This window comes from Tachyglossus aculeatus, chromosome X3, assembly GCF_015852505.1.
Source record: "Tachyglossus aculeatus isolate mTacAcu1 chromosome X3, mTacAcu1.pri, whole genome shotgun sequence".
Lineage (NCBI taxonomy): Eukaryota > Metazoa > Chordata > Mammalia > Monotremata > Tachyglossidae > Tachyglossus > Tachyglossus aculeatus.
The window spans coordinates 4989725-5061813 of NC_052099.1; the positions used below are offsets into that span (position 1 = coordinate 4989725).

At 41.3% G+C, this 72089-nt stretch overlaps 1 pseudogene; it reads right to left on the reverse strand.

Annotated features, from left to right (window-relative positions):
- Positions 1-70980: 70980 nt before the first annotated feature.
- Positions 70981-72089, reverse strand: part of LOC119948719 — a 6233-nt pseudogene continuing 5124 nt past the window's right edge.

Sequence of the window (72089 nt, forward strand, 5' to 3'; positions counted from 1 at the left end):
AAGGAAAAGGAGGAAGAGGGTAAAAAAGTGGAAGAGGATGAGGAACTGGGAGAGGAAACTCACAATGTGGTTTCACCAACATGCAGCTATAGTGCCAGGCAGTCCAGGTGGGCTGGCTGAGCCAGGACTGCTACCACTCAAATGGTAGCTGAAGATGGTGGTGGGGAGGTAGACTGTAATAATAATAATAATGATGGCATTTATTAAGCACTTACTATGTGCAAAGCACTGTTCTAAGCGCTGCAGAGGTTACAGGGTGATCAGGTTGTCCCACGGGGGGCTCACAGTCTTAATCCTCATTTTACAGATGAGGTAGCTGAGGCACAGAGAAGTTAAGTGACTTGCCCAAAGTCACATAGCTGACAATTGTCAGAGCTGGGATTTGAACCCACGACCTCTGACTCCAAAGTCCGTACTCTTTCCACTGAACCACACTGCTTCTCTAATGTAGTCAAGTTTCCTTCCCACAGGGAACTTACCCTCGAACAGGGAAGACAAACCTAAAATATTCCTACCACTGTCAAAGTAAGTAAATTGAGTGAGATTATATATGTGTGTTTGTATACATACGTACATATACATATATATTATATACACACACAAAGTATGATAGTGCTTAGTACAGACTTTGCACATAGTAAGCACTCAATAAATAGGATTTAATGAATAAGTACACACTCATGCATGCACACACACTTATTTAAATTTATAGGTGCTCAGGAGTGTATAAGTTCATAAGTCCTAGAAATGGCTCAAAATATGATATTCATTCAACCATATTTGAGCACTTACTGTGTGCAGAGCACTGTATTAAGTGCTTGGGAGAGTGCAATATGACAATGAACAGACACATTCCCTGCCCACATGGAGCTTATTTGAGGAGGCTGGAAAATAAAATGGGGAATGCTTCATGGAAGAGTTTGAATGTGGGAAGAGCAATGGCCTGTCTAATGTGAGGAGGGAAGGAATTCAAAGACTGGGGAAGAGCATTAGGGTGGGGATGGAAGCCAGGTATAGCCAGAACACTGGGTTGGGAAGTAGCAGGTAAAGAGAGCAGAGAGGAAAGGTGGAGCTAAATGGCAGAGAGCTTTGAAGCCTGTTGGGTGGAAGGTTTGTTGGACCCTAAATTTCTGTAAATACAAATATATATATATGTTTAAACCACCCTAGAGAGGCCAAATAGGTTTTCAGTCTACCTCCCCAAAGACAGTTCAGTAATAGCTACTATTAGTAGATTGGTTGAGGGATTTCATAACCCCAGAGGCCAATTTTCAGGTACTTAATGCTCTAGATACACAGATAAATATAGGATCATTAATTTGCTAAGCATTCAATCTTCACAGAAGGTATTTTAATTGTATGAAGTTTTCATTTGTTTTGCAAGAATGGCAGAGCATTTTGCCTCTTTCTCCCCGTTCTGCCTTTTTCCTACTTCCCCCAAAGAGACAGAGTAGTACAATTAAATGTTGTTCCTATTACAAAATGCATGTTTACATAGTTCTACTCATTCTTATGATTTATAAAGGAAATGCTCTTGTTTTTTGCAGGTCCTTCAACCCAAACAGAACTGCATATTGTCCTTGGGTCTCAAGGCCATATTTGATCAAAAATTTTAAAGTTGTAAAAATGAACTTCACCTAGAAAAAGGAAAATTTAGGAAATGTAAGTATCTACCTGACATTCATGGTTTCACCTAACAACTACAGTTCTTTTTCTTAATTTGTGCTCTGGCTAGGGCAAAAAATCAGAAAACAAATGTCTTTTTGTCTGTAACTCCCAAAGGTCAGACCAACAAAAGATACAGATATAAAAGAATGTGTCTTTCTCTAAAGTTTCCCCACCTTATTTCGAGTTCATTTACCAGATTAGCAGGTTTCCAAAGTATCACCTCAAGTCAAAAATACATTTGAAAGCATTTTACAAGCCTCTTGCTCTTTTCCAATCAATTCATTTCAAGGAAATCCTTTTTCTGTACAGTCCAATGAACCAACAACTTTTTAATACCCATGCCACTTGGAAAACTGCACTCTTCGGTACCTGGTGTACTTACGTAAGGTCAAGTATGCAAACAGTACTTTGCAATAGTAACAGTAACTGCAAGATTTACTGCAGGCAAGTGTAAAAAATGCTACCTTAATTTGTATGATTTCTTGGAAGGAGGGCAGGCTAGTTACGAGAAAAAAACGAAAATCTTTTGCAAGTTGATACATTTTTGCACATTTGTTTCCAAAATTGAATTCTAAAGTACTTGGAACAAGTCAGAATTGAACTTGGAGCTATTATGCCAGGTCATGAATTATCTAAATGCAGAGTCCAATAAAAGGTCCCATTTGGAAGTCTCATATATACACACACACACACACACGAATTAACATGATTTAGGTCAGGCTCCCTCCCCTTAATTTTCCTTTATGTGGGTAAATTACAGGATGGACAGTCTATCACTTTAGTGTTCATCCCACTGTCAATCAACAAATCTAGTTCAACAGTGGACCGCATTAGACTATTCTCACATGTGGATTGATGAGGATATTTATAATTCACAAAATAGCCCTTTCAATGCACAAATTGGTGAAAAATAAAATTTGGGTTGCAGTATAGCAACACCAATCACTGTAGGCAAAACCATTATCCTTCCTGTCTCATAAGCCGTAACCTTGCTGTCATCCTCAATTCATCTATCTCCTTCAACCCACATATTCAATCTGTCACCAAATTCTGTCTTCACAACAGCACTACAATACACCCTTTCCTCCCCAGCACTATGCTGATCCAAGACCTTGTATCCCGGCCTGACTGCTGCTTCATCCTCCTTGCTGACCTCCCTACTCCACTCCATATATCACTCCTCTACCAGGATCGTTTTTCTAAAAATAAATAAATCAAACATTCAATCTACATTCACCGCTTCTCAAGAATCTCCAGTGGTTGTTCACCCACCACTGAATCAAACAGAAACTCCTTATCATCGGCCTTTTAGCACTCACTCAGCTTGCCTCCTCCTACCTCACTTTGCTGATTTCCTACAACCCAGTCCACACACACCACTCTTCTAAGCACTTTCACTGCATCTTGACCTCGTTTATCTTGCCACCAACCTCTTGCCCTCATTTTCCCTCTGACCTGGAACTCTCTCCCCCTCCATATACTCTCTCCACCTTCAAAGCCTTATGAAAATCACATCTCCTCCAAGAGGTCTTCCCCAATTATGCCCTCTTTTCACTGATTTCCTCTCCCTTCTGCATTGCCTACACTTTGGGGCATGTATCCTTTAAGTACTTTATAATCACCCCACCCTCATCCCCACAGCACTTATAACAATAATAATAATGATGGCATTTATTAAGTGCTTACTATGTGCAAAGCACTGTTCTAAGCACTGGGGAGGTTACAAGGTGATCAGGTTGTCCCACGTGGGGCTCAGTCTTAATCCTCATTTTACAGATGAGGTAACTGAGGCACAGAGAAGTGAAGTGACTTATCCAAAGTCACACAGCTGACAAGTGGCAGAGCTGGGATTTGAACCCATGACCTCTGACTCTAAAGCCCGTGCTCTTGTCACTGAACCACACTGCTTCTCAATGCTTCTCACTTATGTACATAGCCTTAATTTACTTTAATGTCTGTCTCCCCCTCCTGGTGCACAGGGAACATATCTACCAACTCCGCTGCATTGTACTCTCCAAAGCATTTAGTAGTGTTTTGCACACAGTATGTGCTCGATACATCCCACTGATGATATTTAAAATGTTATACACAATGCTTATTCCAAACACATTTCTGTTTTTCCCCTTTATGGTACCATTACTATTATGGGCTAGTTATATATTTTACAGAGCATCACCCTTCTCAGTAAGCAAATAAAGGTGGCTATTCATCTGCTTTTCTATTAATCCGATTTTCAGGGGCTCTGTCCTATCGAACAGAGTCAGCACCAGATACATTTATCAATCACCAGATTGATTATTAAGATCTATGTGCAGAGCCCTGTACTAAGCACTTGGGCGTGTACAATACAACTGGTAGATACATTCCCTGCTTACAAGTAACTTACAGTCTAGAGGGAGAAGCTTACTTTGTCGGTATCATTCTTTTTAGGGCCACCTCCCTCCACCTCGGTTCCTGCTGCTGAGTTCTACAACCCATGTGAGATGCATGTGTTCAAAAGGATTCAGATGGAGTTTGCAGCCACTCTGGAGCAGGTTGAGGATTAATAGCAGCCCCGGGGAAACTCTCTGGGACTTCCACAAAATGGCACAGGTGACATCAAGTCATACTGCATGCCGGGCCACATGCATATGAATCTTGATGTCCAGTATTCCCAGACATCATAGTGGCCACACCCTAGTTACACATCACTCTTTTTAGTCAGAGCACATCAACACAGAAGGTAATGTTCTACAAAATCTTTCATATTAACATATCAAGCCCTAGAGAATTCTAAATAAGTTCAATGTAAGAATGGTGAGACATTCTATTCAGTCAAATTATTTTCTCAAACCTAAGAATGTGCCTAAAGACACAGAGGCATCCACTGGGATGAAGGACCTGATGGATAACAACTGCTCTGTTTCAAATCTTCGAGCCTACAACCATGCAGACCCTGAAATTTCCTCACAAAGCAGTGAGCCCATTGCCCTGAGAAATGTCTTCCACCTCTTGATGAAGGGAAAATGTTACCCACCCTTAGACTCCATGAGCCTATTTCAAAGGTATTTAAATAGGGGTTGCAGGGCCTGAATCTGGTTGAGGATTAAAAAAAAAAAATCTTCCACCTCCAGATTTATCAATTGGAGCTTTGTCAAATACTAATTACAGGGTGTGGGTTTTTTTTGTTTTGTTTTTTACCTCTATATCCTAAGACTGTGTATGTTCAGTTTGGGAGATTATTATGTTTTGCCAACATGTGCCTAACCTGCTGATGTACAACAATGGGTAGTTGTATTTTTGTATAGGCTGGAAGTAAATTGAGGGAACAAAGAGTATTATATTCAATTTTTTTTGCAATTCTGCTACAAACCAGTTTTCATTCTTTATTTTAAACATAATTCCCAATTGCTGGGAGCAATGAAAGAGGAACTTCATATAATTATTGAATGGATTATTTTGAGAAACACGACATCTTCTGCAATCTGATATAGAGAAGAATGGAGTTAAAAAAAAAATCAGGAAATATCAAACAGCTAGAGAAAAAAAAAAAATCAGAAAATCCAGGGTTTGAGAGCTGTTAGAGTGGCTTCCCCCTACAGCTGCTCTTTAGGAGGAGGAAACCTAATAGTCACAGGTGTTCTTTGTGGTGGGTGCCCAAGGGATCCTGTCAAGGAGAGAAAAGAGGACCCCTTCCAAAGGTCACTATGTGCCATTTTCAATGAGTGTCTCTATGTGCTTTAAATAATTATGGTATTTTAAGGCCTTACTATGTGCCAAACACTGTTCTAAGCAAGGGTATACAGAATAATGATAATAATGATACTTGTTAAGCATTTACTATAGTCCAGCAATGTCCTAAGTGCTAGGATAGATACAGGTTAATCAGGTTGGACAAAGTCCCTGCCCCATTTTACAGATGAAGTAACTGAGGCAAAGAGAAGTTAAGTGACTTGCCCAAGGTCACACAATGGGCAAATGGCAGAGCAGGGATTAGAACCCAGATCCTTAGATTTGCCTACTTGATACACTCCTGCTTCTCCACCTACCACTCTGACCCTTCCTTCTCTTGTCTCTTCTGCTAGCTTCTAGTACTCCTCTCAACTTCTAACCAAGGGTGTACCACAAACCTAGGTCCCTTCCTTGATTTTTGCCCTCCACCTTCACTTCCTTAAAGAATTCACCCACTCGCCTTTAGCATTCATATCTATGCCAATGACTCACAAATCTACCTTCATAGCCTGGACCTCTTCACTGCATTCCAATCCCAAACCTCCTCTTGTCTCCAGGACCTTTCCCCTTGGATGGTCCTTGAAACGCATGTTCAAAGCTGAACTCTTCATCTTTCACTGTTCTAAGCGCTGGTGTGGATACAAGGTTATCAGGTTGTCCCACTTGGGGCTCACAGCCTTAATCCTCATTTTACAGATGAGGTACCAGGCACAGAGAGGTTAAGTGACTTGCCCAAAGTCACACAGCTGACAAGTGGCAGCAGCAGAATTAGAACCCATGACCTCTGATTCCCATGCCTGGGCTCTTTCCATTAAACCACGCTGCTTCCCTAAACCCTCTGCATCCTCCAACCTCCCTATCTCCACTGACAATATCACCATCTTCTTTGCGACTGAAGACCACAACTTTCGCATCATCCTGGACTCCTCTATGTCATACTGCTAAAACCTGCCATTTTTTCCCCCTAAGCCATTTTATAGATTGGTAACTTCCTTTCCATGCATACAGCCTCACATCAAGTGATCACTCACATCATGACTGGACTGACCATCTCAATCAATGGTATTAGAGCATTACACAGTGCAGAGCACTGTACTTGGTGCTTGAGAGAGTGCAATATGAGCTGACAGACACCTTGCCTGCCCACAAGCAGTTCGCACTCTAGAGTCTACAGTCCTCACTGGTCTCATCTTGAAGTCTATACTCCAACCTAGCACACAGATTATCTTCCTTAATGTCACTCAGCACAACTCTTCACCCTCCTCAAAACCTTTCATTGGTCACTCATTTCCCTCAATCATATTTACTGACCGCTTACTGTGTGCAGAGCACAGTATTAAGCATTTGGGAGAGTACAATACAGAGTTGATAGACATATTCCCTGCCCACAAGCAAAGATCCTTAGCAACCGTCTTTAAGGATTCCCACTGGCAATTTCCATGCTTGGTAAATTAATAGTAATATTAAATGCTCTAGTAATACTATATGCAGAGCACTGTACTAAGCACTTGAGAGTACAACAGAATTAGCAGATATGATGCGTTCCTTCAAGGAGCTCATAATATAGCAAGGGAAACAGGCACTACTGTAAATTACACATAGGAGGAAGAAAGAAAAGGAACTCTGTACGTGAGTTAGTGCTTCAGTCATAGGGTCCCTAAGATAAGTACATAAGGCTACTGGAGATTATGAATACTTAAATGCTTAGGTAGTGCAGTAGTGCTGAAGTGGGTGCTGGAAGGATAGAAACTGGGGAGATTAGAATTAAGGCCTCCCAGATTTCACAAGGGCTTTGAAATGGGGAGAGTTGTGGTCTACTGGATTTAAAGTGGGAGGGAGCTTCAGGCTGGGGATGTCATGAACAAGAGGTTGGGAAGAACATGAGGAGAGACGAGAACAAGGCACAGCGAAGAGGTCAGTTTACTTACCTGCTCTTCACACACAACTGCTCACACTCTTTGCTCCTCCCAAATCCACCTCTGGACTGTACGCCACTCTCATCTTGCTCCCCTCCAACGCCTTGCTCAATTGTCCCAAGTCTGGAACTCTTTCCCACCAAATCCACCAGATATCCTCCCTTCAAACACCTCCTAAAATTCCACGTTCTCTAACAAGCCATTCCCAATTGATTACTATTACCCCAATGAGTAATGGTATTTGTTAAGCGTTTACTAGATGCCAGGCACTGTACTAAATGCTGGGGTAGATACAAGCTTAATTAGGTTAGACAGTCCACGTTCAGTTCATGTCTCCCAACTCCTCAAGAGCCTCCAATATCTGCCCGTATCAAACAGAAACTCCTTACCATTGGCTTTAAAGCACTCAATCAGCTTGCGCCATAATAATAATAAAAATGGTATTTGTTAAGCACTTACTATGTTTCAAGTACTGTTCTAAGCGCTGGGGTAAATATAAGGTAATCAGGTTGAACACAGTCCCTGTCCCACATGGGGCACACAGTCTTAATCCCCATTTTACAGATGAGGTAACAGGCACAGAATGTTAAATGATTTGCCCAAGGTCACACAGCACACAAGTGGCAGAGCCAGGACTAGTACCCACATCCTCTGATTCCAATCCCATGCTCTTTTCACAAGGCCAGGCTGCCCCATCCTATCTCAGCTCACTAATGTCCTCCTACAGCCCAGCCCAAACACTCCACTCCTCTACTGCCAGTTTACTCACTGCTCCCTGATCTTGTCTATCTCACCCCTGACCCCTTTCTCCCTAGCCTGGAACTCCCTCCCCATCCATATACACCAGGCCACTACTCTTTCCACCTTCAAAGCATTTTTTAGGTCACACCAAGAGGTCACACCATGACCTTAGGTCACGCCAAAAGGCCTACCCTGATTAAGCCCTCTTTCCCCAGCTCACTCTCCCTTCCGTGTCATCTATGCACTTTAATCTGTGACCTTTGAACATTTGATATTTACCCCACCCACAACCCCACAGCACTTATGTACACATCTTTAAATTATATATTATAAATGAGTTATTCATATTAAATGTCTTTCTTCCCCTGTAGACTGTAAGCTCACTATGGGCAGGGAACGTTTCTGCTAATTCTGTTGTATTATTCTCTCCAAAGCACTTAGTACAGTGCTCTGCACATAGTAAGTGCTCAATAAATACGATTGACTGATGGGGCTCAGAGTCTTACTCCCCATTTTACAGATAAGGTACAGAGTAGTTAAGTGACTTGCACTAGGTCACAGAGTAGACAAGTGACAGAGTGGGAATTAGAACCCAAATCCTCCTAACACCCAGGCCCATGCTCTATCCACTAGGGCCTTGCTGCTTCTCTGTTTATGAAAGCTTCCTCTCATATAACTCATATATTCAGTCTGTCACCAAATCCTGTCAGTTCAACCTTCACACTACTAAAATCTGCCCTTTCTTCTCCATCCAAACTGCTACTATACTGATCCAAGCAGTTATCCTATTCTGCCTTGACTCCTGCATCAGCCTCCTTGTTGACCTTCCTGCCTCCTGCCTCTCCCAACTCCAGTCCATACTTCAATCTGCTGCACAGATTATTCTTTTAAAAAAAGTTCAGTCCATGTCTCCACACTCTTCCAGAACCTCCAGGGGTTGCCCCTCCGTGTCTGCAGCCAACAGAAGCTTCTTCCCATTAGCTGTAAAGCATTCAATCAGCTTATCCCCTCCTCATAGCCATTTACCTCACATTTCCTACTACAGCCCAGCCTGTACGTTTTGCTCCTTTCACGCCACTGTGACCTTACCTTGTCAATCTCCCCACCAACTGCTTTCCCATGTCCTCCCTCTGGTTTAAAGCTCCCCCACCATATATGCCAGACCACCACACTACCCACCTCCAAAGCCTCATTAGTCACAACTGCCCCAAGAGGCCTTCCCCGCTTAAGTCCTCTTTCCCTGACTCCCTCTCCCTTCTGCACTGCCTATGCACCTGGAGAAGCAGCGTGGCTCAGTGGAAAGAGCATGGGCTTTGGAGTCAGAGGTCATGGGCTCAAATCCCAGCTCCGCCAACTGTCAGCTGTGTGACTTTGGGCAAGTCACTTCACTTCTCTGTGCCTCAGTGACCTCATCTGTAAAATGGGGATTAAAATTGTGAGCCCCCTGTGGGACAACCTGATCACCTTGTAACCTCCCCAGCGCTTAGAACAGTGCTTTGCACATAGTAAGCGCTTAATAAATACCATCATTATTATCTGTATACTTCGGGCATTTGGTATTCACCACGCCCTCAGCCGCGAACCAGTTATGCACATATCCATAAATTGTTAGTTTATATTAATGTCTATTTCCCCATCTAGACTGTAAGCTCATAGTGGGCAGAGAATATGTCCGTTATACTGTACTCTCCCAAGTGCTTAGCAGTGTTCTGCACACAGTAAGCACTCACTAAAATACCACTGATTGATCGATGTCCAACCTCAACATTTGTGAAGATATGGATATCTTTGCTGTACGCCTCTAGACTGTAAGCTCATGGTGGGCAGCGAATGAGACTACCAACTCAAACTGTACTCTCCCAAGTGCTTAGTACAATAAATTGCACATAGCATTCAATAAATACAATTGAATGAATGAATAAATACCATTCATCAATTATTTCTATGCTCCACACCCCGTTAGAATGTAAGATCCTTCTGGGCAGGGAATGTGTCTTTTTGATGGCTTTTGTTGAGCACTATGTACCAAGCACTGTACTAACCACTGGACTAGAAACAAGATAGGATACAGTCCCTGTCCCACATGGGACTCACAGCCTAAAATGAAGGCAGAAGAGGAATTTAATCCCCATTTAACAGATGAGGAAACTGAGGCACTGAGAAGTTAAATGACTTGTCCAAGGTCACATAGCATGAAGGTGGCATAGCCAGGGTTATAAATCAGATCCTCTCAGGCTCATGCTGTTTCCACTAAGTCATGTTGCTTCCCTTGTGCCTTGTACTTATTTTTTCTTTATTATGGCATTTGTTAGGCACTTACTATGTGCCAGATACTGTACTAAGTGCTGTTGTATTTTCCTAATGCTTAGTCCAGTGCAATGCACTATCAGATACTCAATGAATATTGTCACCAGGACTACCCATTGAAAGCATCATAATGATGGTGCCATAACTATACATTGCCCCAATGTTCTTAAATGAAACCTTAACACTTTGTTTCATGAACTCAATCCCTAAAGTGGGGGAAATCAATCCTCATAACTTCATAAGACTAAGTTGTTGTGGATAGGGAATATGTCTGTTATACTGTGGTGGTGTATTCTCCCAAATGCTTAGTACAGTGCTCTCACACAGTAAGACCTCAATAAATGATTGATTGAATTTTGAGGACATTATTCTATTCATTAAGCTTTTACTGTGTGAAGAGCACTGTACTAAGTGCTGGAAAAGTACAATATAAAATAGTTGGTAGACACATTCCCTGTCCACAAGGAGTTTGTAGTCTATGTGGGTAGACAAATATAAATAAATTACAGATATGTTCAGCAGTACTGTGGGGTTAAGGATGGGATAAATAAAAGTTGTGAATCCAGTTGCACAGGTGACATAGAAGGGACTGGGAGAAGAGGAAATGTGGGCTTAGTCTGGGAAGGCATCTTGGAGGAGATGTGCTCCATTTACCACTGCTAAAAGATTCTGAAAGCCCTCAGTTATGCTACTAAACAGTCATACCAGGAGTGTCTGCCATTCTGGGAGAGTTTCTAGTATGTGAAAAACGACTAACAACAAATTACTTAAAATGAATGACTGGCATCTCATTCCCATCTGGTACCCATTTTTAGAAACTGATGCCTTGTGTTGAATGAGGTAAACAGAATAAGTCTGGGAGGATAGGCAGTGCAGCTGGGTGGAATGTGAATACTTTTTTCTTTTTATTCCAATTTTTCCACTTCCTTCTCTACCACTAGTCACCACTGAGAAAATTAAATTAGTGTGGTTGAGGGAGGATCCAGTTTTTTCTTAAAAAAAAATATGACTAACTCAAATTAAAAGGCACATTACATTTCAACACAATATAGGACATTAATGAAGTGTTGAATTAAAAGCTAGGAGACCTTTATTATAGCTATTCTTTTTGGCACCCATAGCTTTTTACTTAGGGTTAAAAGTAGACAAATGTTATTTTCATTTCTAACAATCAATGGTATTTATTGAACACTTACTGTGTACACAAGCATGTTGGGGAGTACAATATAGTTTGTAGATACATTTTCCTGCACTCTACTGTATTGCACTCTCCCAAGTGCTTAGTACAGGATAATAATCAATTCATCAAAATATTTCCTTAGCACCTGTGTGCAAGAGCATTGAACTAAGCACTTAGAAGAGTACGATAACATTCAAAGACATGATCCCTGCCCTCAGAGAATTTATACTCTCACAGGGATAACAAATTTAGATAGAAGTACAGTGTCTGGCACATGGTAAGTGCTTAACAAATATCATTAAAAAAAATTAAGACATGGGAACACTGAACAGAGCATTGAGAGCTGAGCAGCGGAAAAGAAAAGCCAGCAAAGAACTGAGTAGGAACAGCCAGAGAGGTAAGAGAACCAGGAAAGAAGTGTCAGAAAAACCAAGATTATATAGTGCTTCCAGGAGTAGGAAGTAGTCCTCAGCATCATGGTTAGCCAAAAGGTCATATGGGATTAGGATTGAGTTCAATTCATTAGATTTGGCAAGGATAAGGTCCATTGGTGACCGTGGAGGGTGAGGTTTTAGTGAAGTCAGAACATCTTTACAGTAACCTAAAGCCCTCATGCTGCCATTTGAGACTATTTATTATGATGGATATGTTAAAAGAAACTATCTTAGCCACTGGTAGGTTTTTCTGTGGGAGAACGAAAATACACATTCAATTGAGTCTGACTTAGGAACCTTATGTATTATCATGAAATCACCAACTTTGAGCACTTTAATTTCCCACTTAGTCTTCTTTCATTCCTTGTTTCCTTGCAAGATCAGAAGAATTCTAGATACCCCCTCCAATTCCTAAAGATTTTTTTTTTCAGACTTTTGTTTTTGCTGATGTTTAAAGACTTGGCTCTCAAAAGTTGATACTGAATTCAACTATTTCCACAAATCAAGCCATAATATAATAGCAATTTGGGAGACTGATTTATTATTTTGGGCAATTCAAGATGTTTAAATTTCCATAATATTCAGAAATTGGGGGTTAAAGATTGACTTTCTGAAACAGAGAAGTAGAAATGGGCGGGAAACCAAAATTTACTCCTTTTAAACGACAAAGAAATTACTAGCTACCCCCAAATTTCAGTAGCAATACTTTCATAAAGCTCACCACAATGATCATAAAAATGATGATATAAACTAATGTAGAGCTTCCAAAATTAGAAAACGACATGACATTCAGGGCAATGTTGAGATTCCTTGATTTTAATGGTACATGACATTGGTTGCTAGCCCAGAAACAGTTCATAAGATCCCAGATTCAAAACACGTCACAGTTCCTCAGCCCAAAAGTCCATTTTTGGTAATGTTCCAATACAGAAAAGAACCAGAGATCGAAATAGTTGTAAGTACCAATCTGGAAAGAAATTACATCCTAGAGATCAAGAGTATGGGTCTTGATCCTGTTTTTAGATTGTCTGCTCAAACTTTCTCCTGACTTGCTTCCTTTACTTTTCTCCCTTTCTCCATGCTCCTTTTTCCCCCGTCACACCTCTTGTCCCTGCACCCAGCCAAGGAGGAATATGGTCTCGACTTCTGTAGGTGCCCTAGAATTCGCACTGTTCTCCCAGTCGTTCACACTTCCAGAGTGCTGGTTATGGTAATAGTGGCAGCAGAAGCAGCAGCAGAGGGTAGTGGATACAGCACAAGCCAGGGAGTCAGAAGGTCACCACATGTCTGCACATCATCATCAATCATATTTATTGAGCGCTTACTGCGTGCAGAGCACTGTACTAAGCGCTTGGGAAGTACAAGTTGGCAACATATAGAGACAGTCCCTACCCAACAGTGGGCTCACAGTCTAAAAGGGGGAGACAGAGAACAAAACCAAGCATACTAACAAAATAAAATAAATAGAATAGATATGTACAAGTAAAATAGAGTAACAAATATGTACAAACATATATACATATATACAGGTGCTGTGGGGAAGGGAAGGAGGTAAGATGGGGGGGTGGAGAGGGGGACGAGGGGGAGAGGAAGGAAGGGGCTCAGTCTGGGAAGGCCTCCTGGAGGAGGTGAGCTCTCAGTAGGGCCTTGAAGGGAGGAAGAGAGCTAGCTCGGCGGATGGGCAGAGGGAGGGCATTACAGGCCCGGGGGATGACGTGGGCCAGGGGTCGATGGCGGGACAGGCGAGAATGAGGTACGGTGAGGAGATCAGCGGCAGAGGAGCGGAGGGTGTGGGCTGGGCTATAGAAGGAGAGAAGGGAGGTGAGGTAGGAGGGGGCAAGGTGATGGAGAGCCTTGAAGCCCAGGGTGAGGAGTTTCTGCCTGATGCGCAGATTGATTGGTAGCCATTGGAGATTTTTGAGGAGGGGAGTAACATGCCCAGAGCATTTCTGGACAAAGACATTCTGGGCAGCAGCATGAAGTATGGATTGAAGTGGGGAGAGACACGAGGATGGGAGATCAGAGAGAAGGCTGATGCAGTAGTCCAGACGGGATAGGATGAGAGCTTGAACGAGAAGGGTAGCGGTGTGGATGGAGAGGAAAGGGCGGATCTTGGCAATGTTGCGGAGCTGAGACCAGCAGGTTTTGGTGACGGCTTGGATGTGAGGGGTGAACGAGAGAGCGGAGTCGAGGATGACACCATGGTTGCAGGCTTGTGAGACGGGAAGGATGGTAGTGCCGTCAACAGAGATGGGAAAGTCAGGGAGAGGGTAGGGTTTGGGAGGGAAGACAAGGAGTTCAGTCTTGGACATGTTGAGTTTTAGGTGGTGGGCAGACATCCAGATGGAGATGTCCTGAAGGCAGGAGGAGATGCCAGCCTGGAGAGAGGGGGAGAGAGCAGGGGCAGAGATGTAGATCTGGGTGTCATCAGCATAGAGATGATAGTTGAAGCTGTGGGAGCGAATGAGGTCACCAAAGGAGTGCGTGTAGATCGAGAACAGAAGGGGACCAAGCATTGAACCTTGGGGAACCCCCACAGTAAGGGGATGGGAGGGGGAGGAGGAGCCTGCAAAAGAGACTGAGAATGAACGACTGGAGAGATAAGAGGAGAACCAGGAGAGGACGGAGTCTGTGAAGCCAAGGTCAGATAGTGTGTTGAGGAGAAGGGGATGGTCCACAGTGTCAAAGGCAGCTGAGAGGTCGAGGAGGATTAGTATAGAGTACGAGCCGTTGGATTTTCCAAGCAGGAGGTCATTGGTGACCTTTGAGAGGGCAGTTTCCGTGGAATGTAGGGGACGGAAGCCAGACTGGAGGGGGTCGAGGAGAGTGTTGTTGTTGAGGAATTCGAGGCAGTGCGTGTAGACAACTCGTTCAAGGAGTTTGGAAAGGAATGGTAGGAGGGATATGTGGCGATAACTAGAAGGTGAGGTGGGGTCAAGAGAGGGTTTTTTTAGGATGGGAGAGACATGGGCATGTTTGAAGGCAGAGGGGAAGGAACGAGTGGAGAGTGAGCAGTTGAAGATGGAAGTTAAGGAAAGGAGAAGGGATGGAGCGAGAGATTTTATGAGATGAGAGGGAATGGGGTCAGAAGCACAGGCGGACGGAGTAGCATTTGAGAGGAGGGATGAGAGCTCCTCTGAGGATACTGCTGGGAATAATGGGAGAGTAGCAGAGAGCGTTGAGAGCCGGGGGATTGGAGAAGGGGGGGAAGTGACTTTCGGGAGGTCGGACCTGATGGATTTAATTTTGTCAATGAAGTAGGAGGCCAGATCGTTGGGGGTGAGGGAAGGAGGAGGGGGAGGAACCGGGGACCTGAGAAGGGAGTTGAATGTATGGAAGAGCTGGCGGGGGCGATGGGCGTCAATAAGGGAGGAGAAATAGTTTTGTCCGGCAGAGGAGAGGGCTGAGTTAAGGCAGGAAAGGATAAATTTGAACTGAACGAGGTTGGCACGGTGTTTAGACTTTCGCCAGCAGCGTTCGGCAGCTCGAGCATAAGAGCGAAGGAGGCGGACAGTGGCTGTGATCCAGGGCTGTGGGTTAGTGGTACGAGAGCGGCAAAGGGAAAGGGGAGCGAGTGAGTCTAGCTGAGTAGAAAGGGTAGAGTTGAGAGCAGTAATCTGATCATCAAGACTGGGTAGAGAGGAGAGGGCGGCGAGGTGGGGTGTGAGGCGCTCCGAAAGATGGATGGGGTCAAGAGAGTGGAGATCTCTGTGAGGGAGTAATATGGATTGTAATATGCACATGTCACCACATGTGTGAACTTAGGCAAGTCACTTCACTTCTCTGTGTCTGTCACCTCATCTGTAAAATGGGGATTGAGACTGTAAGCCCCACATGGGACAGGGACTGTGTCCAACCCAATTTACCTGGCACATAGTACTTAACAAATACTATTACTATTATTATTATTACTATTACCAGAAGCCATTTCCCATCTCATCTGCTGACTCATAACTTGCTGGGCTCCCCAGAATCCCCAGAACCCACCAATGAACAGCTGGGCTCTTGCTGCTGCCATTGAAGGAACAATACAATAGTTGCTTAGTACAATACTCTGCACACAATCAGGGGTCAATAAATATGACCGATTGTATTCTTCCGGTGCATCCTGTGGAATTCAGCCACAAAATCTGCATGCAAGAACCAGCCACTGACCAGTGCTGTCTGCTGGCAAACTTGAACAATTTTGGAATCAATGATATTTATTGAACATCTCTACTTTAGGAGAGGAAAATACAGGTGGTACACATGAACCTACTTTCTTCAAGTCTAGAGGAATGTTTGTGCTATTCACACGATTTCTTATTTTTAGAGAATTATAGGCATGAATGATAGAATGACTTTTGTTCCATGGCACATTTCTAGCAAAACCAGGGAAATACCAGTAATTCCCACATGAGCCTCTAAATTGGCCCAAGAGTCTGCCTGAAGAACCACCACTGCCCAGGAGCTAATCAAACAATGGTAACTTACTGGGCATTTATGTACACACTTGGGAGAGAACAATACATAAAATTAGTGGACATGTTCCCTGCCCATAATGAGCTTCCAAACTAGAGCCCTGATGGCCCTTTACCCCGTCAACCCACCATCCCTGCTTGGGCTCTGGGCAATGCACTGAAGCTATCCAGCATGAGAGTCATTTTAGAAAATAGGGTTGGGGGATAGAGCCTCAGTCGATATGAGGATCTAATAGTACCCAGCCACGAAAATCACTAATCACTAGGAGGAGCAGTGTGGCCTAGTGGAAAAAAGCATGGGCCTGGGAATAAGAGGACCTGGGTTCTGCCACTTGCCTGCTGTGTGACCTTGGGTACGTCACTCCACTTCTCTGTGTTCCCTCATCTGCAAAACAGAGATTCAATACCTGTTCTCCCGCCTACTTAGACTATGAGCCCCACTGGGGCCCTGATTGTCTTGTATCTACCCCAGAACTTACTACAGTGCTTAGCACATAGTAACTGCTTAAGTACCACAACTCATCTTGTCTATACAGCACATCTCTAGATTGTAAGCTTGTTGTGGGAAGAATGTGTCTGTTGATTGTTATACTATACTCCCCCAAGCACTTAGTACAGCTCTCTGCACATAGTAAGTGTTCAATAAATCAGATTGACTGACCTTTGTCAAATTGAGATTAACATTTAAAAATATAGACATTAAATAAAAAATATATATATACTGAAAAGTTATCTCAGTGCTTAGGCTTGCCCTGTGCAGACCAACCAGTATGTGTCACTGGGAAGGTCATACTCAAACACTTGCATGACAACATGTCTGAGCAGCAATTTTTAATATATTGCACTTTTCTCCAGGGACCTCAAAGGCTTCTACAAACATACTCCCCCAAATCCCTTTGAGATTGATTTAAGGGAGGAATGATTCCCCTGTATGACTAGATGATTTGGAGATGACCACAGAATTCATCCCATCGTTTTAAAGCTAGTTCTCCAAATCTACACTCCCAGTAATTTTGTTTTGCAATACGCTTTTCTATTCCTAGAAGTGCCTTCATGTTGTCAGACATTGAGCAAGCAATGGGAAAATAAACCGTCAAAAGCATTTTTATAGTTAAGAAACCCTAAAGTCCTCATTTTGAAGGCCAGCCAAGATAAATGAATATGAGTGTGGGACTGATCTCTCTGTGGTGAATCCTCATTTGGACTGTGAGAACCTTTAAGTAATAGAACTTTTCAGTGATGCAGAATGTATGTTTGAGAAATGAACTGATAGGCTAAAATGGCACTGATTAGGGGGGTTTAAACTAATCCTTTTAGGGTAATCTCATATCCAGGAAGACACCTGTTAACTAAACATATAGTTAACCTATAACCAATCACCAATGGTATTTATTAAATGCATACTGAGTGCAAAGCACTGTACTAAGCACTTGGACAAGTCCAATACAACAGAGTTGGCAGACATATTATCTGCTCACAGCAAGCTTAAAGTCTAGAGGATTTGAGGAACATAATAATAATAATAATAGCATTTGTTAAGTGCTTACTACATGCCAAGCACTGTTCTAAGTACTGGGGTAGATACAAGGTAATCAGGTTGTCCCACATGGGGCTCACAGTCTTAATCCCCATTTTACAGGTGAGGTAACAGGCACAGAGAAGTTAAGTGACTTGTCCAAGATCACACAGCAGACAAGTGGTGCAGCCGGGATTAGAACGCACGACCTCTGACTCCCAAGCCCGTGTTCTTGCCACTAAGCCACGCCGCTTCTCTAGGAACATCTTGAAAGAGATACCAAGCCTGATCACATAAGTTATTTCATATATACCAAAACCTGGAAGTCAGCCAGAGCCATTTGATATTGTAAACTGGGACACTCAGGGATGAAAAAGAGACAGTTGTGATTCACTGAAATCCTTAATTCAGTCTTGACAAAAGATGCTTAAGGATGTTCCCACATCTGGATATCCAAAGATGTCTTTCTTAGCAGATAAATCCAAGGTACAAGTAATACTATTTATAAAGCTCTTACTGCATACAAAGCATGGGAGTTTAAAGGGGGAAATTAGACATACACAGAAGGGGCAAGTCCACAGGACATTTCAGCCCAAATAAAACACCAATGGAACTGTAATTGTTCACCCAAACGTTAGGGAGTCAGAGCATAAGCTGTGGATCTTCTGGCAAGGAAGAGTGAGGCCTACCTGAGAAGCTACCTCTGTCCCAAGGTCAGACAGATCACCATTGTAACTCTCACCTCTACTATGGGAATAGTAGATCTTCGAGTCTCACTTCTATGCTTAGGAATCTGATAAATGCTGGATACCTTTTCTTTTGGACAGGTCTACCCTCTTCTGAAAGAAGTCACAGACAATCTGGAATGCCACCATTTCTTGTATCAAATCTTCCAAACCTGTCCAGAGATGAGTGTGCATCTAATGACCTTTTTCATTCCTTTACCTTAGAAACTCAATGCTGTAGTCATTGAGAAGCAACGTGGCCCAGTGGAAAAGGCACAAGTCTTGGAGTCAGAGGACCTGGTTCTAATCTCAGCTCCTCCACTTGTCAGCTGTGTGACCTTGGGCAAGTCACTTAACTGTGCTTCGGTTACCTAATCTGTAAAACAGGGATTAAGATTGTGACTACGGACAGCGACTGTACCTAACCTGAGTACTTTGTAGCTATCCCAAAGCTGAGTACAGGGCATGGCACATTGAGTCTAACAAATACAATTAAAAACATAAATAAGCACGTGTCCCAATGTGACCGACACCAATAAGGAGAGAGATATGTCCTACAAGTACTGGTACACTGTAGTCAATCATATTTATTGAGTGCTTACTGTGTGCAGAGCACTGTACTAAGTGATTGGGAGAGTATAACAATAAAACAGACACATTCCCTGATTGTCATAAGAGATGTCAATGCTGAAACAGAGGGAAAAAAAAAATCACTGGGCCACACAAGATTTGAAAGTTAAATTGCCATGGTTTACTTCTGTTAAGGGAATGTGCTACACATTTAATATTCTGCTTACCCAGTGAGTGCTAGGTCATTTTAGTGATTATATCATTTCCAAACTGTAAAACCTAGAGGGTGTCCACATAACTGCCACTGTGCATGCTTATTGTTATGTTGTACTCTCCCAAGCACTTAGTACAGTGCTCTGCACACAGTAAGTGCTCAATAAGTATGATTGAATGAATGAATACCTCAATGCATAGGACAGTGCTTGGCACAAACTGCTTAATAAATATTACTAATATTAATATTTTGTCATTAGAGCAGTAGCACTCCTCTCCCGGGCCTCCTTTAGCCTACAGTGCTGAAACTTCTTGAGCCAGCTCTGCCTGCTCATTTAGAGTCAATCTTCAAGGATTGAAGGAATACTTGGTATCTGAGTCCATCTGCCTTTTGAGCTACCTTGATTTATGTTCATTAAAAGAAAAGTGGTGCTGTTGGAAGTAAAGCAGCTGTCCCAATATAAGCAATTAATAATGTTTCAGATAGTTCCATGCCAGCCCTCTTGAATTCAGTCTATTTTATGGTTTTGCATCAATCCATGGAAACAGAATTAAGACTTAAAAGCTCATTTACAAAGAAGCCTTTAAAAAGTGTTAAAAACAAATTACTTTGAGGAGATTTTTCAAACATGCCTCTAGTTCTAACTTCTTTTCCTATTTGCTCTTCCACAGAACCCAGAAATGGCTCTATTTAATTGACTTTACAGGCTGTGGAGAAACTCAATACACAGAGCAAAATTTAACTGGCTTTGCCTGCATTCACAGTAGTTAAAACAAAAACCCGAGTTTTGGGTAGTTTTTAACAATTACTCAGAATTTTCTTAAACCCAGAAGTTACAGAAAAAACTAAGGAACCATGGAACCAAATGTACTTTGCAGGCTAATTTAAACTCCTAAATCCATTTATGATTAATGTTTTTTAAAAAAGGGATTAAGCATCATACTGCCTAAATGACTTCAGTGGCAGCTTATATTTCATTTCCTTTTCTGAGGGGGAAAAAAAATCCCCTATCCAATTATCCCACAAATATGGTATTATACAAAAGATAATGTTTAGCAAGTTATAGACATTTTAGAAAAATCCCATGCAAAATGATTGACTTTGACCAATCACAATATTGGATAAACAAATCATTTGATAAAATTTTTGTGAGCAATGAATATAAGGAATGAAGAGCAAAGTACAGAAGATAAAAAATGAATAATGTATTCAGAGAAGGCACCAATATGAAAAAAGAAAACATTTTAAATAGCATAAGTAAAAGTACAAAAAGAAAACCAAAAAAGAACACTCCATAATTATTTATTTTAAAAGAATAAGTATGTATTAATTAAAATACTTAGGCAAAGATTCAAATGAAAATGAATGTCAAAATAATAATAATAATAATGGCACTTGATATGTGCTTACTATATTCCAGGCACTCTAGTAAGCACTGGGGTGGATACAAGCCCCTGTCCCATATGGGGCTCACAGTCTCCATCCCATTTTACAGATGGGGTAACTAAGGCACAGAGAAGTGAAGCGACTTGCCCAGGATCACACAGGAGACAAGGAGCAGATCCAGGATAACAACCCATGATCGGACTCCCAGGCCTGTGCTCTATCCACTATGCCATGTTGCTACTTGGGAGGAGCAGCATGGCCTAGTGGAAAGAGTACAGGCCTGGGAGTCAGAGGACCTGGGTTATAATTCTGAGTTATAATAATACAGTGCGGGGCACTGTACTAAACACTGGGGTTGATATAAAATAAGGTTGCCTACAGTTCATGTCCCATATGGGGCTCAATCTAAATCCCCATTTTACAGACCCAAAAGAGTGGTAAACAAAATCCCTGCCCACAAGACACTCACAATCTAGTGAGGAGCTTAAAATCACTTTCCCTTAGCTGTGATGACCCACTGGTGAATTTGCAGTCAAAATTAAAAAATATTCACACTAAAGACCATTCAGTTTTTGGTTTGTTTTTTTTTTTTTTTTTTTTACACTCTCCTGTATAAGTCCTAGGAGTCTGAAAAATTACTGTGACTTCAAATTACAAGAGGAATATTCACAATTAGGAAAATACTCATTTCTGCTACATAATGTTTCCATTATATAGTTGGATAGAATATGATGGAAATATTAGGGATACTCTGAGCCTTCTGTGAATCTCACACACTAGTTGACATAAACAGATCAGGTGTATGAAGAAATGCTTGGGTGCACAAGTGTGGCATTCATTTAGCGCTTAGTACAGTGTCTGGCACATGATGCTCAACAAATACCATTAATATTATTAAGAAGTTATGCAACTACACTTCCCAGCCTGTGCCTCAGGCTTATTCTACTGTACCACAGTACTTTGTGTTCCTTTGTGGTTTTGCAACTTTAATCCAGTAAAATAACAGTCATTGGCAAGTGTATCATACTAGGGTTTTCAGCTAGGAATTTATACTGAAAAATGTCAGTCATGGTGGTGTCTTCCTAGTCTTTTAATTCCTCTTACTTCAACGGTTACTGCAATCTGAGTTTTCCCACAAGATGTTTTCAAAAACGCTACTGTGTCACCATGAATAGGGGGCCAGAAGCAATCAGGAAGTGCTGGTATTCCCAAGTCTCCACAGTGTAAAAAATTCATTTTATTCCACAAACCGTTCAACAAATGCTAGGAAAGACCACCTCTCGGTAGCCTAAACCTAAAAGCCACAATTACCTAGATGATTAGCCAAATGAGGACCATCACATATGAAGTAAAAAATACCTTTTTTCTTCCCCACTTACACAGTTTATTATTCTACATAGCCTAAATTGGCCAGATAATTGCTCAGTGATACAATACACTAAAAGTAGTTGAAATATTCTCCAAACATTGACTCCCCCCTGACTTTGGGAATCATTTTGCCAGTGGGGTGGTGGTCAAAATGGCTGCAGGTCTGACCATAATGGCTGCTAGCCAGTCCCGGGCCTGCCATCTGAGCTGCATCAACCTTTGCCGGTGATGGTACCCACCCTGGGGGTCACTGTTGATGCTTGGATTGCAAGGCTTTGAGCAGCCATGGCTGGACATGGAGCCATTCCAACCTACTCTCCTCTTCCCCTTCCCTACTTCTTCCTCACTAGGCAGCTGACTGCGTGAAGTTCAAAAATTATTAAGAGGCCTTTTGTCTGATTCCATCGTCCTCTCCTCTACCCTCATTCAATCACATTTATTGAGCACTTACTGTGTTTAGCACTGTTCTAACCACTTAGGAGAGTACAATATAACAATTGGCAGACATTCCCTGCCCACAACAAACTTATAGTCAGTCTATACACAATATTACTGACCTATGAATGAACTATCCTTTTGATATTATGATCTGAGGAATGAGGTTAAGTCGGTGATGCTCTAACTTGCCTAATTTTAGAATGATTCTCATTTCAAATCTACACATTTGCTGAGGACCTTCAAAGTACATGGTATTTTCGTGGCTCAGTGGAAAGAGCACGGGCTTTGGACTGAAAGAGCATAGGTTCGAATCCCAGCTCCGCCACATGTCTGCTGTGTGACCTTGGGTAAGTCACTTAACTTCTCTGAGCCTCAGTTACCTCATCTGTAAAATGGGGATTAAGACTGTGAGCCCCACATGGGACAACCTCATTACCTTGTTTCCCATCCCCAGCAGCTTAGAACAGTGCTTTGCACATAGTAAGCGCTTAACAAATGCCATTATTATTATTATTATTATTTTGGAGGGAAAAAATTCTTAAAATTATAGATTACAATGGTTTGTGTAGCAAAAAGTAGAGATTTTAAACCAATTGTATTAAGCACATGTAACTACATTAAAATGAATAGGACTGGGGTAAGAGGTAGATTTCTTTGATTAGACTTCTCCTTGAGCAAACTCCGTTACCATTTTCATGTATAATTTATCTTTGCTAATGAAGGACTTTCTATAGATCGCAGGGTGGGAATTATTGAGACTTGAAGGATCAAGTACAATACTCTTTTCTTTAAAATTAAACAGTTATTAGTAACTGCTTGGCACAATAAACTAAGTGCAATATCCATTTTCTAATTATCCTTCAAGGCCTCACTCCCACCTTCAATACTGGAGGCATTCCATCCACCATTAACTTCAGTATGCCTATCAATTCTAATAGATATCTTATCTTATATCAGTTTAACTAAAGTCTCTCTCTCTCTCGATATATATATGTGTGTATGTGTGTGTATATACACACACACATACACACACACACATGCACACATGTATACATGCACACAAACACATATGCACACACATGCATGCACACATACACATATATACATACATACACACACATGCACACCCATTTACATACACACACGTGTACACACACGTACACACATATGTATACACACACATATATACACAAGCACGTAGACACGCACACATATAGACATTCACACACACGTAGACACACACACGTACATGCATGCAGGTATATCCACACATACATACACACACACATGCAGACATGTGCATGCAGACACGCACACACATGTACACATACGGGTACACACACGTGCACACACACGGATACACACATGTATATACACCCACACGTATACACACACACCCACGCACACATATACACACCCACCCCCCCACACACGTATACACACACACGTATACACACCCACACGTATATACATACACACACAAGCTTAAGAGAATGATATTATTTTCAGAAAAGCATAAAACTCAAATGTACAAAAATCTCCTGAACACCTCAATGGAAATTATCTTTTCTAAAAACGCAATGTGTGTATGCTTCTATTCATCCATTTAAACACAGTTCATACACTCCAAATAACAAGAATATACAGCCTTATCAACCACAAGCTCGTTTCTGTTTTCCTCTGATTACATTTTAAAGTACAGGAAAACTGAAGGAGCTAAGGAACTGCAAAAAGGGCAAACCTTTTTTTAACTAATTTGGCAATTAATAAAGGAACCAAAAGGCTGGACGGCTTCCAAAAGTGAACTGTACTTCCACAGACTGGAGCTGAAAGTAATTAAAAGTTGGGTGGGTGTCCTGTGTGACCAAACCTCATGACCGACAGCCCACAACTCATTCTGAGCCCATCTCATAAACGGCTCCCTCAGCATTTAAAAGGAAGCATCTTATTTCCTCAATTCCAGTCTATGACAGTTTGACATTTCAACTTACCTAAATCCCTATTGACAACAGAAGATTGGTGTGTCCCAGTAGCCGAAAATAAGAACACGTGGTTTGTCTTTAAATAAAAAAACCTTCTAAAAACCTGCATTAATGCTGTTTTTTCAGTTAACGTAGCACCACGGGAACAATTTATCCTTAAGAAAAATGAAGTGCTAACAGAAAAGGCATCATACCAATACTCCCTCCAACCTCAGAGCTGCCAAGTTGTATTTTGGTTAATTTTTACACAGTGTGACTATGTCATTCTGTTAAAGTTAATTTTAAAAACAGTCTTAGATTTTATGTAAGTGATTTACAGGCTCTTAAAATGATGTGCATCATTTGAAATGTATATTAATGTGTAAGGATATAGAAATATGTATACATAGGCACATACACAAAATTTACTTAGCCTGTAAAGAAATACAAAAGGAAAACTTCCCATTTTTGCTTTTGGAAATTGTCAGAGATGAATGTTTTGAAAGATTTCTGCCCATTTCTGATGTAAGGTTTTCACGACTTAAGAAGGGCAGAGGTTCTAAATAGATGGCTTCTTGTTTTCTCCCTTAAATCATCTCATTTGACACCACTGCCTGCTTCAAGATTGGAACTTCAGATTTAACTCTCGCTGAAGTCAAAAATAAATATCACCTGGAATTCAATGCTTCATCCCATGTGAAACTTACGTGCTAAACACAACATAGGAAAAAGTGGAAAAAAGATCAAAAAGAATTACTCTTCCTTTTTCACTAACTGTACAGAAAAAAGGATTTTCTTATTAAAGAGCAATTTCAATTACCCTTACACATTTTCTAACATATGGTTTGCATCTCACTGAATTAAAATGATATTAATCTTTTATAAAGGGAACAAAGAATCCTATTATGGAAAGTTGCCAGAATAATTATGTAGCAGTTTTTTTAAAATATCACTTGTCCTTGTTCTGTTTTTTTTTTTTAATCTCAGCCCTTGCAGTTATTTTACTAAATGCGAAGGCTTTGTTTAGTTGTAACAGCTTGTTAAACACATAGGCTTCTGTTTAACCAATCGGTGGGGCACAGGCCATAATGGTTGAACATCAAAATTCCTTTTGGGCAGTTAAAGGGTTCAGTTTTCTGACAAATTATTCAAAAAATGTATTTCATCAAAAGAAACCAGAATTACCACATTTATGAACCTATGCTTTCTCCTTATTCCTACATTATGTAAAATGTCTCCATTACAGTATTTTAAATGAGCTTTCCAAGGCTATCAAAGCTGATATGTTCCAGTTATGTGCCAGGTTTTTGTTGGGTTTTTTTAATCAGCCAACAATTTCCAGCAAGGTTTCCATCTCTGCTGTGAATATATTTTTACTTTCCTCATATGCACTAAGGAGTCTCACTTCAAAGGACCACATTAGCAACTCTCATTTTACTTACCTGTTCTTCTCCCACTGCACTGAAGTTGTAATCTTCATTCCTCCAAAGCTACACTTCTCTATGGGTCTTAGTCTCAATTCTACCACCTGCAATTCCTTGTTCCTCCCCCTCCCTCGTGCCTGAGACTCCTTTCCCCTGCAAATCTGCCAGACCACAGCTGTCTCCATTTTCAAAGCCCTCCCAAAATCCCACCTGCTCCAAGAGACAATCTCCAATTAAGCTATGTTTTCCCAAGTTACATCTACCCGCCACCTAACTTCAGGACTCGTTAATGCTCCCTAACATATGCTCAACTTACACTAAGTAACTTTTTATCTATCTTTCTAACCTTTTGGGATCCACAACTGTAGCTCCTACGAATGGCTTGGGTTACTCAACACCCATCATTAGACCATCAATGAGAAACAGTGTGGTCTGGTGGAAAGAGTCAGAGGCCATGGATTCTAATTCTGGCTTGTCTGCTGTGTGACACTGGACAAGTCACTTCACTTCTATGGGCCTCAGTTACCTCATCTGGACAATGGGGACTGAGACTGGAAGCTCGATATGGGACAGGGACTGTGTCCAACCAGATTTGCTTGTGTCCACAGCACTTACTACAGTGCCTGGTGCATAGTAAGTGCTTAATACCACAATTTTTATTATTTCTAATAAGTAACCATTTAAATACCATAAAACTCTCTTGTGGACAGGACTCATATCTCTCTCAGTTGTACTCTCCCAAGTAATGAATTTAGTGCTCTGCATTCCTCAGGTGCTCAAATACCACAGATTGACAGATTCTTATATTGTCAGTGATCTAAAGGAGACTCTCCATCGCATATTCCTTATCACCTGTTCATCCAAAGGAATAGGAGAGTGATGTTATTAAATCCTCATTTTCAGGGAAAATAAGGAAGTAGTACTCCTTGGATTTCATAATTTAGTCACAAATCCCTTGAGTTTATAAGGCTTTTTTTTTCCTTTTCTTTCAGAAAATGTGCAGCAGCAGAAGGTCCCCACCACTCCTTTGGGCTAGGATGTGCAAGCCTGAAGGGAAGTTGCTCAGCCACCAGACCATCCTGCTCCTGTCTGGCAAATGTGAGAAAATGGATAGAGCACGGGCCTGGGAGTCAGAAGGTCATAGGTTCTAATCCCAGCTCTGCCACTTGTCTGCTGTGAGGCCTTGGGCAAATCACTTCACTTCTCTATGCCTCAGTTCCCTCATCTGTAAAATGGGGATTAAGACTGTGAGCCCCATGTGGGACAGGGACTGTGTCCAACTTGATTTGCTTGGATCCACCCCAGCGCTTAGTACAGTGCCTGGAACCTAGTAAGCACTTAATAATAATGATAATTGTGGTATTCATTATCAGCAGGAGATCGGCTCTAGTCGGTCTCTTAAGCCACTGGACTATTAAGACCTGCAGTCCATGAGAGAAGCAGCCCTATGCCCCCTGACATCAGCCCCCGCTTCAGTCCAGGATGGGTGAGGAAATGGAAACAGCTTCTGGAATGTTGGGAGGGATGTGTGACTCCTGGACTTAAATGCAAGGGGCCTGAAATCTTGTTCCTTGAAGCACAGTGCAATCACTTACCGTATTGCTCATTCCCCTCGTCTTTTATATTGCTTTAGTGCTTATAGTGTTTCATCTTTCCTTACACATCTGTTGACCATTCCCTTTCCTCTCCTTTACTCTTAGGTTGTGAGTTTCTTGGGGATCAAGTCCTCTAGACTATAAGCTAGTCTAAGACTAAGTGCCCAATAATACCATTGATTGATCGGGGCTGTGTCTAATGCTCACCATGTATTTCTTCCAAGAACTTTATATAGTGCTTTGCACAGGTAGGTACTTAAAAATACCCTAATTACCTCTACTAAAATAGATTTAGTACTTGTGAAAAGGGCAGGCCACTCATCAACCAGTAAGTAGAGAAGCAGCCAGAAAGGAGCACCTGTCTCTAGATTGTAAGCTCCAAATGGGAAAGGAATGTGTCTGCTGTAGTCTCCCAAGCGCTTAGTACAGCACTCTGAACACAGTAAGCCAATATAATCAATTGAATATTATCCATTATTATCATTTAATAAGTGTTCCACTTTGACCAGACCATCCCTAGCATATTGCTCTATTTTTTAGGGCCATTCAATGCCTTCTGGATTAAAAACTAATTCAAGATGGGAACATGTCTTCTACCACTAATGTACCCACCCTGGTGCTTAGTATAGTGCCCTCCATGCAGTAGATGCTCAATAAATACCATTAGTTAAGTCTAACCGCATAAGCATCCGATTCCATTTATACCAGCTGTGGTAGAGATTTTCTGAAATGGACTAATTTTACCTAGACCTGAGGGCACTCATCAGTTATTAAAGAGAACAGTCCCTACCAATATTTACTGAACTTAAACCAGGGACCTAAATATGAAAAATATACCTTCCAGTGAAGAATCTCCAGTGTGATACATCGGGGGGTGGAGGGTGTGTGGGGGTGGGGGTGGGGGTGTGTGCAGGTGTGTGTGTGTGTGCTCATGTATGCATAACTCCTTTTGCTGCCAAAGAACAGTTCCTGTGTAGAAAAAGGGAGATGTGCTTTGTCTTGATCCTGAGAAATCAGACGATTGAGCTCCGTCTTAGTTGAAAATAAATGACTTTCAATCTGGAACACTTAAGATTTCATAACTTGGACTGGCTTGTAAAAGATGTACCAAGGGAGCAACCTATTTGAAATATTCCCTATTACTCAACACAATTATGAAACAGCCTAAGCAAATATTGTCCCTGTTAAGCAGGGTTCCTGCATCCTACAAAGGAAAAGTGAGTGGCAGAACCAATACACTGCTTCCTCTAGTTTTACCCAGTGTATTGAAGAGAGACATCTCTGTTTGGAAATTTGTATAAAACCTGCCTGTCTTGATTCATTTTTGATTCTCTATTGTCTGTAAGTCAGCAACTGTAGCAGAAACAAACCACAGCTCTCAAAACCACATCAATACATCATTTACTCATAAAAGCTCTATTCTTTCATGCCTAACTTCCACAGTGGCCTTTTCATTGCCTTTCTGATTCCAATTATTTTTTCTCATAGTATTAGTAAGGTGGGAAAAAAAACTGTGTATATATTAATTTATACATACCATCTAGATACACCAAACAACAAAAATGTCTGTACTTAGGTTTTCACATGTTTGGTGACTGGGATTACTGTGCTTAATTTCATTCACAAAAAGGAAGTATAAGTAAAATGATCTTTCTATAAAGGCATAATGTAAATGATGGACTGCTTCTTCTGAATCACATTTAAAGCAGAAAAACTTATCAAACTTTAATACTCATCATTTAGATAGCTAGTTAAATCATCATCAATATTTACAGAGTATCTGCTATGAACAAAATAATGCACTATGTGCATTACGAATCTTCAAAAGCTGAAGAAAATACAGTCCTCGCCCTTCAGGAGAGTGTGGTCTAACAATTAAAATCAATCAATGGTATTCATTGAGTGCTGAATGCATGCACAGTATTAAGTGCTTGGGAGAGTACATGAGAGATGGTAGACATGTTCCCTACCCACAACAAGCTTCAGTCTAGAGGGAGAGACACAGTAATATAAATAAATTATGGAAATATACATAAAACTAAACAATTTCAGAGAAAAACTATAAGCAATTTAAGTCATAAAGGGACACAAATGCTAAAGAGGTCATACAGATGCTGTAACTAGAATAGTCGGAAAACTCTTCAGGAAGCTTTCATGGAAAGGAAGTGGCTTTTTAGAAGAGACGCAAAGTTGGGGTGGAGGGGTGGAAGGTGAATGACTTGAAGAATGGATCAGCGGCAGAAGAGTCGACTTCTGGGAACAGTTAGAGATGAGCTTGCGAGGAGCTGGCTCAGTAGCACGAGAAAGGACAACTAGGCAGAGAGAGGCTGACTAAATCCTCAAAACACTTCAGTGGTTACTCATTCCTCTCCACATCCAATTTCTAACCACTAGCTGTGAGGCACTCCATCAGTTCATTTTCCCTTCCCTATAAAGTCTTTCCTCCTATTGCAACCCAGCTCAGACTCTGTTCCTTCTAAACCTACCTTCTCATTGTGCTTCATTTCCAAACCTCCCATCTCCAAACCCTTGGTTCATGCTGGAACTCTCTCCTCCTCCAAAATCTACCAAACCTCAGCTCTCCCCACCTTCCAATTCCTTCTGAAATCCCACCTCCTCCAAGAAGCTTTCCCTGATGAATTTTTCTACTCCCCAGGTTGCTCCCTCTCAACTATTATACCTCAGCGCTTTTGCAACCATCACAGGCTACAATTTTGTAACACTGATTTAAATACACTACTCGGTAAGTGCTTTTGTCCTATTTGTAAGTTATGTACTCCCCCCATTAGATTTTTAAATTCTTTAGGCACAGGGATCAACTGACTGACAGAACACCTTGAAAGAACAGGCAGAAGCTTTTGTTTAATGGCAATAATGAACCATTGGAGGTTTCTGAGGAAGCAAAAGAGGTGGTCAAATTAGCATTCCTGAAAGATGATGAATTTTACAGCTGTATGAAGTGGAGACTAGAAGTAGGAGGAAGTAAGGAGGTTCATAGAATACAGAAATCCATCTGGGAAGTGATTGGGTCTTCAATCAATATAGTGGTTGTCTATGTGGCAAGAATAGATTCAGGAAACTTCCCTGAGAAAAACTGACAGGATTTCAAAGGCAGATAGCATATGGAGGGCAAAATTTTAAAAACAAGCCCAATAAATGGCTTAAATTAAAGCAAAAAATTTCAGTTGGTCATAAGGAAGTATTTTCTAAAAGAGTGAAGGGACATTGGTACAGACTTCCAAGAGAGAGCACTAAGGAAATAGACACCCATCTTTCTTATGTGGTTTAGGCATTCACTTTTTAAGAGTACTGGACCAGGTAAATGTTTCAAGTCCCTTCCTAGTCTATTAATTGTACTATTCTATTATGCTATGTGAGGCTGCAACGACTCTAGGGTTCAATGTGTAGGGACATGAAAGATGAGATCTCACCTCCAGGGTGCTTATTAAGGAGCATTCGCTCTTTTAAGGACTAGGGGACCCATTAGCACAGTGCTGCCATGTCAAACAAAAGTTAATATTCCTCCATTAATGCCTAACTTTTCAGTAGGGAGTAACTCAGGGAGAATTGAACTCAGGAAATTTTAAGTTGCAGTGGAATGTCACAGAGCCAAAGACAGGAATGAATAAAAGTCTGATAAGAGAGAGAGAGATGGATATTTGAATATCATCTTCAGAGAAACAGAAGTTGGAGATGGTGAAAGAAGCAGGGAATTTAGAACTGTACGTGAGGACCACTCACAGCTAAAGGATGAGAAGAGGAAGGGGATCCCATAAAGGTGAACAAAACGAGTAAAGTGATATGGTGAGAATTTGTAAAGTAATTCCACTGATTAACTGCAGGATGATGGAGTCTTCTGTCGAATATGAAGAATGAACCTTGGTGGATGAAAAAGTCTTCAGGATGGAGAACTTATACAACGGAATTAATTATAATATGCACCACCCACACTTCGGTCCCTGCCAGTCACCAATTCATTAATCAATGGTATTTATTGACCCCTGACCATATGCAGAGCACTGAGCTAGGGCAATGGATGCAGCATACTTCCAAGATCATAAAAAGTTTTTTTATTTTTAAATGTGCAGGACCCATTCATAGTAAGAGTGACTGTGGCACAATGCTGTAGACACTGTAGAAAGCACTAGAAAGAGATATTTCAGGAAAAAAAACACAGGAGATTTGGCCAGAACGTGAGCAGTTTTAATGAACGGAAAAGGATGAAATTATAAGATGACAAAGACAGTGGGAAAAGAGAAAATGGAAGCATCAGGTATATGCAGTCTGGTAATTACTACAGCAGGCTGATGTCATTTCTTAAAGGGTCACCATTTTTAAGTTCCTCCAGCAGTTTTTCCACCAGGCCATTCTCACAAGTAGAAATACTAATAAGCAGAATCCCAGAAGACCCAGATTCCTGATTTCTTAATAATAATAATAATGATGGTATTTGTTAAGTGCTTACTATGTGCAAAGCACTGTTCTAAGCGCTGGGAGGATACAAGGTGATCAGGTTGTACCACGGGGGGGCTCACAGTTTTAATCCCTATTTTACAGATGAGGGAACTGAGGCACAGAGAAGTTAAGTGACTTGCCCAAAGTCACACAGCTGACAATTGGCGGAGCCGGAATTTGAACTCCTGACCTCTGACTCCAAAGCCCGTGCTCTTTCCACTGAGCCACACTGCTTCTAAGTGGAGGTGTTTAAAGTCAGACAGCTTCTTAGGAAGGAGAGAAAGGAGGAAATTAAGAACCTGAATCTGATCTTAGAGACTGAAGGGGCTGGTGAGGAAGAGACTGCAGAAAGGCCTCCAGGGCCTTTAGAATGTAAGTTCCTTGAAGGCAAGGAATATGTCTACCAACTCTTTTGTTCTACTCCCCCAAGCCCTTAGTACAGTGCTCTGCACCCAGAAAGTGCTCAATTATTTTTTAAGCTATTTAAGCACTGGCTTTGTGCCAGGCACTGGGGTAGATACAAACTAATCAGGCTGGACACACATGGGGCTCACTTTATTAATCCCCATTTTACAGACGAAGTAACTGAGGCACAGAGAAGTTAAGTGACTTGTCAAAGTCACACAGCAGACAAGAGGTAGAGTTGGCATTAGAACCCAGGTCCTTCTGACTCCCAGGCCCCTGTTCCACCCAGTAGACCAAACTGCTCCCCAATTAGTGTGATTAAGAAGGACCATTAACTTAAATTCCCAAGAACTTTCCTTGACTTGAATTTGCACCCCCATCTCCCACTCCCCCTTCTGGAAAGTCAACCACAGTTGGGGTCCATTAAACTTTCAGCATTTCCCACTTGGCCTGCAGGTGGGAGAATTCCTACCCCATTTGTCACCTCACTGCTGTACGCAGATCAACCAAGATTATAAACACTGTTTCAGCAAGCAAAGAGTGGCACAATGATCTCTCTTCAGATGGCTGCTTGTCACAAAATTCCTGCCACAGTCCCAACCTTCTGGATTAAAAATTCCTTTTCACCACAGGCAAGAACCATATGACAGGTATAAGGGTGGAAAAAAATGAACCAACACCAAGACATCCATATTACATCTAAACAGCACTGAAGAAGATTCTTAACTTGGGTGAATCTTTCTTACACGCAAAGAGCCTGATTAAAAACTTTTGGAGTGGGAAGAGAATTTTTCTTCAAACTAATTGAAAAGTATTGGGATTTTGGAGATTGAGGGAAATGGTGTAGTGGATAGGACATGGGCCTGGAAGTAAGAGAGACTTGGGTTCTAATCCTTGCTCCACTACTTTTCTACTGTGTGACCTTGGGCAAGTCACAACTTCTCTGTGCTTCAGTTACCTCATCTATAAAATGGGGATTATGACTAAGTGGGACAGGAACTGTGTCCCAACTCATTAACTTGTATCTACCCCAATGCATGACACACAGAATGCACTTAAATACCATGAAAAAAAATTTTCTCGAACTCCAAATGGATTATTTCTTTGGATCAAGAGACTACTACTCAATTTCCCCCAATGGTACCTAATACGTATGGAAAGTTATGGCTAATTTTTTTTTAAACACTTCTCCTTATTTCCAACTCTTTAAGCAGTCAGCTTCTTTGGGTCCATATAAAGGCACCATCAAGTCTCCTCTATGCAGAGTATATGTTAAAAGTATGCCGAATTGAAAAAATTTTAGTTTCATCACGACACACCTGAATCCTATACCAACAGCACGTTATAACAAAAACAACACTTAGTAAATGTTGTATTAAAAAAATGCTGAATAGTGTAATGTTATTCTCAAAACAACCATAGGAGGCGGCAAAAATAGAAAGAGTAAGTTATAACAAAAACAACTCAGTAAATGTTGTATTAAAAAAATGCTGAATAGTGTAATGTTATTCTCAAAGCAACCATAGGAGGAGGCAAAAATAGAAGAGTAAACTATGCTTCCAATACAAATCTCATACAAGCTTTCAAAGTTGATGCTAACAATATGAAACTAAATCCTAGATATTAATGTATATTAGCAAAGAGCCATATTATCATGGAAAGGCTTGTGAAAGCAGATTTAATAAAAAGGAAAATTACAATACTCAGAAATCAACTGACTAGAAGTTTACAACTATGTTTACCAACAGCTGCCTTTGTTTGAGCTAGTTTAAATTCCTAGCTGGAACCCACAAGGAATTTGTGAGTGCTTCAGATCTCAGCTGCCTTTCCTCTTCTCTGTTCAACCACCTCCATTCTTTTCTGTCCCTTTTCCCTTCTTGTCTACCTATAGACTGTACCCTTGTTATGGGCAAGGAATGTGTCTGCTAATTTTGTTGTACTGCAGTCTCCCAAGCACTTAGCACAGTGCTCTGCACATAGTAAGCACCCAATAAATATGACTGATTATCACTGGTCTATCTACTATGGTTAGTACTTGACCTTCCAAGTCCTTCAGACACATTTTTTGGCCTTCCCAAGTCCTTGAATTCCCCTCGCTACGGTCTGCTAGTGTGGCCAGTTGTCCGGTTTTATACCTGACAGTCCGGTTTTCAGTTGGCCTATCTCTTGCCTGATATTGATACACAACCAGTTGTTTGGTTGTTTTTTTAATATTACTTAAGGCATGACACTCCCTCTGCCATGGATTCTGTTGCCCAGTTCTATGGCTCAGACACAACATAAGACTTCACACCAGCCAGAGACGGTAACATAAAAAAAAATCTGGAACAAGTTGGGGGTCTCAGTCTTTTTGAGCCAAGTTGTGGGACTAGACTATCTATCCCAGCATGCAGTAAAGTGCTTGGTACATAATAAGTGCTTACCAAATACCGACATTATACCCCAAGGAAATGCCCCAGGGTCAAGCAAAGTCTTTGTCTTCCAGAAAATGGTGCCTGTGATGTCACGCTAGGCAGTGGCATCTGTGGCATGTACCTTCTTGTGAGATCTCACTACATCAACACTACTACGTACCAGGCACTAAGTGCTGGGATAGATATAAGTTAATCAGGTTGAACACAGTCCGTCCCATATGGGGTTCACACATCTCCATTTTACAGATGAGGTAACAGGCACAGAGAAGTGAAGTAACTTGCTCAAGGTCACACAGCAGACATGTGGAAGAGCTGGGATTAGAAGCCAGATCCTTCTGACTCCCAGGTCCATGCTCTATCCACTAAGCCACGCTGCTTCTCAGAGTTTATTCAATCGTATTTACTGAGCATTGTATTAAGCGCTTGGGAAAGTACAATACAGCAATAAAGAGACAATCTCTGCCTACAATGAGCTCACAGTATAGAATGGGGAAGGACAGACATCAATTTACTTGTGTAAACAGTCACCAATATAAATCAAAATTACAGATATATACATAAGTGCTGTGGTTGACAACCTGCTAGACCCCATAATGTCTCATTCATGAAGCCAAACTTCAATATTTGTATTATGGAACTTATATTAGTACTAGGATGCTTGTTAAGGGCTTTGCCTGTGCCAGGCCTTGTTTTAAGTGCTGGGGTAGATGCAAGATAAACAGGTTGGACACAATCCCTGTTCCATACGGGGCTCAGTCTAAATCAAGAGGGGATTAACACGTGAGCCCCAAGTGGGACACAGACTGTGTCCAACCTGACTACCTTGTGTATACCCCAGAGTTGAGTACAGTGCCTGGCAAATGGTAAGGGCATAAATAATGCCATTTTTAAAAAAGGAGTTAATGTCTTTTGACAGATGAGGTAACAGGCAAAGACAAGTGAAGTGATGTGCCCTAGGTCACACAGCAGGTAAGTGGCAGACCTGGGATTAGAACCCAAGTCTTCAGACTCCCAGACCCATTCTTTTTCCATTAGGCCACAGTGCTTCCCTAAACTTGGCAGTGTACCAATTACACAGACTTAAGTGTGATTTCTTTCACTTATTCTCCCCTCACTGAGAATCTTTCTTGGTGATTTCTGTTTATCTCTGCAGGATTCTTCTGTTTTCTTGGTACCGAAGGATCCAGAAATTTCCATTTGAGTAGCTTTTCAAACTTCACTTCCCATAGGGACAGGGGCGAGAGGCTGGCGGTGAGCTAGATGAGATCGGTGCACAGTGAGGTTAACAATAGAGGAGTGAAGTGTGCTGGCTGGGTTGTAGTAGGAGAGTAGTGAGGCGAGGTAGGAGGGGGTAAGGTGATTGAGTACTTTAAGGCCAATGTTTCTGTTTGATGCAGAGGTGGCTTCTGAACGTTTCTAACAATGATCTGGGCAGCAGAATGAAGTATGGACTGGAGTGGGGAGAGACAGGAGGCAGGGAGGGCAGCAAGGAGGCTGATATAGTAATCAAAGCAGGACAGGATCAATGCTTGGATTAAAGCAGCAGTTTGGATAGAAAGGAAAAGGCATATTTTAATGATGTTTGGAGGTTGAAAAGGCAGGATTTAGTGGTAGACTGAATATGTGGATTGAATCATCATCATCATCAATCGTATTTATTGAGCGCTTACTATGTGCAGAGCACTGTACTAAGCGCTTGGGAAGTACAAATTGGCAACATATAGAGACAGTCCCTACCCAACAGTGGGCTCACAGTCTAAAAGGGGGAGACAGAGAACAAAACCAAACATACTAACAAAATAAAATAAATAGAATAGATATGTACAAGTAAAATAGAGTAATAAATATGTACAAACATATATACAGGTGCTGTGGGGAAGGGAAGGAGGTAAAATGGGGGGGATGGAGAGGGGGACGAGGGGGAGAGGAAGGAAGGGGCTCAGTCTGCGAAGGCCTCCTGGAGGAGGTGAGCTCTCAGCAGGGCCTTGAAGGAAGAGAGCTAGCTTGGTGGATGGGCAGAGGGAGGGCATTCCAGGCCCAGGGGATGACGTGGGCCGGGGGTCGATGGCGGGACAGGCGAGAACGAGGTACGGTGAGGAGATTAGCAGCAGAGGAGCGGAGGGTGCGGGCTGGGCTGTAGAAGGAGAGAAGGGAGGTGAGGTAGGACGGGGCGAGGTGATGGAGAGCCTTGAAGCCCAGGGTGAGGACTTTCTGCCTGATGCGCAGATTGATTGGTAGCCACTGGAGATTTTTGAGGAGGGGAGTAATATGCCCAGAGCGTTTCTGGACAAAGATAATCCGGGCAGCAGCATGAAGTATGGATTGAAGTGGAGAGAGACACGAGGATGGGAGATCAGAGAGAAGGCTGATGCAGTAGTCCAGATGGGATAGGATGAGAGCTTGAATGAGCAGGGTAGCGGTATGGATGGAGAGGAAAGGGCAGATCTTGGCAATGTTGCGGAGTTGAATGAGAGAGGAGTCAAGGATAATGCCAAGATTTAAATAAGACCACGATAGAAAGGACCCTAATTTAATGTTTTATGGAAAACAACTTCAGCAAGGAAAGAATGCTTATATTTATAGAATAGCAAATAGATGAGAAAGGGAACAATCCATAACCATTTTTCTCTAATTTGATGTTTCCATACAGTTTGTATAACAGCTGTGCAATGTAAATAAAGCCTCCCCAAGTAGCTCAATAGGCTCGACTCATGTCTATTTAAATAATTTCAAGAAGCATGATACACAGCACTGAAAAAACAAAATCTGAATGTTTAATTTGTCAACAGGAGGGAGCATGTTTTAACCAGTGTTTGTGCTGTCTATTCCAACAATGCCCACCATCACCTCACCATAATTTAATGTGTTCCTTCCCCTCGCATGATGCTTCCACCTCACAAATCTATTTAAATGTGCCATCTGGAACCCCTGTTCCACCGTGACTAAGCGTGTCTTCATTGCAGACATCTTCTTGTCTCACTGACACCGCCCCATCAAACCTGAAACTTGGCTGACTCCTGGTGACACTGCACCCTCTGCTGTACTCCCAAATTCACTTACGTTCTTCTATTCCCCCCAATCTTTTTATTTATGGTATTTGTTAAACACTTATTATGGGCCAGGCACTAAACTGAGCATGGGAGTAGGTTAAAAGATAATCAGGTTGCACGTAGTCCATGTCCCACATGGGGCTCACAGCTTTAATCCCCATTTTGCAGAGGAGGTAACTGAGGCCCAGAGAAGTTAAGTGACTTGCTCAAGGTCAAACAGCAGCCAAGCAACCAGGATTAGAACCAAGGCACTCTGACTTCCAGGACCATGCTCTTTACACTAGGCCAGGCCAGTTGTCTTGCTCAACTGAGAAGACAATGGAGGCTGTGCCCTGCTTTTTGTCCCCCAGTGTCTCTTTTGAACAATTTCACCCCCTCCCGCTCTAACCTTTCAGTTAGTCAATCAACAGTATTTACAGAGCACTTCCTAACTTGCCAACTTAGCCACATCATCATGCTCCATTATGATGCCCTAGCAACTTTCCACCGTCTTGATATCAAAGTTGATATTCTCAACATTCTCTTCCCAAACTCAATTCCTTCATCCCTTCGCCAAGTGTCTCATGCACCACTGATTCCCAATCTTGGATTTCCCCCCCAGTCTATTTCTTTCACTCCTACAATTATGTTGTTGTCAAAACCCAGAATACAGGTGAGCTTCTACAACTTATTCACCCCACTGTTCTCATTAAAAACATTTTATTGCTTATTGACTTCCATGATCACAGCCCCCGCCAACTATTCCATTCTTTAACTATTAACTAGAGAAGCAGCGTGGCTCAGTGGAAGGAGAACGGGCTTTGGAGTCAGAGGTCATGGGTTCAAATCCCGGCTCCGCAATTGTCAGCTGTGTGACTCTGGGCAAGTCACTTAACTTCTCTGGGCCTCAGTTACCTCATCTGTAAAATGGGGATTAAGACTGTGAGCCCCCCATTGGACAACCTGATCACCTTGTAATTTCCCCAGCGCTTAGAACAGTGCTTTGCACATAGTAAGCGCTTAATGAATGCCATTATTATTATTATTTTCTGAAGTCTGTCTCTGTTTCTCTCTCTTGCCCCCATCACCCCCCTTTCTGTCCTGATGAATTTGCCTGCTACTCTATTGGTTTAAAAAAAAAAACTAAACCGACCACTAGACAGGGATTTTCTCAAGTCCCATCCTCATCTCTCCAAAACTCTCCAGCTTTTCCTTTCCTCACCACAACCAGTATTACCTACTGTTTCTTCTAACTGTAAATAATCTGTGCCTGCCTCCCCCTGAAGATTGTACACTCCTTGAGTGCAGGGATGGTATCTTACCTCCACTGTACTCTTCCAAGGACCTAGTACAGTGCTCAGCATACAACATGGCTTTCGCACAACACTATTTTTTCCCCCCACAAGAACACAATTCCTACATTACAGAACTCCCTTTATTTGGGTTAAAAAGAGAACTCAATACCAGAGTATAATCTGGGGTCTTCTTCCTCTTAAAGTGTATTTAGAGTTTAGTTAAGGAAAAAGCAATAACTAGAAAATGCATATTAAGTCACACCAAAGTTTGAAGTACTAACATAGAATGTCTCAAACTTTTTAAAAAAAAAAAAAACTTTCCAGCTAACACTGCTGTATTTATGAGGAACGGAGTCAGACAGAACATCACTGAACCCAAAAGAGGGATTCTTTTCCAGTGAGGTTGATCATTGTAGGCATGAACAAGATAAGCCTGAATATTACTTCCACATCAGGAATTTTAAATGGGTGAGAATTATACTCAGTATGCCATGGATATTATGAAGCACATACTCCCAGAGGAATTTAATTAGGACAGATAGACGATAAGGACAGCAACTAGTGGTTGGTTCTCTAAGGACGGAAAAAAAAAAAAATCACTGGTGTCATTTTTACTCCACGGTGAGTCACAGGCTCATCTAAAGTAGTCAAACAGAGCTTGCTTTTCTGCTTCAAATAAGTGCATAAAAACTATAGAGAACAATGTCAACCCAAAACAATTTAAGAATCTTCCAGCATACTGAGTCCATACTATGGGTACAAGAAATAATTAAAGGGCAGTTTCCAATAATATTCCTAATTACACCTTTTATACATTTGGGAAATGATAAGTAAACTGAAAATTCACGTTTACAAATGATCTAAATAAAGTTAAGTTTGGAATTCTTGTGAATAGTACAAAAGGGCAAGTCTTTTCCAAAAAAGATCATATTTAGAATACACTGTCTCAAAAGGTTGATGAACACCCAAGATAAATATCACCATTTACGTTCTCACTGAACAGGAGATGTTGAACTATGGGGGCACACCCACCTAATCAAGTATGATACAGAAAAGATTAAATATAATAACATAATCATGTCTGGGGCAGTTTCATTTGAACTATTGTTCTTGGACATCTCATATTAAATGAGCTTTTTGTAAGGGTCTTACAAGTTGGATATACTCAATTTAGTAATTAGAAAAAACACTTTTATGGATGGTTTTGAAAGTCTGTGACAAAGAGAATAATGATTAAGGTATTTAAGTGCTTACTATGTGCCAAGCATTGGACTCAGAGCTGGGATAGATACAAGACAATCAGATACCACATGGGACTCACAGTATAAGTAGGAGGGAGTACAGGAATTGAATACCCATTTTGCAGATGAAGGAACTGAGGCACAGAGAAGTTAAGTGACTTCCCCAAGGTCACACAGTAGGTATGCAATGAAGCTGGTATTAGAACCCAAGTCCTCTTACTCTCAGGCTCGTTCTCTTTCTACTAGGCCAAGACATGTCTCCAAACCATACTGGTCTGAGCTAACTGTGAAAATAGAATTAAATTAGAAAGCTTTTTATGAAGTCTTAAAAATCAGAGTAGCTTTAGCTTAAAGGAAACCAAATGGATTAAGCAACTGGCAATGGATTCCCAGGTGTCCAAAGCAACCTCTCTTGGAAACTTAGTCAATCATAAATGTGGCTCCACCAGAACCACCAGAATGCACTATCCTATTACTCTGAGGAAATAGCTCTAGGTCAGGGTGATCCAATACTGAAGGTCAGCAGACAAGGGAGAAGGGTTCTGTTCCCAGGAAGGGGCACTCTCATGCCTCTGATCATACCGAAACTTAGCACTAAATTACTCTTCCAAATTTAAGTTCTATTATCAATCAATGGTGTTTATTTAGCACCGGGTACTGTGTACACAGCACTGTTCGAAGTGCTTGGGGGAGTGCAGTACAAAAGAGTTGGTAGACATGTTCTCCGCCCACAAGGAATAAGGAAATCTGGCAATAACCACATTATAAAATTGGGCTATATATGCCCTGGAGATGCATATATGCTCAGAAAAAGGCCTGGGAACAAGCAGATCAGGATTGGAAATCTCCTCTTCCCTATTAACCCTGGAATTGTGGATAGCCACCAAAAACAGGAGGCACAGGTGTGCCTCTCTCCATCTCAGAATAATAACAGTAATGATGACGATGGCATTTGCTAAGTGCTTACTCTGTGTCAAGCATTGTTCTAAGTCCTGGGGTAGATATAAGATAATCATGTTGGAGACAGTCCCTGTTCCACATGGGGCTCAGAGTCTTAATCCCCATTTTGCAGAAGAGGTAACTAAGGTGCAGAGAAGTAGCTCAAGTTCACAGAGCAGGCAAGTGGTGGAGCCAGGATTAGAACTCAGTTCCTTCTGACTCCTTCTAGGCAGTGAAAAAAGACAGAAAGACAACTGCTTGGGAACAAGGGTGATTGTAACAGAGTGCCACACTTTAAATAATATTTGTAGTAGTTAATCATTTACTATGTATCAAACACAAAACATTGGAGCAGACACGAAATAATGAAGTCAGGCAGTCACTGTCCCACGTGGGGCTCACAGTGTAAGTGTTTCTTATTGCACTGTACTCTCCCAAGAGCTTAGTACAGTGTTCTCCACACAGTAAGTGCTCAATAAATACAACTGAAGAGGGAGAACATGCATTTAATCCCCATTTTACAGATGAGGAAACTGAGATACAAAAAAGTTAAGTGATTTTGTCAAAGACACAAAGCACACAAGAGGCAGAACTGGGATTTGAACCTGAGCCCTCTGACTGTCCAGTCAGGCAATAGTTGATGCTATGTTCATCTCTGGTTAAAAAAAAAAAAAAAATCATGATTTTCTTCCTGTTGATTGAAATCTAGTCTTTTCATCCTCTGAATTCACATGTAAAAAAAAAAGGGGGAAAGAAATATAAAATCATTCAGAAAAAAGTTAAGGCATTAAGAGCTATCTAGACAAATGGCAGTATGACGGATACTACCAGGACAACCACCAGGGTGTTTGACTTGATTCATTCGAACCACATTGAGAACATATGGTCATTGGGGGGAAGCTCACATTGGCAAAAGCAGGACCTACTTCTAATCCTAGGGGTTTCTGGAATATGTAAACTAGTTAGCTCACTAGCACTTACTTTCTATCCCAATGTCTTGTTCTTCAACACTTAGTTAATTTATTGAAAGGGAGTACTCAAAGTATACTTCATCTTCTCCCCACCAGCCCTGGCTCAGGGCTTTAATTCTGCTAGAAATGGCCCTGGATGGTAACTAATTTTTTTTCACATATTGAGAAATAGAATATTCTGAAAGTAAACAAACCAAGGTCAGGCTGTCATTTCACTATGATTGCTGACTCTGGCAAATTTTCCTAAGTTTCACGCCAAATAATTTTTTCCGAGAATTCAGAAACTGAATATCCGACCATGGTTTTCTAGAGAACTGGAAATTTCCTTCAACTTAATTTGGGGCCCTCTGAGACTTAGAACATCATGCCAACCTATAACAAAAAGGCCTTTGGTTATAGACCTGAGGTTCCCCAAATTATTATCCATTTAAGTTTCTCCTAAATTTCATAAGCTTCTTTTCAACTTTTACATTAACTTCCTATCTCAGAAACTGCATCTCGTTAAAATGATAAAATCATCAGTACATTTCTTCCTGATATCTAGGTGAAGGGAGAGGTACAGGGGAATAAAAGGTTATATTTTGGGTTGAGAAGCAGCGTGGCTCAGTGGAAAGAGCACAGGCTTTGGAGTCAGAGGTCATGGGTTCAAATCCCAGCTCTGACAATTGTCAGCTGTGTGACTTTGGGCAAGTCACAACTTCTCTGTGCCTTAGTTACCTCATCTGTAAAATGGGGATTAAGACTGTGAGCCCCCCGTGGGACAACCTGATCACCTTGTAACATCCCCAGTGCTTAGAACAGTGCTTAATAAATGCCATTATTATTATTTTTTTTTTTTATGTGGTTCTTTCTTTTTCCTTGCCTACCTCAAACTCTCCAGGTAATACTCATTTCAATCACATATGAAGATCATGCCTATTTCTACGGAATGACATACCTACCTGTTTTGGTTAAATACTCTTAGTACAGTGCTCTGCACACAGTAGTGCCCAATAAATACGATTGAATGAATGAATTAAATAAAAAGATCCTAATCCTTAGTACAATCAATCACATTTATTGAGAACTTACCTTGTGCAGGGCACAGTACTAAGGGTTTGGGAAAGTACAATATAACAGAGTAGGTACACATATTCCCCATCCACAAGGAGCTTCCAGTTTATAGTCTAGTACAGCTAACATGATGGGTTATGGTATATGGAGGGGGCACAGTACTGTCTGCTGGGGACTGTAAAGTCATCTCTAGACTGTAAGCTCGTTGTGGGCAGGGAATGTGTATGTTAACTGTTATACTGTACTCTCCCAAACGCTAAGTACAGTGCTCTGCATTCAGTAAGTGCTCAATAAAAATGAATGAATGAAGTTTCTGTTCCAAATTGCCACCATATGCCCTGTTAGCTCTTCAACCATGTGTGTTGTTGGATAAATAGGAACTGGAGAGAAATGGCTTAACCCTAGCCATAGCCAGTATAGGCATCACCATCCTTCCCAACCCAGAAGCCCACATCCTTGGTGCCATCCTGGACTCCTCACTGCCTTTCAACTCTCACATTCACTCTAGTCCCAAAATCCCACCAGTTCCTTCTACATAATAATGTCCCAGATCTGATTTGTCCTCTTCACCCACTGTCAGAGTGGGATGCCAGCTCTGGTGTCTGAAGACAGTTTTATGCATAATACCATGCTCAAAAAAACCCTACAACAGCAATGTTGATGGTGAACCCATCTATGCAGTGCTAATTTTATCCCCTCTGTGGTTTACTCAAAGCAGGGAAACATTTATGTCTTCGCTGTTGTATTCTTCCAAGCGTGCAGTATGGTGCTCTGCACACAGCAAGTGCTCAATAAATACTACTGATTGATATTAGTGATGGCAATTAGCAAATAGATGTTTTGACTCAGAAAACACTAATATTCTCAGCTTTGAGTAGTAAGTAGGAAGGATCCTTTGGCTGATTTTCATTAGGCTAATCTGAAATCATTTCAGATTTCCATGACTATATTTTTAGGCTCTGAGTTACTGGGAATATTTTCATGATGGTTTTAAGGGAAAAGAATCAAGTTATACCTAGATATTTTTATTTTACTTTATCTAAGTGACTCAGTTATTTTTGCTAATTGGTGTCCTTTGAAGGAGATCCACCCAGTACATCAGAGTAAATGCTTTTCACTGTCCCCCTACCCATGATCTTTTGGATCCTTGCTAGGTCAATCTGTTTGTATTACCCATATCCCTATATAAAACTGAGAATATAATTTAGTAGCGTGCACCAAGACTTTGGAGTGCCTAAACAGACATGAGTTCATGGGGAATCAAGTCCCCACTACAGTAACTTTTCCAGTAGCAATCAATGTGCTCCGTATCTTGCCATGTAATAAATCCAACATGCTAGGAGAACTTGCAAAAGATAGGAAACACAATCTAGATATGTAGTGTCCCTTCCAGATGCCTTCAAGTGACTGCACTGAAGTACACTAAAATTGTTCAATTTTCTAAAAAATCCATTGTCAGCCAAGCACCATAAACCATGCAACCACCTACACAGTTTCACTTATGATCTGACTAATCAAAGAGTGGGACTTAAGTTACTAAGAAAAGTATTTCTACTGTTGAAGACAGATTGCCATTTTAAACTAGAGTTTTCAAAGAGGCATTTTACTGAGACATGTTTCCCACAGATTATTACATAGACACTTAATTCTTGGAAAATCTTTTTATTTTGGGGTGCATAAAAGTCATCATGTTAGTGAAAGAAAAATCTACAATAACATGGGTTAAAGTCCTACAATTACCATAAAATATATTTTTAGCTCTTTGAAACTTTCCAAACATAGCTCTGATTTTAAACCACCAGACGTTATTGAAAGCTTTGCCTAAAGGGAATGTGGTAGTATTTCCGTCAATCTATTTCCTACAATATTGTCTTTTTAAACCTTTGTCTGTACCCTCTTCCGTTATCTATCTCATTGTCACTTTTCCTGTCTACCCTTGCCATTTTTCTCTGAACACTTTTTGGCCCTCACCTCTTGTTTGATCTTGCTTTTTTACATTGTCTGTCCATGAACAAGATGCAGAATGGTTTGACACACATACTGGTTTTATCAGTTATGCCTGCACACCCTGATAAAAGTTCATCATCAGTAGCATCATCTTCAAAATCCACCTGGTTCTCCTTTAACATAGGGGTTACATTCTTACAAAACCCTGCATTAAGAAAAAACACACAACGTAGCCTTCACTCCATCTGACACTAAATACATGCACATATACTGTTTCTTCTGACCCTGTGACACTCTATATCCAAACAGGCCCAACTTGTCAGATGGATGTTCCCTAATCCCTAACATATTTTAGCAAAACACATAGTGAAAATGTGTCTGACCCTAAGCAACATCCTCCCCACCCCCCGCACCCCAGGGCTGCAGGTGTCCCCTTTCAGATCTCCAAACAGGAGCTACTTGGGTAATCCTACTGTATCTTTTCTACTCACATGTTCCAGGGGAGCTGTGATGCTGTGAGCACTGCTCCACTCCTGCTAAGTTGACTATTTCAGAGTGGTTGCTGGTAATCTTGTCCTTTCTCTTGATGTTGAGCATCGCTCCTAGATAGTGCAACATTGAGGATGGTTCCTAGACAATGCTGATGAAATTACTCCAGGAGCTAGATTTATTCCCTGTAGTAATGGTTGGGCCGCATTCAATTGTATTTATTGAGCACTTTGTGTGCAGAGCACTGTACTAAAAGCTTGGGAAGGACAACTAGGTAGAAGGTTGAACACCACAACAACCATATTGACAGAGAGAGAGAGAGAGAGAGAGAGAAGTGTAAGCAAGGGGTTGGAGGTAGGCAAGTAATGTCTAAGATTTTGATGAATGCAGAGACATTTGCTGAGTGACATGTCAGAAAAACGATCCTTTATATACGGTGCACAATGGATTTATTGGGGCAGGAGCTGGAGGCACAAGGGAGATTGATACAATAGTCTAACCATGGAAGTCCGAGTGATTAAGCCAGGAAGAGGTTGTTTGGATGGAGAGGGAGGGGTGTACCTGGGAAATGTTATGGAAGAGCAGGTAGAGAGGAAGGAGGAGAAACAGTACCATATAATATTGGCAAAACCAATATCTGGCAATGTTCCTAAGTAAATAATGTGCTCAACAGTGTTGAAGGTGGTTGATATGATCAGGAGGAAGATTAGAACAGAAGAGAGGCCACTGAACTTGGCTATGAGTAGATCATTGGTGACTTTGGGGATGGTGAAGAGAATGACTGCTTATCATTAGTGCATTTCTAAGATCCAAAAATTTCACCAAAATAACATGTTCAAACAAAGTAATTTAAAAACAATTAGTTACATGATCAAATCACTCAAATGTAATTATTGAGTGCTTACTGTGTGCAGAGCACTGTACTGGGAGTTTGATGCAATTGCATGTAAAATTTCTAAAGGACTTAGAATGAGATGTTTTTATGGGCACATAAGTACTAATGTTCATAGTGTTAACTTCCACATTCTATTCAGCAACAAGTCACCTTGTGCTAACACTAGAAACTTGGCAATATTTTTTTTGTATGGTATTGGTTAAGTGCTTACTATGTGCCAGGCACTCTACTAAACACTGGGATAGACAAAAGCTAATCAGGTTGGACACAATCCATGTACCAAATGGAACTCATAACATGAACTCTGTTTTACAGATGAGGTAACTGAGGGACAGATAAATTAGATGCCAAGCCCAAGCTCACACTGCAGACAATTGGCAGAGGTCAGATCCTTCTGACTCCCAGGCATGCTCTATCCACTAGGCCATGCTGCTTCTCACTTCTCTTTACTGAAAAGATCTGTCATTATCTAATACTGAATTGAAGTGGACTAAGATACACTACCAGAATGATTGCAGATGAAGGTGGGGCGTTCTGGGAGAGATGTGTCTATGGCATAGCTATGGGTTGGAGATGACTCGACATCAGAAGACAAGACAAGAAATTAGAATACTTGAAAGTTTAACGGGGACAGAAAGGGAGAAATTTAAATAAAGACAAGCTTTGCACCATTATCTCAGTGAGAGAGCACTTTAGAAATACTAGCACTACAATTCCACAGAACTGGTCATGAAGAGCCCTAATAAAGACTATTATTATGGGGTGACTGTATAATGTTAAGCCAACAACTGGCAGAGAAAGATAAATCAGGTTAAAGAATCATTGCATTTTCAGAGCTTCCTTCTTTCCCTACTGCACATGGGGCTCACGGTCTATGTCCAACCTGATTATCTTGTATCTACCCCAGGATTCAGAACAGTGTGTGGCACATAGCATGTGTTTAAATGCCACAATTATCATTATTATTATTATTCAGTCCAGTCTATTCCCTTTTTTGCTTGCTCCACAGAAACCAACGCCAGCCCTATTTGGATTGCAAGACCCCAGCCCATGTCCAGACCCCATTCACGCTGAAAAACCCAATCCTTGTTCATGCCAGTCTTCTAGACTGTAAACTTGTTGTGGGCAGGGAACATATCTACAAACTCTGTAATACTGGGCTCTCTCAAGCGCTTAAGTGTGCTCTGCACACAGTAAGCACTCAGTAAATATGACTGATGCCATGAACACCATAACCAGATCTTGATCCTGCCTTAGAGACCCCAGCCCCCATTTCCATTATAAAGACCCCAACACCCATTTGTATCACAAAGATCCCAGCCGGCACTCAGTTCCCACCCTTGCCATGGAGAACTCCTTTTGGTAAGAGACTAGAGGTGGAGGAGCTATCTTGGTTCTTCTTCCAGCTCTTTTCAAAATCCACTGGTGTGCAAGGCTCGTTGTCCTATCATTCCTGCTCAAAAAATCACGAGGTTAAAGCCAATGGCATTGCTACTTCAGTAGCAAATACAATGAGGACAAAGCCTCCACAAAATCCTCACAGGGTGGGCACTTATTTAGCTGGGTGGAACCCAGGAATCTCCACATTCCCAGGTTCCTATATACATGGGCATCATTTCTGGGACTTGGAATTTACCAGCAGTAACAGAAGTGGAGGGAAGCCAAGCATTTAAAGATTAAAACACTAGACAAAGATAAAGGTGTCCAGTGCAAAATCAGTATTAAACAGTACTGATTGAAAAAAAAAAATGGTCATTCTGCTTGTGGAAATGGTAATGATCCAGTAAAACAATCAAAAATAGGCAACTGAAGGGAAAAAAAGAGGATAAAGAAAATTAATTTCTTAAATCCAGACTAATGCATTCCTTTAGCATAAGAATTTCACAAATCTTCAACTGCAATCACTTGATTTGAATTTTTTTAAATCAATATCCCAGGGATGAATATTTAATGGGAAAATGCACCCCAAAACACTTTTCAAAACTCAACACACTTTAAAATTAAGGATTTGAAACATTCATACGTTTGCTCTTCTGTAATTAGAATAGTACATAAGGCTTCCAAAGTGAAATGCTTCTTTAATTTATAAGATACATAAATTAAATGTCAAAGAAAGTAACCTTAAGAAAAAAGCATTGCCTACAAGGAGAACAATTTTGGGGCATCTCACTCAGTGTGGCTTCCTTCAAAAGATTTTGTTAACCAGAATTCGTTGGCTTCTTTTTAAAAAAATTAATGGCACTTATTCAATGCTTAACTGTGTGAAGAGCACTGTACTAAATGCTTGGGGAAGTTCAGTACAGAGTTGATAGCCATGATCCCCAGCCAAAATCAATTTTCATTTATTTATTTATTTTTACTACTCAGATGATATTCTCATCTTCAGTCTAAGGCTTTGTATCAAGCTGATTTTTTAACTCAAGAAATGTCTGATAAAAATAAATCTAAAAGGGAACAATTGAAAGAACAATCCCAATATCAGAAGAACGTGATGTCTCCAAATGGAGTATGTACTAAGAGCATCTTAACACTCTGATATTAGCGAGCATTTAATGAACTAAGTGGCATCTAATGGAATGAAGAGATGGAAAGTTTACTCGATTCTGAACCAAGAATTATATTCTTGAGCCATCTGGTGGCCGATTGGCATCATTGCCTGGATCGAGGGTTATCTCCCATACCCACACATCCTTTAATGGAATTCCACAGGTAAATACTTTGCTAGCTTTTGCACTTCATGTGCCAAGACCACGGAGAATTTACACATACATAAATTTAGGAAAAGTGTGGTCACAAAATACCACTCCGCTTAAAAGCTCTAACCACCACTCTTGCTAAAAATGAGAAGTACAACTGAAAAATCTGAGCACTGTGTGCAGAGCACTGTACTAAACGCTTGGGACAGCTTAATAAAACAGGGTTGGCAGATGCATTCCCTGCCCATGACGAGGTCACAGTCTAGAAGGGGAGACAGAGAATATAAATTAATGAATTACAGATCTGTACATAAGTGCTGCAAGGCTGAGGGAGGGAAGGTAAAGGAAGCAAATAAGGTCGACAGAAGGGAATGGGCAAAGAGGTAACAAGGACTTAGTCAGGGAAGGCCTCTTGGAGGAGATGTGCCTCCAAAAAGGCTTTGAAGGTGGGGAGAGTAACTGTCTATCAGGTATGAAGAGGGAGGGCATTCCAGGCCAGAGGCAGGACATGGGCAAGAGGTCAGAGGTGAAATGGATAGAACAGTGCTTTGCATATAGTAAGTGCTTAATAAATGCCATTATTATTATTATTATAGATGAGATTTAGTTACAGTGAGAAAGAAGGTAGGCATTAGAGGAATGAAGTGTGTGTGCTGATTTTTAGTAGGAGAGCAGTGAGGTGAGGTAGGTAGGTCAAAGTGTTTGAGTGCTTTAAGGAATTATAATAGTTATTATAGTACTTTTTAAGTGCTTACTATATGCCAAGCACTGTTGGCATTTAAGTGCTTGGGGAGATACAAGTTAATTCATTCAATCATATTTATTGAGCACTTACTCTGGGCAGAGCACTGTACTAAGTACTTGAGAGAGTACAACAGTAAATGGACACATTCCCTGTCCACAGTGAGCTTACATTCTAGGGTAGGGGAGACAGATAATACTATAAATGAATTACTGATATGTACATAAGTGCTGTGGGGCTGAGAAGGGGGGTGAACAAAGGGAGCAAGCCAGAGCAACACAGAAGGGAGTGATATATTTCATTACAATAAACATCACATGAGTTTTAAAAACTCACAAAGAAATTTAACTAAAACCATTTTCTTTATGAAGGGATTCTGTTCTATCAGGAGTCTCATTTTTTGTCATCCTAATGGATTCTGAAACTCTCATCCATATCACAGCACCAGTTTTTCTTTCTATTAACCACCTTTATCCTATTTAGGATTTTAAATTTATTGCTTACAAAACATGGGTTGGTTTGATCAAAACAATGATCCAGTCAAGCACAGTTCTCAGAGTTTGAAATCTAATTGCTATTTGACCACTTTTGTGACAGTCCTATCCTGGTGACATCAGGAGGATTTCTCTATTCAATTAGAAGATCAGACTTAAAAACAGTCCCTCTAGACTGTAAGCTCGTTATGGGGAAGGAACGTGTCTGCTAATTCTGTTGTAATGTTCTCTCCCAAGCATTTAGTACAGTGCTCTGCACATAGTAAGCACTCAATACCACTGATTGAATATACATTAAAGTATACAAGAAGCTCTTTTTAAAAGACCCCAGAGTTCACACAGATAAATCATACTTAATTTAGCACTTACTGTTTGCACACTGAACTAAGCGCTTGGGAGAGTACAACACAAGAATATAGATGTTTCACAAGAGATCATAATTTGAAGTAGCTCCAAACAACAAGCACTGTGTTCTTCCTGCAGGGCTAATTTGTCACTACATTCATTCATTCAATCATATTTATTGAGCACTTGTAGTGTGCAAAGCACTGTACTAAGCGCTTGTAAGAGTACGCTATAACAAGACATTCCTGCCCACGAGCTCACAGTATAAAGGACTTAATGCCCTAATATAAAACTGGGTTTTCCTTGTGGCACTTCACAAATGTATTCATAATTTTAAAATACCTTACTGAGAACTCCAAAATGTCCACAGGATTCTTATACTTCCCTATCTCAAGCTGCCTCATTCTGAACTCATTCCCACCTTCCATTTAAACCTTTATCCCATCAATCAATTAATGGCACTTGTGGAGTCCTTACTGTGTGCAAAGCACTGTACTCAGCAGCTGGGAAAGTATAATATAATTGGTAAGTTTGGTAGCTGCAATCCCTGGCCACAAAGGAGAACTTGCCATCTATAGCAGAGTTTACAGTCCTCAAAACCTCTGACTACTCTCTCACTTGTTCCTTCTCCAAATCTCCACCTTTTCAAAATTTTCCCAAAATCTATCAATCGTATTTATTGAGAGCTTACTGTGTGCAGAGCACTGTACTAAGCGCTTGGGAAGTACAAGTTGGCAACATATAGAGACAGTCCCTACCCAACAGTGGGCTCACAGTCTAAAAGGGGGAGACAGAGAACAAAACCAAACATACTAACAAAATAATAGAATAGATATGTGCAAGTAAAATAAATAGAGTAATAAATATGTACAAACATATATACATATATACAGGTGCTGTGGGGAAGGGAAGGAGGTAAGATGGGGGATGGAGAGGGGGATGAGGGGGAGAGGAAGGAAGGGGCTCAGTCTGGGAAGGCCTCCTGGAGGAGGTGAGCTCTCAGTAGGGCCTTGAAGGGAGGAAGAGAGCTAGCTTGGCGGATGGGCAGAGGGAGGGCATTCTAGGCCCGGGGCATGACGTGGGCCAGGGGTCGATGGCGGGACAGGCGAGAACAAGGCACGGTGAGATTAGCAGCAGAGAAGCGGAGGGTGCGGGGTGGGCTGTAGAAGGAGAGAAGGGAGGTGAGGTAGGAGGGGGCGAGGTGATGGAGAGCCTTGAAGCCCAGGGTGAGGAGTTTCTGCCTGATGCACAGATTGACTGGTAGCCACTGGAGATTTTTGAGGAAGGGAGTAACATGCCCAGAGTATTTCTGGACAAAGACAATCCGGGCAGCAGCATGAAGTATGGATTGAAGTGGGAAGAGACAAGAGGATGGGAGATCGGAGAGGAGGCTGATACGGTAGTCCAGACGGGATAGGCTGAGCTTGAACGAGCTGGGTAGCAGTTTGGATGGAGAGGAAAGGGCGGATCTTGGCAATGTTGCGGAGCTGAGACCGGCAGGTTTTGGTGACGGCTTGGATGTGAGGGGTGAACGAGAGAGCGGAGTCGAGGATGACACCAAGGTTGCGGGCTTGTGAGACGGGAAGGATGGTAGTGCCATCAACAGTGATGGGAAAGTCAGGGAGAGGGCAGGGTTTGGGAGGGAAGACAAGGAGTTCAGTCTTGGACATGTTGAATTTTAGGTGGCGGGCAGACATCCAGATGGAGATGTCCTGAAGGCAGAGGGAGATGCGAGCCTGGAGAGAGGGGGAGAGAGCAGGGGCAGAGATGTAGATCTGGGTGTCATCAGCGTAGAGGTGATAGTTGAAGCCGTGGGAGCGAATGAGGTCACCAAGGGAGTGAGTGTAGATCGAGAACAGAAGGGGACCAAGCACTGAACCTTGGGGAACCCCCACAGTAAGGGGATGGGAGGGGGAGGAGGAGCCTGCAAAAGAGACTGAGAATGAACGACTGGAGAGATAAGAGGAGAACCAGGAGAGGACGGAGTCTGTGAAGCCAAGGTCGGATAGCGTGTTGAGGAGAAGGGGGTGGTCCACAGTGTCAAACAAAACCTTGTTCTCCTTTCAATCTCTCCACTCTACTCCACTCTTGTCCCCAAAACTCCTCAAGCATGATCTCGATCACTAACTCCAATCACTTCTCACATTTGCCTCGTATTCACCCCACCCCAACATCACAACACATATACGTATCTTTAAGTTATAATATAAATTATTTATTCATATTAATGTCTGTCTTCTAGACTGTAAGCTTTTTGGGGGCAGGGTACGCGTCTGCTAATTCTATTGTATTGTACTCTCCCAAGTGCTTAGTACAGTACTCTGCACATAGTAAGTGCTCAGTAGAGACCACTGATTGATTGATTGATCACCCCTCTCCCCGTGACTATGTTGCTTCATCCTCTTCTTGTCCCCACAATTCCCCAGTTTCCTTATTTGGACCTTTTCCCAGCTTCCTCCCACAACCCTATGGCAGGGAGACTCATTTGGTCAATTGAAAGGAAGTACACCCCAAGCTATATAAAACCATCAACCACCTCTATAATGATGTCATTTAATAATAATGACAGAAATATTAATTGTGGTATTTGTTATGGGCTTGTTAATAAAACTAATGATGATGGTATTTAGTCCATCACATATAATTAATAATACCCTCAGCACTTGTGTATCTTTATTACTCAAATACTCCCATATTTTGTGTTTTAATGCTGCTAACAGTAACGGACTAGTTACCGCCCTAACAACTGGGGGAATGATAGGGTTCATTAGAAGAGGTTTTTTTTTGGCCACAGGATTGCATCCTGTCCTGGAAATCCATCTAATTAACAAGTGCCATGAATCACAATCATTTATTGAGTGCTTAGTGTGTGCAGAGCATTGTACTAAGCACTTGAGTACAACACAACAGAGCTGGAAAACAGGTTCGCTGCTGTCCAGGGTTTCAACTACCCTTGTCCTCCCCCTTCACCCTCTCTACCCTTTCTGCATTTTAAGACTTATCCTGGTTTACTCAGGTCAGCAGCATGGCTGAGGGATCAGAAAGGGGAAGACAGAAAGAAGAAAGGGAAATAGGAAGATGGGGAGGGAAGTCTGAAAGCAATTATTACTAAGTCTATGGATTGGACAGATATTCTCATATCAGGATTCCTAGTCTGATTTCAAAACCAGAAAACATACCTAACAATCTGCACCACCCCAATATTTTGTCTCAGACAGTGAACCCCAAGAATGGCTGGAAGAAACCGCATAATAGCTAGCTCACCTTGATAATCCCTAAAATTTCCCTCAGTCCATGCTGGCATTGTTTCTCCATTTCCCTAGTCATTGCAACTCTAGTCAGTCTGTCAATTGTATTTATTGAGCATTTACTGTGTACAGAGCACTGTACTAAGCTCTGGGGAGAATAAAACAGACACATTCCCTAGTTCTATCTTGTCCACCCCTAGGATTTAGTATCCAAAACTGAATGAGGTATACAATGACCCAACCTCGACTTTGGTTTCATTTGGATTCTCCATTTCCAGCATTTGAGTTTTTTTGGCTGCCGTTGCAAGGATTTTAAAAATAGTCAACAACAATGACTCCAAGATCTCTTTCTCAACTCAGGACTACTAGCTCAGAGCCCATTGTCACAAAGTTGGACTTGCGGATGAGACTCCAAAAAACATGAGCCTTGTCTGTTTAAACAGTCAGGTTAACATCCTGATTGCTATATTTCCCCAGCTAAATTTGAGCCCAAAATTGATTTTCCTATCAAAATATTTTATTCAAAAAACATGTTTACCCTATTCAGACACTGCCATTCTACAGAGGCAAAAACAGCACACTCAATTTGGTCCACTTTAAGTACTTGCAGTCCTTTGCTGAGCTAATAGAGTTGTTATAATATTACACCAGCTTCATTTTTTCAAAAATCAACAATTCCTTTCCTAATCACCCTCAGAAAACTTTTTAGAAGCCTGGAGAAAAAGGTCACTTAAGAAAAAAAAAAAAGACCCTTGACTTATAAAACAAAAATTGTAGCTTAAAATGTCAAAACAGTGCTCACAGAGGGCTCTCACAGTAGGTCTACTGTACTGTGTCTAGAAAAACCTGGCATTTGGTTTAGGAGTAAGTCAATAACAGGAACTCAATCATAAATGCCCTGGTTTCCGGCTAATACAGTACTCTCAGCTGCTCAGTCTAACGAGGCAAAAGCACACACATCTAAATAACAGCTGGCTGCACGAATTGTTGGACAGGAGCAAGGTTTTTGGGGTTTGGTTTTTTTTGCCAAAAAGCAAAGTTGTTTTTCATATTTTTGCTTTTCTTGTTAACTACATATGGTAAACGGTGAGCTGATTTGTAATCAGTTTGCTCAGAAGGATCAATTCATACACAGGTTGAGGAGAATGGGCGGTCCCTCATTATGGGCAGGGAGCGTGTCTTCTAATTCTGCATTCTGTGTTCTCACAGAGTTTAGTACAGAGCTGTGTTCAATAAATACCACTGATTGACTGATTGGTGGGATTAAAATGCCACCATTTCAAACATTCATTCATTCAATCATATTTGAGTGCTTACTGTGTGCAAGACACTGTACTAAGCACTGAGAACATTCTCAAAATGTAACAAACTGCCCTGTACTCACACAATGGACTCTCCTGTTGAATGAGACTTTGAGCCAAGAACCTACACAAAGGAAGTGATTATAAGGCTAGTGACTTGCGAAGTGACTTTCACATTTGCTCACCCCTGTCATTCCTGTTCCCACTGGGGCAATAAGTGCAACGACCAAGTGGATAAGTGGATGAGGAATCCACAGAAGCTCGAGCACTGTTTTAGGGGTGCTGAATTATGATCAGTCTTTGGAGAGGGCAGTTCCAAACATCTAAGTGTTCCTGTTAAAAGGCTGGCAAGGAAACTGAAGAGAAAGAAAAAACTACATTTCCCAGGAAGCAATGGAGCTGAAGTTTGTTGAAATATAAAATTAATTTTGGAGACATTTCCAACAATTACGATACAAGCTGTTCAACTGTAATGGAAAAATTATCTAAGAGGAATGTTATTGGGTTCTTTGTATTTCACTCACTCAAATTTTGCTTAAATGCCCAAATCTCTTTCAAAAAGTTAAAATTTCACAAATGTAAACTGAACATTTTTCAAACACTAGATGAATAGACCTACTCAATTTCAAAATTATGATGTGTAAATAGTGAAACACTGTTCAATCTGGTTTAAAATATTTAAAATGATTTAAAAGAAAAGCAGTACGCCTGAGCACAGAGCTGGGAGTCTGGAAACCTGAGTTCTAATCCCAGCTCTACTACTTACCTTCTCTTTACCTCAATTTCTTTATCTGTAAAATGGGAATTACATACTTGTTCTCCCATCCCTTTAGATTGTGAACTCCAGGTGGGCCAGGAACTGTATCCAATCTGATTATCTTGCATCTACCTCAGCACTTAGTACAGTGTTTGGCAAATTGTAATTCAGCTATATAAACATAGTAAATAGACTGACAAATAGCAATTATAATTGCAATACAACTTTACCTGCAAAATGTTTTCTGAAAAAATTATAAATAAAAAATAACCCATAAAATGAGAACAGCTACCTCAGTCTAAATAAGAAACACAGTAGAGTATTTAAAAGTAAACTGAAACCAACTCCAAACTTTAGGAATTAAGAGCTAGTTTTAAATGGATGTTGTCACTCAGGCGGATCCTACAGCTGAAAGTGCCATTGTAAAAACGTAAAACACCTTAAGCATAGAGCACTGTACTAAGCTCTTGGGAGAGTATAATACAAGAGAATTAGCAGATATGTTCCCTGCCCATGAACTTATAGCCTAGAGAAGGAGCTAGTCACTAATATGAGTAACTTCTACTTTAAAAGGATTATTTTATCCTGTTACAAATTAAGCGACAACTAGGTCCTTTTTTCCTACCTGGGTTATCTGAACCCTGGCCGTGGTGAGAAATGCAAGCTAGATGTCTTCTGCCTTAGCTGTGACTACAGTCTCTGATGCAGATTGAAATGAATCTCTCTCGTTTTGCCTGTCAGAGAGTGGGAGTGGGGCTTGGGATATTACCCATGACAAATCCTTAAACAGTTACCAGCAAGGATATGACATTTTTAAATCCATTTCTTCTTGTGGCACTGTAGTACTGGACTGCAATTTCGACAGTCACAAGCCCTACAACTGGGCACTACTGGCAATCTAGTCTAGTTCTCCAAAAATGCAGGACTATGAAAACAGTGTTAGAGAAGAGAATGTGATGTTTTCCTACCATTAGGGCAGGAAATGTGTCTGTTCATTGCTGTATTGTACTCTCCCAAGGGCTTAATACAGTACTCTGCACACAGTAAGTGCTCAATAAATATGAGTGAATGAATGACTCAATAATTAGTCCATTTCACAAGGACAAGGAAGAATTTCCCATGCCTAAAATTGATAGCACATAAAAATTCTCCCTAAAAAACTGGGTTCTACCCAACACTGCATCTGTAGCTGAACATCAAATATCTTGCAAACTCTAACAGCCAGATTTAAGGGCTGACCCCACCCCATTATCAGGACAGCAAATGTGCTAAATTTAGTATGTGACTTTTCTGATGTCAGAATAAAAATAGAACACTACATCAATCCTCAATATCTCTGGGTACCCAGACTGGTTTCCCATACACTTCAAAATGAGTCACAGCCACAATCTTCTGAAGCTAATGCATAATTAAAAGTTTGGATTTCATTTGCCTCAATAAGCATTTGTCCAATTCTTTTTCAGGAATCTGTACAAACACCAATTCAGATAACCTATTTTCAAATAACCTGCTGCTATAAAGTGGCATTCAGCTCCTATGAGGGGGATCCTGCCAGCAATTGGTAACAGTCTGCCAATCAAAAGCTCAATAATAATAATAATTATTATTATGGTAGTTGCTAAGCGCTTTCTTATGTGCCAGGAATTGTACTAGGCACTGGGGTGGATACAAGCAAATTGGGCTGGACATGGTCCCTGTCCCACATAGGGCTCGCTGTCTCCCCATTTTACAGATAAGGTAACAGGCACAGAAGTGAACCGACTTGCCCAAGATCACACAGCAGAGAAGTGGCAGAGTGGGGATTAGAACCCATGACCTTTTGACTCCCAGGCCCAGGCTCTATTCACTATTCCATGCTGCTTCTACTAGTCAGCCTTTTCTAGTCACTGGCAATGTTTGAATGGCTCCACAAAGGAAATGACTCCATTTAGGAACCAAAGTAATCTCCATCGGTGTCAGTGATATTCAGTACCACTTCTCTCTTTACACATCATCCCATTTTAATCCTGAAATAACTCTTCCCCTTTTTTTAGCTCAGCCCCTCTTCTCAACTTTTTCCCCCCAAAAAAGAGGCCATTTTTGAAATCTGGAGTAATAAAATCTTCACCTTAAAATTTCCACAGGGTTCTGCTAGTCAGACTAGACACCCTAAGTAGTCAGGTAAAGTTTACACTTGCAATTTTTCCCTTACATTGTTGCAGCCTCTGATTTTTTTATTCCATTTAGCCATCATTCTGCAGACTAGCAACCTTGCAACAGTGTTTAAGAGGCTAGTGAGAGAAGAATGCTCCCCATCTTGAATTCTCTCTAGGCAATGTATCAGTTGTACTTATTGAGCACTTACTGTGTGCAGAGCACCGTACAAAGTGTTCAAGAGAGTGCAGTACAAGAGAGTTGGTAGACACTTTCCCTCCCCACAGTAAACTCACAGTCTAATGAAATTCTATTCCCTAAAATAGAGGACTAGTTGACTCTCTTGCTTCATCATCATCATCAATCGTATTTATTGAGCGCTTACTATGTGCAGAGCACTGTACTAAGCGCTTGGGAAGTACAAATTGGCAACATAGAGACAGTCCCTACCCAACAGTGGGCTCACAGTCTTGCTTGTAACGAAAGTGTAACAAAATGAGCCTCCTGTCTGAGAGCTTCATTCTAACTTATGGCTGATGAATATAAATGTAATGAACACTATGGCTGTCCTATAGGGATGTTTCACAAAGAAGCCCTCTGACTGTGGAAAGGTCTGAGATCAGTCCCATCATGATCCTATGAAACAGTAAAGAATGCTTTCAATTTACTATTTGGTTAAAGATGCAGCATATCTAGAGGGCATCCAAGTCAAAAGGGAACCCTGACATAGCAAGCATTTAACCAATATTATCATTATTATTATATCAATACAGCTTTCAAAACAACTGTCTTTATTCTAGCCCTATATTCTAGTCTGTGTGATATTACTGTCTCTTGGTGCAATGAACTGCTGAGGATGAGCTTTCCTTGGTTTTTCTAGATCTTTGTACCTATAACCTTACTTATGCCAAGCCTCCTAGCCTGACTTGGTGCCACATAGAAATCATGCTGAAAAGGCAGCATGGCCTTGTGTAAAGAATAAGGGCCTGGGAGTCAGAGGACCTGGGTTCTAATTCTGACTTTGCCAATTGGTTGCTGTGTGATCTTGGCAAGTCACATAACCTCTCTGTGCCTCAATTTCAGCTGTAAAATGGGGATTCAGTACCTAGTCTCCCTCCTACTTCGACTATGAACCCCATAAGGGACAGGGACTCTGTCCAATCTGATCAACTTACATCTACCCTAGTGCTTAAAACAGTGCTTTACACATATCAAGGGCTTCAATACCACAAAAATGATAAAAATGAAAGTAGCGATTTTCAGAGGCTTTTTTATTACCCAGAATACATTTTGATCAGACCACAGAAAAAATGTTGACCCACATTTTCACAAAAACAAGATAAACAGGAGAATCGATTGAATGTGAAAATGCAACACCACCAACATAGCTTTAAAAAATACTGACATTGATAAACTCATACAGCAATATTGTTGACAACCCACATTATAAAGTCATATTTTTCCACAGAGACCACACTCTTTAAAAGATACAAATTGCTAATACATACTTTATAAAGATTAGCAATTTAACACATGCTTTAAATAAAATGAAAGGAAATTAAACTGTTAAAAGCAACTATTAGGAGAAGCAGCATGGCCTAGTAGAAACAGCATGGGCCTGGGAGTCAGAAGATTCAAACCCCAGCTCCATCACTTGCCTGCTGTGTAGCCTTAGGTAAGTCACTTCATTTCTCTGTGACTCAGTTACCTCATATGCAAAATGGGGATTAAGGCTGTGAGCCCTATGTGGGAAAGGGACTGTGCAACCTGATTATCTTGAATCTACCCCAGAGCTTAGTACAATCCCTGGCACACAGTAATTGCTTAACAAAATTCCATAAAATAACACACACACACGCACCCTCTTCATCTGAGTCTTGCATATAAAGTACTTGTGGACAAGGGTTCCATTAGAATACTGACAGTCTAAGATTGGTTTAGGATAGGGACATTCCTAGCTGAAGCTAGGGCAGGTGAAACAATATTTTTGAACATTAGGACTGACTTCAGAGGAAAAAAACTGGTATTCTCCTGGAATTTGGGGTCACCAATTTTGAAGGGGCAGATGAGATTTCATATTTTCCCTCTAGGTGGAGCACTTTACTACACTCCAGTTGGCAGCTATTAGTCAAGAATTGGGGTGGTTGACAGAAAGGGAATAAGGGAACATATTCTTAATGTTTTGCAAATTTAATATTTATTTTCAATCTTTCATCCCAATACATTGAGTAAAAACATGTAAAGATTAATATTGTGCTCACACCCTAGTCCACACTCATAAATATTATTTTTGTTCCATTTCAAATCAGTTGCCATTAACATGAGAGTTCTCTTTGTATCACATTTCTACTAAATTTTGCCTATCTTCAATTTATAAGAATTTTCTATAATATTTAAGTCCTCAGATATCCACACAGAGCAAGAGTGCTCAAATTTTAGGGGCTAACAAGAGACTCCAATAAGCTTGCCCACTCCCTCCCTTTTCACCATCCACCCTCAGCCTTAGTCTTCTCTCACCCTATCAATCATACTTGTCGAGCGGTTACTATGTGCAGAGCTCAGCACTAAGCACTTGGGAGAGTACAATATAACTTCTACTCACATTCCCTGCCCACAAAGAGCTTACAGTCTACACTCTTTCCTCTTCTCAGTTGAGGCCCTTGCCCCACATCACTCATCACCTCAGATGAATTGTTTTCTCTCCACAGTACAGCCCTAAGCTCGTAACACCCATAACAACTACTGTTGGCACATTAAAAAAGAATCCTGGACTGGATTAAGCCATGTTTTTCCCTTCTCCCTCTCCCTTCAGCATCACCTATGCCCTTGGATTTGAACCCTTTAAGCACTTGACAGTCACCCCACCATGAGCCTCAGCCCACAGCGAGCCTCAGCCCACGGCACTTATGTACATCTTCACAATTCATTTTACTGTCTTCCCCTCTAGACTGTGAGCTCCTTATGGGCATGAAGCGTGTCTACCAACTCTATTGTCATTCATTCATTCAATCGTATTTATTGAGCACTTACTGTGTGCAGAGCATTGTACAAAATTCTGGGAGTAGATATAATCAGAACCTACATGGGACTTACAGTCTAAGATGGAAGGATAACAGGTATTGAATCCCCACTTTGAAGATGAGGGAACTGAGGCAAAGAAAAGTTAATGTCTTGACCACAGTCCAACAGCAGACATATGGAAGAGGCAGGCTCTTAGTACAGTGCCTAGCACATAGCAAGCTCTTAACAAGTATCATAATCATCACCATCATTAGAGCCCAGGTCCTCTGACTCAGGGCCATGCTGCTTCCCTTCATTTCCTCTCCATTGACACTCTTCCTGACCCACTATGATCAGGTTTTCACTCCCTTCACTGTAATGAAATCCCACGCACCAAAGTCACAGATGACTGTCAACGGGCTTTTCTCAGTCATAAATCTTCTCTGCCTCTTGGACACCTTAAACACCATTGATAGCTCCCTCCCCCTAAAAAGGGGGTCACATTCCAGTTTCAGATATGGTGCTTTTTTTCCTCCTACCTCTCTGACCACTCAAATCTCACTGACTGATTGATTTTTCTTTCCCATTCCCTAACTGAGGGTTCACAAGACTGTTCTTACACACCATCCTTATCCCACCCAAGACAATCTATCTTCTCTCTATTTTACAGACGAGGAAACTGAAATCCAGAGAAATTCAATGATATGCACAAGGCCATACTCTTTGGCAGAGCTGGGATTCGAACTCAGGAGTACTCTCAAACAGGTTTACCCAAGTGAGAACTGGAAAGTCAATAATGACTGGCAGTTTGGTTGTGAACAGGAACAGAGAAGAACTTGACTAGCACCTTTCATGATAATAATGGTAATAATTGTGGCCTTTGTTAAGCACTTACTATGTGTCAAGTACTATTCTAAGCATTGGGGAAGATACAGGATTGAACTGGTTGGACACAGTCCCTGTCCCATACAGGGATCACCGTAGGAAGTAGAACAAGTCCTGAATCCCCATTTTACAAATGAGGTACCTGATCACCTCGCCCCCTCCTACCTCACCTCCCTTCTCTCCTTCTACAGCCCAGCCCACACCCTCCGCTCCTCTGCCGCTAATCTCCTCACCGTGCCTCGTTCTCGCCTGTCCCGCCATCGATCCCCGGCCCACATCATCCCCCTGGCCTGGAATGTCCTCCCTCCCCACATCCACCAAGCTAGCTCTCTTCCTCCCTTCAAGGCCCTACTGAGAGCTCACCTCCTCCAGGAGGCCTTCCCAGACTAAGTCCCCTCCTTCGTCTCCCCCTCCTCCCCCTCTCCATCCCCTCGCCTTACCTTCCCCACAGCACCTGTATATATGTTTTTACGTATTTATTACTCTATTTATTTTACTTGTACATATTTATTTATTTTGTTAATATGTTTTGTTTTGTTCTCTGTCTCCCCCTTCTAGACTATGAGCCCACTGTTGGGTAGGGACCATCTCTATATATTGCCAACTTGTACTTCCCAAGCGCTCAGTACAGTGCTCTGCACACAGTAAGCACTCAATAAATACAACTGAATGAATGAATGCACAGAGAAGTTAAGTGACTTGGCCAAGGTCACACAGCAGGTACACGGTGGAGCCAGAAATAGAACTGACGCCCAAGCTCTTTCCAGTAAGCCACTCTGCTCCGCTACTATTTATATTAATGTCTGCCTCCCCCTCCTGACTGTAAGCTTGCTGAGGGTAGGGAACATGTGTAACTTTGTTGTATTGCCCTCTCCCAAGTGTTTAGTACAGTGCTCTGCACATAGTTAGTGCTCAATAAATACCACTGATTGATGCCAAGGCAAATAATAAATGGCTCTTCAAATATATCAAAGGGAGAAGCTGGCTAGTGGAGACATTTGTACAGTCTCCTTTGTACTTTCCCACAGCACTTAGTACAGTGCTGTCACGTATGATCATTCAATAAATATGATTGATTGAATGATCACAGTGTAAATGGTACACACCCTGGAACAAAGGAGATAGCTGAAAGGCTCAAATAACTTTTTAAATGAGCCATTTTCAAGGAAGTTGCTGGGAAGATTGTCACCCCCCAGCTGTTTTTCAGAGCAAGCAAGTTAGAGGGTCATGCTGCGGGAAACACTTCATATATTTAGCATCAACTGTCATCCACTTGAGCACTACGAAAGAACTTGAAGGGGAAGTTGTGGAACTGTTGGCAAGCATGTGTAATGTACACTACAAACAGGAACTTTATCAGAAATTTGGCAGCTTGCCAATATAATTCCTCTCTGAAGAGCTGCAAGGGTGATTCTAGTAATTCCATGTTTGAGAAAAAGAAACTGTAAACTGGAGATCTGATCAAAGTATGTATTTTCCCAAAAAGCTAATAAATTGAAAGAAAATTTCAATGGAAAGAGTTGGAGAAAATGTGAGGCAAGAATTAACTGACAATCTATAGATAATTAAATTAAGAACTACCATTGAAACTCAAATTAAATATATTAAGAGACTCAAGTGCTTCATATAACGCTCTGCACACTGTAGGGTCTTAATATTACTGTTTGATTGACGAGAAGGACATAAGGCCAAGAGGTCTTCCCCAACTGGGCCCACATTTCCTCTTTTCCTAACTCCTTCTGCATCAACCTTGGATTTTGCACCCTTTATTCTCCCCTCTCTCAGCCCCACAGCACTTATGTTCAGATCTGTAATTTATTTACATTAATGTCCCACTCCTCCTCTACACTGCAAGCTCCTCATGGTTAGGGAACGTGACTACGAATTCTGTTATACTGTACTCGCTCAAACAGTACGGTGCTCTGCACACATAGTAGGTGCTCAATAAATATGACTGACTGACTGAATAATAACAATTATGGCATTTGTTAAGAGCGTACTATGTGCCAAGCACTGTTTTAACCACTGGGGTAGATAGAGAGTAATCAGGATGTCCCACGTGGGGCTCACACTTTTAATCCCCATTTTACAGAAGCAGTGTAGCTCAATGGAAAGAGCATGGGCTTTGGAATCAGAGGTCATGGGTTCAAATCCCAGCTCTGCCAATTATCAGCTGTGTGACTTTGGGCAAGTCACTTAACTTCTCTATGCCTCAGTTGCCTCATCTGTAAAATGGGGATTGACTGTGGGCCCCCTGTGGGACAACCTGATCACCTTGTACCCTCCCCAGTGCTTAGAACAGTGCTTTGCACATAGTAAGCACTCAATAAATGCCATTATTATTATTATTACTACAGATGAGGTAACAGGAACAAAGAAGTGATGTGCACAAGGTCACACAGCAGACAAGTGGCAGAGCTAGGATTAGAACCCAGGTCCTTCTGACTCCTAGGCTGTGCTTTATCCACTAGACCATGCTGCTTCTTCACTTTCTGTTAAGTAGTAAGCTGGACACCAGAAAAAAAACTGAACTCGCCATCCCCTAGAGTGTGAGCTCCTTGTTAGCAGGGAATGTGTCTGTTTGTTATATTGTACTCTCCCAAGTGCTCAGTGCAGTGCTTTGCACACAGTGAGCACTCAATAAATACTATTTAACGAATGAATGAATCTTAAATCTCTTTGCTTCAGTGTAACAGCAGTTCGAGAAATGAGATTGAGCCACACATGCATGGCAAACTTCCACAAGATAATATTAATAATAACAACAATAGTGTTTAGCTCTTACTACGTGTCATACACCACATTAAGTGCTGGGGTAGATTCAATCTAAGCAGGTCGGCTAGGGTCCCTGTTTTCCGTGAGGCTTACAATTTAAGAACAAAGAACAGGAATTTAATCCTCATTTTACTGAGGAGGTAACAGGCACAGAGAAGCTAAGTGACCTGACCCAAGTCACCCAGCCGGCAAGAAGCAGAGCTGGGATTAGAGTCCAAGAGCCCTGATTCCCAGGTCTATGCTCTTTCCACTACGCCAAGCTGCTTCTCTTACCATTAGCAAGACTTGCTCCAAGCCAATAAAGGCAATGATTTTGCTGTTGAGGACCATTAGGATAACTGTAGAGGCCCACCCTAGGAACGGTTCATTCCCAGGTTGGGTCTGACTGACAGACTGCATTTCAGGATTGTTTTACATATTCCAGCCTTGACCCTTTGTTTGGATGCCAACCTAGAAGTCACATGGCTGTACTTTGAACCTAAGCATACCAGAAATGGGGTAGGAGGAGCAATAAATCTTGCTTCTTGAGGTCCAGGTTGGGAAACAGTGGTCAGACAAGAAGGTGGGAAAGTTCACTAGAACAAATTCTATTGCTTCCTCTACTCTTGGGGGATTAAAAAAAATGCAGGGTTACAGTAACTGCTATTTGTTTAAGAAAACTGGATTGACCCAAAAATGTCTCTTGTTCCCATGGGTGCAGCTGTGTGCACCAAAAACACACATTCAAATATAATTTTTTCAGATAAAAGCAAAGAGAAGCAGTGTGTGGCCTACTGGATAAAGAAGGGGCCTGGCAGACAGAGTTTCTGGGTTCAACTCCTGCTCCGCCACCTGTCTGCTCTGTGACCTTGGGCAAGTCACTTCTCGGGGCCTCAGTTTCCTCACCTGTAAAATGGGGATTAAGACTGTGAGCCCCATGTGGGACATGGACTGTGTCCAACCTGATTAGCTTGTATCTACCCCAGCACTTAGTACACTTTCTGGCACATTGCAAATGCCTAACAAATAGCATAAAATACCACAATGTCTTCTTCAGTAAACTCTGAAGAAAGTAGTAGAGTGCTTGGGAGAGAACAATACAATAGAATTAACAGACACATTCCCTGCCCCTAAAGAATTTATGGTCTCTTTTTCAGAAACTCGAGAAGAGTATATCTGGGCAACTAGATAAAAAAGCTATAGGGATAATCGTTCCCATCACCCACTATGCAGTGGGCATCTATCATGCTATGAATTAATTGGGGAAACTTCCTGGAGGAAGTGGGAATTTACTAAGCGATTTTTCTAAATTTTCCAGAGGTATTTTACAACAAGACAAAAAGATAAACAAGTCAAAGATGTTGCCTAGTGGAAAGTGCACAGGCCTGGGAGTCAGAGGACCTGGGTTGTAATCTTGACTCTGTCAACTGTCTGCTCTATGACCTTGAACAATTCACAACTTCTCTGGGCTTCAGTTTCTTCATCTGTAAAATGGGAATTAAAACTGTGAGCCCCATTAGGGACAGGGACTGTGTCCAACCTGATTATCTTTTATCTATGCCAGGGCTTACTACAGTGCCTGGCACATAGTAAGTGCTTAAATATCAATTATTATTGTCGTAATTATTATCCACAAGACAGAACTATGTGATGAATCTGTACCAGCCCAAGTGAAAGTAGCCCAGGATAGTGTTCCAATAGTAATGTAAATGACAGATTGAAAAGGCATTTTAAATACACAACAACCCTAGTTCATTGATGAGTTGAAACACCTATATTCTAACTAAACTTATAAAAATTGTTAATTTATACTACCCTGTTTGAATTATTGTAGATGCAACTACATAAATGCAGTACCAGTGATGAATTTAATATGAAATCTGGTTGTTTTTCCATTTACAACGCCTGTGTTACATTTTACTGTAATGCAATGGATTTTTTAAAAATCAACTAGATGTGATAAAGTAATACTATTACAGACATGAGGAGTTTTTTTGTATGTGGTGACATCTGGGTCAGATTGTAAAACAGTGATACCTCAAACAACCCCTTACGTTAATGTAATGTTATTTTCTCTTTTGGAAATAAGGTTTCAAGAATGTCCCCCCTATTTAATTAAGCAAAATAGAAACCTTTCAGTGATTTGGAATTCCACCTCTATTCAGCTGATACAACCTTAGCTTCTATACCCTACTATTGAGGTCTAATGGAAATTTGATAAACTAAGCTATAGATGAATTTTTATTTTAATAGTTCAAAAACAATATTCAAGTAGCAAAAATGATTCAGATAGACTTTCTCTATGGAAGTCCTATAAATGAGAATATTTTTCAGTTGCTTAAAGAAACTCTCAAAAATGGCAAGAGCCAAAAACGTCATTCAGCCACAGAAAATGTTAACTTTCTTCTAAAGTATGAAATTTCTGAAGAATGCATTGTGGTCACTTCTAAATGCTTGGATAACTGATTCTTATCTGCACTGAAGCTCTCCAGGATGAACTGTACCATTTTAACCTTTTCTTTTATCTTGCAAAAAAATCAAGCCAAAACTATAGTAACAATGCAAAGTTGAGTCACCAGTTGGCACAAATTCAAGAAATTCAGTTAACCAGACCAAAGACTTCAGTTGTTTGCCTCTCTGCATATGTGTATTGCAACAGAAACTTTCATTACTGGATCATCAGTAGGGTCAAACTGACACCAAGACAATACCAGTAACCCACATGCCCATCTGGGCCACTCCGAGTTGGAAACAGGCAAAAAGTCCCTTGAAATCATTCAAGAAAGTGATGGAAAAGAGCAGAAGTGCTGTCTCCTCAAATCCCACTCAAGAAATACCTAAAGCAATCATGGTAGTGGTTCTAGAGCAAGGGGGGGTCTAGTGGGAAGAGCACATGCTTTGGAGTTAGAGGGCCTGGGTTCTAATCCCCACTCAGCCCCTTGTCTGCTGTGTGATCTTGGTAAGTCACTTAACTCTCTGTGCCTCAGTTTCCTAACCAGTAAAAAAATGGGGATTTAATACTATTCTTCTTTCTCAAACTGTGAGCCCCACATGGGAACAGGGACTATGTCTGACCTGATTAGGTTGCATCGATCCTGGAGCTCAGCATAGTGCTTGCCACATAGAATGTGCTTACCCAATACCACAATTATTGTAGTCAATCAACTCAGGCAAGTGTTCTGTCAGGGAGGTCTTTAGGTTTTAAGCACCTCAATCAATAGTCCCTCTAGACTGCAAGCTCGTTGTGGGCAGGGAATGTGTATGTCTATTGTTGTATTGTGCTCCCCTCAAACTTAGTACAGTGCTCTGTACACAGTAAGCACTCAAATACAATTGATTATGGTATTTGTTAAGCTCTTACTAAGTGTCAGGGACTGTACTAAGCACTGGGGTAAATTCAAGATAGTCAGGTAGGACACAATCCCTGTCACACATGGAGTGCACAGTCTTAATCCCCACTTTACAGATGAGGTAACTGAGGCACAGAGACGTTAAGTGACTTGTTCAAGGTCACAGAACAGACAAGCGGCAGAGCTGCGATTAGAATCCAGGTCCTTTTGACTCCGGGCCCGTGCTCTATCCACTAGGCCACAGTGCTTCTCTTACCATACTGACTGCTTACAATGTGTAGCACTGTACTAAACACATGGGAGAGAACAACAGAGTTGGTAGACATGCTCCTTGCCCACATGGTGCTTATAGCCTAGACGTGGGGGATAGACATTAATATAAACAAATAGAAAGGCTTTGAGGTGAAACTCCTCATATTTAAGCTCTCAACCCCAGGCCACAATATTATTAGAACTAGCATGGCTCTAATATTCAGCTCTATCATAGTGAAATGTAATGGAATACTGTTGTAATTCTAGACAGATACTCTAGTAATTTACTTTTTCAAGCAAGAGGAAGCACTACAGCACTTGCAATCTGCAATTTTTCTTCCCAGCTCTTAGGTTTGATTACCACTCCCTCCGGCCTAATTTAAAGTTATTTCCAGGTTGCAAGGAAGAAGGAATTGTCTTCCCAGTTCAAAACACCTTACAAGGCAGTATAGTGTCACGCAGCTGAGAGCATCCATTCATTTATTCAGTCGTATTTATTGGCACTTATTGTGTGCAGAGCACTGTACTAAGTGCTTGGGAGAGTGCAATACAACAAAAAACAGACACTCCCTGCCCACAAGGAGCTTACAGTCTAGAGGATTTCCCAGCAGTGAGCTTGGCCAGCCCAGGGATTAACTCCAACTAACTTGGCCCCACAACAGGACTAAGCAATGTGACCTAGTAGATAGAGCAACAGGCCTGGGAGTCATAAGGAACTGGGATCTAATCCAGACTCTTCCATTTGTCTGCTCTGTGTCTTTGTGTCACTTCACAGTTTTGATCCCCATTGTACAGATGAGGTATCTGAGGCACAGAGAAGTTAAGTGACTTGCCCAAGGTCACAGTGCCAGTACTAGAACCCAAGTCCTTCTGACTCTCAGGCTCATGCTCAATCCACTAGGCATTGCTCCTTTTCTAAGACTGAGCCCCATGTGGGACACAGACTGTGTCTAACCTGATTAGCTTGTATCTATTCCAGTGCTTAGTACAGCATCTGGCACATACTAAGCGCTTAACAATTACCATTTTAAATTCAGATGTATGCAGAGAACAATCCAGGTGTCCTAGCACTTTAGAGAATAATAAAATGCTAATATAAACATGAGTAGGTGACTGAGTACATTATCATATGCCACCCATGCATTTACTTTCCTGCTCTTAAAAGCTTTTAATGAGTACATACCACAGATGGAAAACATGCCCACAGGAAGACCACTTCCTTCATCTGACAAATCAGTTGAATGAGGGCATTCACTCATCAGGAAACATTTATGCTTACATTTCACCCATCTTTATCTGGAGCTGTTGATTCACCTTTGCAAACACACTATCCAAACATCAAATAATGAATTTCTGCACATACATTGGAAATTATATTTTTCACAAAAGCCACCTGGCACAAATTATTCTACATCTTTGGAATACTTGAATGTTTACCCTTGCTGTTTGAACTGTTTAAAAGTGTCTTTGATATGACATATGCTACATTGTTTTACTTTTCTTGATATTATGTATTTTTCTTGTCTATTTTATATGTCCCTCATCCTGGATAAAAATACCTATCTGAAATGTTAAAAATAAGCTGGGCACATTTTTTCTTCAGAAACCATGCAATAATGCATTTGCTATTTAGAGACACAGATTCAGAATAAACACAGAGTAGTGGTACCCTAATACTTTTTAATGGTATTTGTTAAGCACAATGTGCCAGGCACTGTACTAAGCACTGGGGTACCCTTCAAGATCAGGTTGGATACATTCCACAGTCACAGTCAGCTCACAGTCACAGCTCACAGCCTTAAGACAGCTCACAGTCTTAATCCCCATTTTACAGATTTGGTAAAATTACACACACACACAAAAAAAACAAACAAAAAAAAAAAACAAACCAAAATCAACCCTGCTTTCTAATCCATTACTCTTATCACAAACACATTCCTTTTTTAATAAAAATGCATGAAAAGTCTGAAGCCTAAAAATTGGGTAGGATTTTCCAGTTTGGGAGTGAATGGAATACATCATCATCATAATACCAATAATAATAACAGCATTTGTCAAGCATTTACTGTGTACCAAGCACTGTATTAAAATGCAAGAGTAAATGCAAGATAATGAGGCCGGACATAGCCTCTGTCTCACATGGGGCTCACAGTTGAAGGGGAAGGGAGAACAGGTACTGAATTCCCATTTTACAGATGAAGAAACTGAGGTACAGAGAAGCTAAGTAACTTGACCAAGGTAACATAGCAAGTGAGTAGCAGAGCCGGGGTTAGACACTAGGCCACCTGGCTCCTAAACTCAAGTTCTTCCTCTAGGCCAGGCTGCTTCTTGGACAATATCCTAGCTGCTACCAGAAGAAACAAAATCGTGAACTTTCACAGCTTTCCATTCCTAACTCAGAATGAGAGGCAGCATGGCCTAGTAGACAGAGCACAGACGGGGGAGTCAGAATGATCTGGGTTCCAAATCTGGCTCTGCCATTTATCTGCTGTGTGACCTAGGGCAAATCACTTTACTTATCTATGCCTCAGTTACCTCCTCTGTAAAATAGGGATTAGACTGTAAACTCCATGTGGGACCTGGACTGTATCCAACCTGATTAACTTGTATAATAATAATGGTATTTGTTAAGCACTTATTAATGATGGCATTTATTAAGCGCTTATTACGTGCAAAGCACTGTTCTAAGCGCTGGAGGGATACAAGGTGATCACGTTATCCCACGTGGGACTCACAGTCTTAATCCCCATTTTCCAGATTAGGGAACTGAGGCCCAGAGAAGTGAAATGACTTGCCCAAAGCCACACAGCTGACAAGTGGCAGAGTAGGGATTCAAACCCATGGCCACACTCCCTCGTCCCTGGGAGCCTATCTACTCCAGTGCTTGGCACACAGTACGTGCTTAAATACCATTACAACAAAGCAAAACAAAAAAAAAACCTCAACTGCTTTGAGTAAGATCAATCAAATGCATTTTCTCCTTCAATATGAACTTTCCAATCTTATCAGCAAACTACAGTTTGGTGAAAATAGTCTTAGAAAGCAGAATATGGAAGTCTTTAGAAAGAAGAATGCTGTTTTTGAGCACCCAACCTCTAATTTACACAGTTTAAATTTAAACAAATTTAGTCCACTTTGGATTTAAACTGAACCGTGCCTCGAACCATCCGTGTCCCACCACATATTCAGCACAAAGAAAAGAAACCTAATTCTCCGATGCACAAGCCCCATACTCTTTCCAATCCTCTTCTGCTGCGATCTCAAACTGGACAAATTTCCTGGCAAACTATGGTTCTCATATCCAGTTCGTTTAGACAAAAAGTAATGACTGCTCCCCTTCATTTTTTTTTAATGGGACTAATTGTTAAAATCTGATCAATCATTT